The following is a 71,714-nucleotide window of genomic DNA, read 5'->3' as shown; positions in this document are numbered from 1 at the left end:
ATGGTGGTGATGAACTCCCGTCATCAAACTTCCAAGGAAGAGGCTCTCCATCAAGAAATGACATCTTGGTCTCGGGAATCCTGAAACTGGCAGCACGGCTTATGTATTTAAACCTGTTTTCATACTCACAGTTCTGATTCTGAACGTCATAGAGTTGTGCTTGGAGCTTGTTGGTGGTGTCCTGAAGTGAGAGGATGTCGCTCCAAAGCTTCCCAGTTTCCTTCTTATGTTCAGCAATGAGTTCAGACACAATCCTGTGGAAGATATCCACCTCACGCTCAGCCATCTTCTTGTATTTGAAAACCTCCTGTTCTAGCTTCTCCATCCTGTCTTCCAAGCTTCCTTCTCCTTTAGGGCCCTGGACATCCTTGACCTGCAGTTCTCCTTCAACGAGCAGCAACTCCTTGGGGTGCATCCTCAGCTCCTCCCTGTACAAGTTGCCAACATCCTTGCTGGAGCTATCCTTCGGAGTTCCCGATGAAGACATGATGGCTTTAGATCCGAAACAAATCCTGGCAGAAACAGTTTGAAACAAAACACGTCGAGAAAACGATATACGGACCTCCAGGGGTCCGGGGGATTATATAGCAAAAATTTTCACGACACAAGGAAAGTACCAGATCGAACCAGCGTCGGAAAGGGGCGACGGGGCGGCCAAACCATAGGTCGGCGCGGGCCCAGGCCAGGCCGCGCCGGCCTATGGTGCCACGCCCTCGTGCGTCCTTTCCACCCCGTTTCGAACTCGTAATTTTTCATATTTTCCAAAAACAGCGAAAATATTGTTTGGAAAGTAAATTGCGTACTTTTCATTACCGATCGTTACCTATTCAAAGTCGAGTTACGCGGACTGTCAATTTGCCCTTTGATGAAAGCCTCCGGTGTTTCCACTTGAATAATATCAACATCAACATTATAGGAATCACCCGAGATATAATGCTTGAGTCTTTGTCCATTCACCACTTGCGTAGCATTGCCTTGGAGAGAGCTAATTTTGATTGCTCCTGAACGATACACCTCCTCGACAACATACGGTCCTTCCCATTTCGAGAGTAATTTCCCTGCAAAGAATCTGAGACGAGACCGATACAATAGGACTTTATCCCCAATATTAAATTCTCTTTTGATGATCCTTCTATCATGCCATTTTTTAACTTTCTCTTTAAAGAGTTTAGCATTTTCATAAGCTTCACTTCTCCATTCATCTAGAGAACTCAATTGCAACAACCTCTTATCACCGGCAAGTTTAGGATCTTTATTTAATTCTCTAACAGCCCAATAAGCTTTGTGCTCTAGTTCTAAAGGTAAATGACAAGCTTTCCCATAAACCATTTTATAAGGTGACATTCCCATGGGATTTTTATAAGCAGTTCTATAAGCCCAAAGTGCATCCTTCAATTTACTAGCCCAATTCTTTCTAGTTTTATTAACAGTCTTTCCCAAAATAGATTTAATCTCTCTATTTGATAATTCTACTTGACCACTAGTTTGAGGATGATAAGCGGAAGCAATTCTATGATTAATACCATACTTAGCAAGAGTTTTTCTAAAACCTCCATGAATAAAATGAGAACCTCCATCAGTCATAATATATCTAGGTACTCCAAATCTAGGAAAAATAATATCTAAAAGCATTCTTAAAGAGGTCTCACCATCAGCACTTTTTGTAGGTATAGCTTCCACCCATTTAGTAACATAATCAACAGCAACAAGTATATGAGTGTTACCTTCTGAAGACGGAAAAGGTCCCATGAAGTCAAATCCCCAACAATCAAACGGTTCAATAACAAGAGTATAATTCATTGGCATTTCATTACGTCTGGAGATATTACCAACCCTTTGGCATTCATCGCAAGATAAAATAAACTTTCTCGCATCCTTGAAGAGAGTTGGCCAATAAAAACCTGATTGTAGAACCTTTTGTGCGGTTCTTTCTCCGGCGTGATGTCCTCCATAAGCACTACCATGACATTTACTCAATATCTCTTGTTGTTCATATTCGAGAACACATCTTCGCATAATACCATCCACTCCTTCTTTGTATAAGTGTGGGTCATCCCAGAAATAATGCCTCAAGTCATAAAAGAATTTCCTCCTTTGCTGAGCTGAAAAGGTTGGAGGCAAGTACTTGGAAACAATAAAGTTAGCATAATCAGCATACCAAGGACTGTCTCGCGAGCTCACCTTTATTACAGCCAATTGTTCATTTGGAAAACTATCATTAACAGGAACAGGATCATAAGCAATATTTTCCAATCTAGACAAATTATCAGCAACAGGATTATCAGCACCTTTCCTATCTACAATATGTAAATCAAATTCTTGCAAAAGAAGTACCCATCTAATAAGCCTCGGCTTAGCATCTTTCTTTGTCATAAGGTATCTAATTGCTGCATGATCAGTATGAATAGTAACTTTTGAATCAACAATATAAGATCTAAATTTATCACAAGCAAAAACTACAGCTAATAATTCTTTTTCAGTTGTAGCATAATTTCTTTGAGCAGCATCAAGAGTTTTACTAGCATAATGAATAACATTCAGTTTTTTATCTACTCGCTGTCCAAGAACAGCGCCTCTGACAAAGAAATCACTAGCATCACACATAATTTCAAAGGGTAAGTTCCAATCAGGAGGTTCAACTATAGGAGCAGTTGTTAAGGCTTTCTTAAGAGTTTCAAAAGCCTCCTTACAATCATCATCAAAAACAAATGGTACATCTTTTTGAAGAAGATTAGTAAGAGGTTTTGAAATCTTGGAGAAATCTTTAATAAATCTCCTATAAAACCCAGCATGACCAAGAACACTACGAATACCTTTAACATCCCTCGGATAGGGCATCTTCTCAATTGCTTCAACTTTAGCTCTATCAACTTCAATACCTCTCTCAGAAATTTTATGTCCCAATACAATCCCTTCATTAACCATAAAGTGGCATTTCTCCCAATTAAGAACAAGGTTAGTTTCTTCACATCTCTGCAAAACTTTATCAAGGTTTCGCAAGCAACTATCAAAAGAATTCCCATAGACGGAAAAATCATCCATGAATACCTCTACAATACTTTCACAAAAACCATGAAAAATAGCAGACATGCATCTTTGAAAAGTAGCAGGAGCATTACATAAACCAAAAGGCATGCGTCTATAAGCATAAGTTCCATAGGGACAAGTAAAAGTGGTTTTCTCTTGATCTTTAGCTTTATGACAATTTGTGAAAACCAGAATAACCATCAAGAAAGCAAAAATGAGTATTTTTAGACAATCTTTCTAGCATTTGATCAATAAATGGTAAAGGGTAATGATCTTTCTTAGTAACTTTATTAACTTTTCGAAAATCAATGCACATTCTATACCCTACAACTACTCTTTGAGGGATGAGCTCATCATTATCATTAGGCACAACAGTCATTCCTCCTTTCTTGGGAACGCAATGCACAGGACTAACCCATCTACTATCAGCAATAGGATATATAATACCTGCTTCAAGAAGTCTTAATACCTCATTCCTTACCACTTCCTTCATCTTCGGAATTAGACGACGCTGATGTTCAACAACAGGCTTTGCATCATCTTCCATATTAATAGCATGTTGGCAAATAGAAGGAGAAATCCCTTTCAAATCATCAAGAGTGTAGCCAATAGCTCCTCGGTGCTTCTTCAATATTTCCAATAACCTTTCTTCCTCAATCTCTGAAATCTTAGAACTAATAATAACAGGATATATTTTCTTATCATCAATATGAGCATATTTAAGATTATCAGGCAAAGGCTTTAAATCAAAAACAGGATCTTCCTTTGGTGGAGGTGTTGTACCCAAATCTTCCACCGGTAAATCATGCTTCAGAATAGGTTGGCGAAGAAAAATTTCCTCAAGCTCATCTCTTTCTTTCCTAAAAAATTCACTCTCGCTATCCTCCAAATGTTGCTGCAAAGGATTGTTAGGAACAAGAACAATAGATGCACACTGCTCCATTTTAAAATCATTACTAGGCAAATCAGCTTTATAAGGAGTTTTGGTAAATTTAGAGAAGTTAAATTCATAAGATTCACCAGCAAATTTAGTCAAAATTTTCTCTTTCTTGCAATCTATAATAGCTCCACAAGTATTTAGAAAAGGTCTACCAAAAATAATAGGACAATAATCGCTAGCAGCAGAACCAAGTACCAAAAAGTCAGCAGGATATTTAATCTTACCGCATAAAACTTCCACATCTCGAACAATACCAATTGGAGAAATAGTTTCTCTATTAGCCAGCTGAATAACCACATCAATATCTTCAAGTTCACAAGAATCAACTTCGTGCATAATCTCCGTGTAAAGCTCATAAGGAATAGCACTAACACTTGCACCAATATCACATAATCCATAATAGCAATGATCACCAATTCTAACAGATAGCATAGGAACACTAGATTGTTTGGGTTTATTAGGATGTGAAACAATATTAGAAGCATCTTCACAGAAAATAATATGACCATCCTCCACATTTTCAGTCACAAGATCTTTAACTATTGCAACAAAGAGTTCAACTTTTATTTGTTCTTCAGGTTCTACAGGTTTCTTTTCACTTTTATGAACCGCACTATTTATAACAGAGTACTCCTTCATTTTAGCAGGGAAAGGAGTTTTTTCAATATAAGCTTCAGGAATAACATGATCAGCAGTTTCAACTACAACGCATTTATTAATAGATGAATCAATTTTATCTTTATACGGTTCATGATACTTATCAAAATTCTTCTTTGGCAATTCATAATGAGAGGCAAAAGCTTTATAAAGATTTACAGCAACTTGAGAATCAAGACCATATGTAGCACTCATATTACGAAATTTATCAGTATCCATAAAAGCTTCAATGCATTTATAATCATAAATTATACCTGATTCTCTATCCTTGTCGTTCTCCCATCCTTCAGTATTTTCTTGGATCCGATCAAGAAGGTCCCTTTTAAACTCTTCTTTGTTGCGTGTAAATGATCCAGAACAAGAAGTATCCAGCAAGGTCTTGTCTTGAAAAGAAAGTCTTGCATAGAAATTATCAATAATAACATTACCAGGAAGCTCATGAATGGGGCATTTGAGCATTAAAGACTTCAATCTCCCCCAAGCTTGGGCAATACTCTCTCCATCATGAGGCCAAAAATTATATATGCGATTCCGATCCTTATGAATTTCACTTGGAGGATAGAACTTAGAATAAAACCGGGGCACAATATCATTCCATTCAAGAGAATCCCCATTATCCAGTAATTTATACCAATGCGCTGCCTTACCGGACAGCGATAAAGAGAATAGTTTCTTCCTCACTTCATCCATAGCAATACCTGCACATTTGAATAACCCACATAATTCATGCAAAAAACAGTAAATGATCACCAGGATGGACAGTTCCATCCCCTTCATAGCGGTTATCCATAACACGTTCAATAATTTTCATAGGGATTTTATATGGTATCACTTCCTCACCTGGCGCCTCATCCACTACCGTTGCAGTAGTAGTAGATTTCCCAAATAAAAATTGAAGAGAAGATCTCTCCATAATGACTTATAGCAGCAGGCAGAAATAAAATCAGCACAAACAGTAAAGGTTTTCCTTACCAATTCCACTTACCAATAGCGCTTCACTCCCCGGCAACGGCGCCAGAAAATAGTCTTGATGACCCACAAGTATAGGGGGTGTATCGCAGTATCTTCGATAAGTAAGAATGTCGATCCCAACGAGGAGCAGAAGGTGTTGACAAGCAGTTTCAATGAAGGATTCACTGTAAATGCTCACAGACAAGTATTCAGGGGGTTTTGATGTAACAGTTGAATAAAGTACGAGTAAGTAAAGTGCGAGAGAAATAATTGCAGCGAGTGGCCCAATCCTTTTTAGCACAAAGGACAAGCCGGTTTGTTACTTATAATGACCAAACGTTCTCGAGGACACACGGGATTTTAGTCTAGTGCTTTCGCTACATACGGCTAAATAATCTTCATTGTTATGATAAGTGTTGTGTGGGTGAACCTATGCTAATGTACCGCCCTTCCTAGGACTAATACATACTTGTGATTATACCCCTTGCAAGCATCCGCAACTACAAGAAAGTAATTAAGATAAATCTAACCACAGCCTTAAACTCTGAGATCCTGCGATCCCTCCTGCATCGATATACCAACGGGGGTTTAGGTTTCTGTCACTCCGGCAACCCCGCAATTAGCAAACGAGTACAAGATGCATTCCCCTAGGCCCATAAATGGTGAAGTGTCATGTAGTCGACGTTCACATGACACCACTAGAAGAATAACACCACAACTTAAATATCATACCATTGAATATTACTCAACCATAGTTCACTACTAACATTTGGACTTCACCCATGTCCTCAAGAACTAAACGAACTACTCACGAGACATCATATGGAACATGATCAGAGGTGATATGATGATGAATAACAATCTGAACATAAACTTGGTTCAATGGTTTCACTCAATAGCATCAACAACAAGTAGAGGTCGATACCGGGAGAGTTTCCCCTATCAAACAATCAAGATCAAACCCAAATTGCTATGGCAGTGACGGTGTCCAGCGGTGGAGACGGCGGTGATGATGGTGGAGATGATGATGATGGTGATGGAGATGATGTCCAGCTCGATGACGGTGACGATGGCGTCGATTTCCCCCTCCCGGAGGGAATTTCCCCGGCGGATTCCTGCCCGCCGGAGAGCTCTTTTCTCTCTGGTGTTCTCCGCCCCGCAGAGGCGGCTGTAACTCTTCGCGAGGTACCCTCTGTGGCTTAGGTTTTCAAGACGAAGGATTTCACGAAGAAAAGGAGGCGAAAGGGGTCGTGGGCCCCCCAAACCACATGGCGGCGCGGCCAGGGCATGGGTCGCGCCGCCCTAGGGTGTGGGCCCACCCTGGGTCCTCCTGGCTCCTCCTTCTGGCTTTCTTCGTCATCTTGAAAAATAGGATTTTTGGTATAATTTCCTTCCACAGTTGATCTTCCGAAATATTGCATTCTGACGGTGCTTTTTCCTGCAGAATCCTGGCTCCGGTGCTTGATCCTCCAATAATGATGAAACATGCAAAATAGATGAAATAACATAAGTATTGTGTCCCAATATGAAATATATCAATGAATAACAGCAAATTATGATATAAAATAGTGATGCAAATTGGACGTATCATAGGGCAACAGCTGGATGTGGTGAGCTAGCAAGGGCAGGGCCTGTATCTGGTTGGGAAGCTCAAATAAGGACTGTATCTGGTTGGGAAGCTCAAACAAGGATTCTCGACACACGAAGTACGAACGAGTGCAGAAATTGGACTGCCAACCCATGGGAGGCAGGTACAAGCGGCACTGGCAAGCGCTTCAAGAGGGATGATGATAATTGGTGAACTAGGCTGGCGTTATATGTTTCAAAGATTGTACATAAGTTTAGAATGATGAACTAGTAGTATTGTTTAGGTGATGTAATTACTTTTGCAACAGTGTGTATGAGGTTTCAGAACCACGCTTACCTTATTGCGCACAATGTGTGCTAATTAATGTTATTTCTTCTATCTCTTGCTCAGCTGTGCTAGAAATTAAAGAGGAAAAAAAAGAATTTGTCGCTAGACTGATGTTGGTCAAATTTATAACATAGGTATACGTGCCTGCCTTGTAATAACCTTAACGGATGTATAGTACATCAAAAATTTATGATTTCATGCTTTGCTTTGCCATTTTACAAATTTTTCAGAACCACCTTCGGCTTGATTTCAAATTAAGCTCAAACTATGGGTGCCTCTTATGTGTTCTACTTGGATGCAACGCATGCACATGTTTGGCCATTGTTTTGGGCTTCCACACATCTTTGGTGGCATGTCCACGTATTTACCTTGTTTTTTTAATTTTATTCATGTACCCTACCTCCCAACTAAATTTGAAATAAAATTGATTTAGCCCAAAAATATTTCAGTATATGGTTGCACACAATGCTAATTCATGGACCGTTGGAAATTGCCATCGTATCTACCATGCATGTCTCATATGCAGACCTGTGAAAATTGGATTGGTGGTAGTGTGCACACTTCATGTGGTAGCCATTCATATAAAACACCCATTTAATTTAATTTTGCTCCTTTGGGCAATAATAAAAAAACACATTTATGAGTGGCAAACCCAAAAAAAACTAGTTTGCAAACTTTATGGCAATGACAATTTGTGTATATGTGTGAAAAATAGGGTCACGATGATTCAAAAGTTCACTTGGTCTTGTAGTAACCAGGCGCATATATAGCACGTGGGAAATTGAAGGAGCGAGGCAAATACTCCAACATATGAATGGTGAGAGAACCCGTTAAACCACTTCTTAGTCACTCCAAATGAAGCTTTTGGGAGGTTTTTGAAATTTCCATGTTTGAAACCCCAAACCACTTCTTGTCGTGCTTGACTTCATAAGACAGAGTTTAGGGTTAGGGGTAGATACATATGGTTTTTCTATATTACATAAGATGACTATCTGCTTTGGTTTATCATTTTTCATTTTTTTTGAATTTTAATGCCCATTTGAATCATGGTCAAATCCTAGGTTTGACCAAGATTTAAACAAGTTTAACATATGAGAAATGAAAATGTAAGCCAAGATCCTTCTTAGTCACTCCAAAATGAAGCTTTTGAAAGGGTTTTTGAAATTTCCATGTTTGAAACCCAAAACCACTTCTCTTCGTGCTTGACTTCATAAGACAGAGTTTATGGTTAGGGGGTAGATACATGATTTTTCTGGTTTGAATATGTCTAGACCTTGTTTATCAACTTGAATGCATACTATATGACATAAGAAGTCTATGTGTGCCTTGGTTTTTCATTTATTTTTTATGCCCATTTGGATCTTGGTCAAATCCTAGGTTTTACCAAGATTTAAACAAGTTTAACACATGAAAATGAAAAGGTAAGCCTGGATCCTTCTTAGTCACTCCAAAATGTGAAGCTTCTGGGAGGTTTTTGAAATTTCCATGTTTGAAACCCCAAACCACTTCTCGTCGTGCTTGACTTCACAAGACAAAGTTTAGGGTTAGGGGGTAGATACATGATTTTTCTGGTTTGAATATGTCTAGACCTTGTTTATCAACTTGAATGCTTACTATATGACATAAGAATAATACATGCTTTTGTTTTTTACTTTTTCGATTTTTTTTGAATTTTTATGCCCATTTGAATCTTAGTCACTCCAAAATGAAGCTTTTGGGAGGTTTTTGAATTTTCCATGTTTGAAACCCCAAACAACTTCTCGTCGTGCTTGACTTCATAAGACAGAGTTTAGGGTTAGGGGTAGATACATATGATTTTTCTATATGACATAAGATGACTATGTGCTTTGGTTTATCATTTTTTGATTTTTTTGAATTTTTATGCCCATTTGAATCCTGGTCAAATCCTAGGTTTGACCAAGATTTAAACAAGTTTAACATATGAAAATGAAAAGGTAAGCCTGGATCCTTCTTAGTCACTCAAAAATGAAGCTTTTGAAAGGGTTTTTGAAATTTCCATGTTTGAAACCCAAAACCACTTCTCTTCGTGCTTGACTTCATAAGACAGAGTTTAGGGTTAGGGGGTAGATACATGATTTTTCTGGTTTGAATATGTCTAGACCTTGTTTATCAACTTGAATGCATACTATATGACATAAGAAATCTATGTGCCTTGGGTTTAATTTTTTTGTTTTTTTAGGCCCATTTGAATCTTGGTCAAATCCAAGGTTTGACCAAGATTTAACAAGTTTAACACATGAAAATGAAAAGGTAAGCCTGGATCCTTCTTAGTCACTCCAAAATGTGAAGATTCTGGGAGGTTTGTAAATTTCCATGTTTGAAACCCCAAACCACTTCTCGTCGTGCTTGACTTCATAAGACAAAGTTTAGGGTTAGGGGGTAGATACATGATTTTTCTGGTTTGAATATGTCTAGACCTTGTTTATCAACTTGAATACTTACTATATGATTAAATAGGTTAAACTAGGGTTTTGCCCAGTATGACACATAAGTTCAAAAAAATCCAACTACTGGGTTCAATTTTCGGCTACTAATATAAAATTAAATAAGTTGAAAGAGTATTCCTCTAAAAAATCATTTTGGTATGCATTGTTTGATACTTTTCATGGCTAGAGTGCATCACAAATTTATAATTTCATTCTTTGTTTTGCCAATTCCTCTAAAAAACACATTTATGAGTGGCAAGCCCAAAAAATCTCGTTTGCAAACTTTATGGCAATGAATATTTGTGTCTATGCGTGAAAAGTAGGCTCACGATGATTCAAAAGTTCACCTTGGTTCTTGTAGTAACCAAGCGCATATATATATGCACGTGGGAAATTGAAGGAGCAAATAGGCAAACACTCCAACATATGAATGGTGAGAGAACCCGTTAAACCACTTATTAGCCACTCCAAAATGAAGCTTTTGGGAGGTTTTTGAAATTTCCATGTTTGAAACCCAAAACCACTTCTTGTCGTGCTTGACTTCATAAGACAGAGTTTAGGGTTAGGGGTAGATACATATGATTTTTCTATATGACATAAGAACACTATATATGTGCTTTGCTTTTTCATTTTTTGATTTTTTTGAATTATTATGCCCATTTGAATCTTGGTCAAATCCTAGCTTTGACCAAGATTTAAAAACTTTAACATAAGAAAATGAAAAAGGTAAGCCTAGATCCTTCTTAGTCACTCCAAAATGAAGCTTTTGGGAGGGTTTTTGAAATTTCCATGTTTGAAACCCAAAACCACTTGTCTTCGTGCTTGACTTCATAATTAAGACAGAGTTTAGGATTAGGGGGTAGATGCATGATTTTTCTGGTCTGAATATGTCTAGACCTTGTTTATCAAATTGAATGCTTACTATATATGACATAAGAAGGCTACGTGCTTTGGTTTTTCATTTTTTATTTTTTTTCAATTTTTCTGCCCATTTGAATCTTGGTCAAATCCTAGGTTGTCTGACCTAGATTTAAACATGTTTAGCACATGAAAATGAAAAGGTAAGCCTGGATCCTTCTTAGTCACTCCAAAATGAAGACTTCATGTTTTGGTGGTAACTTCATAAGACGGAGTTTAGGGTTAGGGGTAGATACATGATTTTTCTTGTTTGAATATGTCTAGACCTTATTTATCAACTTGAATGCTTACTATATGACATAAGAAGACTACATGTTTTGGTTTTTCATTTTTTTTATTTTTGTTTGAATTTTTATGCCCATTTGAATCTTGGTCAAATCCTATGTTTGAGCAAGATTTAAACAAGTTTAACACATGAAAATGAAAAAGTAAGCTTGGATCCTTCTTAGTCACTCCAACATGAAGCTTCTGGGAGGTTTTTGAAATCTCCATGTTTGAAACCCAAAACCACTTCTCTTCGTGCTTGACTTCATAAGACAGAGTTTAGGGTTAAGGGGTAGATGCATGATTTTTCTAGTTTGAATATGTCTAGACCTTGTTTATCAACTTGAATGCTTACTATATGACATAAGAATACTATGTGCTTTGGATTTTCCTGTTTTGATTTTTTTGAACTTTTATGCCCATTTGAATATTGGTCAAATCCTAGGTTTGCCATGGATTTAATCAAGTTTAACACATGAAAATGAAAAGGTAAGCATGGATCCTTCTAAGTCACTCCAAAATGAAGATTTTGGGAGGGTTTTTGAAATTTCCATGTTAGAGACCCAAAACCACTTCTCTTCGTGCTTGACTTCATAAGACAGAGTTTAGGGTTAGGGGGTAGATACATGATTTTTCTGGTTTGAATATGTCTAGACCTTGTTTATCAACTTGAATGCTTACTATATGACATAAGAAGACAACATGCTTTGGTTTTTCATTTTTCTTTGATTTTTTTTGAATTTTTATGCCCATTTGAATCTTGGTCAAATCCTAGGTTTGAGCAAGATTTAAACAAGTTTAACACATGAAAATAATAAATTAAGCCAGGATCCTTCTTAGTCACTCCAAAATGAAGCTTCTAGGAGGTTTTTGAAATTTCCATGTTTGAAACCCAAAAACACTTATCTTCGTGCTTGACTTCATAAGACAAAGTTTGGGGTTAGGGGGTAGATAAATGATTTTTCTGGTTTTAATATGTCTAGACCTTGTTTATCAACTTGAATGCTTACTACATGACATAAGAATACTACATGCTTTTGTTTTCTTTTTCTTTTTGATTTTTTTGATTTTTTATGCCCATTTGAATCTTGGTCAAATCCTAGGTTTGAGCAAGATTTAAACAAGTTTAACACATGAAAATGAAAAAGTAAGCCTGGATCCTTCTTAGTCACTCCAAACTGAAGTTCTGGGAGGTTTTTGAAATTTCCATGTTTGAAACCCAAAACCACTTCTCTTCGTGCTTGACTTCATAAGACAAAGTTTAGGCCGGGTTAGGGGTTAGATACATGATTTTTCTGTTTTGAATATGTCTAGACCTTGTTTATCAACTTGAATGATTACTATATGACATAAGAAGACTATGTGCTTTGGTCTTTCCTTTTTTGATTTTTTTTGAATTTTAATGCCCATTTGAATCTTGGTCAAATCCAGATTTGACCAAGATTTGAACAAGTTTAACGCATAAAAATGAAAAGGTAAGCATGGATCCTTCTAAGTCACTCCAAAATGAAGCTTTTTGGGAGGGTTTTTGAAATTTCCATGTTTGACACCCAAAACCACTTTTCTTCGTGCTTGACTTCATAAGACAGAGTTTAGGGTTAGGGGTAGATACATGATTTTTCTTGTTTGAATATGTCTAGACCTTGTTTATCAACTTGAATGCTTACTATATGACATAAGAATACTACATGCTTTGGTTTTTCATTTTTTTGCCCATTTGAATCTTGGTCAAATCATAGGTTTGACCAAGATTTAAACATGTTTAAAATATGAAAATGAAAAGGTATGTGCTTCACATGCCTTCCTTTATCCTTTTGTTTTTATAGAAACTCTTCCTTTATCTTGGATCTGCTTTTTTATTTCGAAATAGACTAGGTTCTAACTTGTATGAAAACATGAACAAACTAACTTGTATGAAAAATGTGGTCTGGAACGTAATATCCAATCAACTTGTATAAAAAAATTGGATTGACCAAGATGTCTAGTTTCATGATTTTGGTACTCAAATTTTTTGCATGTCTTGGTCAAATTTCATGTACTCATACTCACCGATATTCGGCATGGATGTCAAGATATTAACATATAGTAATTGAATCTTAACTTGACACTTGAATTAGATCATATAGTCGCAACAATAATTCATGTTATTTTGATGTGTATCACTGATGCAAAATCATTGTTTCACTGCAACAAGTATACAATTTATTGGAAGAAAATTATGTGTACTATTTCAGCATATACTCCCTCCGTTCCTTTCTATAATGCCTATTGTTTTTCGCATTTGTTTCAGAATATAAGTGTAAAACTATGTTTTTTTTGCAAAGAACCCTTTCCACCGATCAGGTCAAGTCCAGAAAATCTGGAAACCGATCTGGCCATGTATTTCTGAGATCTGTTTTCAGTTTTATATTTTGTGTGTGATATCTCTAGGGGGTTTTGTGTCAAAAAAATGGCTCGCGCTAATTTCCGTGCCAAAAAAACAATAGGCACTATAGAAAGGAACGGAGGGAGTACTATCTTACAAGATTGATTTGTGTTAACATGCAGGAGTCCTGACAACCTGGCACTGCGATAATTCCTTCAACATAAAGGAATTTGTTTCACAACTGTTGACATCAGGGGTGACTCTGACAGGTTTGCTAAAGATGGCATTAAAATTCCTGAACATAAGTGGATTGACATTTAGGATATGATCGATTTCAATGGTCCTAGCAATAGGACTGGCATGGCTGATTTGGCAGCCGCCATCATTGATCCATCTTACAAAAACATGAAGAACAAGTTCCCTACTAGAAGCCACAATCAATGGGAGTGCATGCCATTGCCTGAAGTAAACTTGAGGTATGCTGCGATTGATGGGTATGTCAGTTTTGAGTTGTACAGGCGATTCAAAAAAATCAATGATGGGCAGCGTCAAGCACAACCAATTCCAAGGGAAGTGGTTTGCCCAGATTGCAAGGAAGCAGCTAGGTTGGCTGCTCTTCCCCCTAGCTGGCGTGATAAGAAGAAGCAGTTTGTCGGGACAACCTACTGGGAATGGGTATCTTATTGCTTTAGGTACAATATACCATTTGGTCCGAAGAATATGCCACCATGGATAAAGGCCCCGTGCGAGCCTACTTCGGGGTCTCCGTGGGATGGCGGTTCACATGGTGAGCAAGCTAGGGCAACGGCTGGATGTGGTGAGCTAGCAAGGGCAGGGCCGGTATCTGGTTGGGAAGCTCAAACAAGGATTCCCGACACACGAAGTACGAACGAGTGCAGAACTTGGACTGCCAACCCATGGGAGGCAGGTACAAGCGGCACCGGCAAGCGCTTCAAGAGGGATGATGATAATTGGTGAACTAGGCTGGCGTTATATGTTTCTAAGATTGTACATAAGTTTAGAATGATGAACTAGTAGTATTGTGTAGGTGATGTAATTACTTTCGCAACAGTGTGTATGAGGTTTCAGAACCACGCTTACCTTGTTACGCACAATGTGTGCTAATTAATGTTATTTCTTCTATCTCTTGCTCAGCTGTGCTAGAAATTAAAGAGGAAAAAAAAGAATTTGTCGCTAGACTTATGTTGGTCAAGTTCAAAATATAGGTATACGTGCCTGCCTTGTAATAACCTTAACGGATGTATAGTACATCACAAATTTATTATTTCATGCTTTGCTTTGCCATTTTACAAATTTTTCCGAACCACCTTCGGCTTGATTTCAAATTAAGCTCAAACTTGAATGCTTACTATATGACATAAGAAGACTATGTGCTTTGGTCTTTCCTTTTTTGATTTTTTTGATTTTTTATGCCCATTTGAATCTTGGTCAAATCTAGATTTGACCAAGATTTAAACAAGTTTAACACATGAAAATGAAAAGGTAAGCATGGATCCTTCTAAGTCACTCCAAAATGAATCTTTTGGGAGGGTTTTTGAAATTTCCATGTTTGATACCCAAAACCACTTCTCTTCATGCTTGACTTCATAAGACAGAGTTTAGGGTTAGGGGGTAGATACATGATTTTTCTGGTTTGAATATGTCTAGACCTTGTTTATCAACTTGAATGCTTACTATATGACATAAGAAGACTACATGCTTTGGTTTTTCATTTTTTTGCCCATTTGAATTTTGGTCAAATCATAGATTTGACCAAGAATTAAACATGTTTAAAACATGAAAATGAAAAGGTAAGCCTGGATCCTTCTTAGTCACTCCAAAGTGTACCAATTGATAGATGAGTTAACTTGGCCGCATGGAAAAAATAATGTCATGTAAATGAGTTAACCTGGCTTTTCTACCCTTGAATCCATAGGAAACTTTGTACTAATGCATTATAATAATCAACCGAGTTTTTACACCAATAGGTCTGTCACTTACGTGTGGTGCCCATGCGCGAGGTCCCACACTTCAGTGAGCACAAGTCAAGTGTGGTAGGTACACAAACTCCCAACCATCTTCTTTGTCAAGAGAAGAGTTTTTACACCAACAGGTCTGTCACTTACGTGTGGTGCCCATGCGCGAGGTCCCACACTTCAGTGAGCACAAGTCAAGTGCGGTAGGTACGCAAACTTCCAGCCATCTTCTTTGTCAAGAGAAGACGCATCAGGATGCGTATTGGAAGTCTCTGGGTCCTTCAGGATCCTTCAGTTGTCCCTCTCACAAAAAAATCTCTCTCATTCTCGGCCTCGCTCGACTCGCTCGCTCGCACCTCATGCGCACTGACAAACCCTGCACAACAGTCAAGATCATCACCCGAAAAAGGGGAGACACCATAATGCTCTCCCTTCTTCTCTCCTTCCGAGTGATCCCTCTTCCTCCGAGTTTCACTCGATGGGCAAACACACAAGTGCTGCATAGTAATAGTAATAATAAAAAAGTAGAAAAATCTACCTATGAATCTATGATTAAATAGGTTAAACTAGGATTTTGCCCAGTACTACAGATCAAGTTAAAAAAATCCAACTACTGGGTTCGATTTTGGGCTACTAATATAAAATTAAATAATTTGAACTAGTATTCCTCTAAAAAAATCATTTTGGTATGCATTGTTTGATACTTTTCATAGCTAGAGTGCATCACAAATTTATGATTTCATGCATTGCTTTGCCATTCCTCTCAAAAAAAAATTGTGTATATGTGTGAAAAAATTCCATGTTTGAAACGCAAAACCACTTCTCTTCGTGCTTGACTTCCTAAGACAAAGTTTAGGGTTAGGGGTAGATACATGATTTTTCTGGTTTGAATATGTCTAGACCTTGTTTATCAACTGGAATGCTTAGTATATGACATAAGAAGACTATGTGCTTTGGTTTTTTTTCCTTTTTTGATTTTTTTTCAATTTTTTTGCCCATTTGAATCTTCGTCAAATCCTAGGTTTGACCAAGATTTAAACAAGTTTAACATATGAAAATGAAAAGATAAGCCTGGATCCTTCTTAGTCACTCCAAAATGAAGCTTTTGGGAGGGTTTTTGAAATTTCCATGTTTGAAACCCAAAACCACTTCTCTTCGTGCTTGACTTCATAAGACAAAGTTTAGGGTTAGGGGGTAGATACATGAATTTCTAGTTTGAATATGTCTAGACCTTGTTTATCAACTTGAATGCTTACTATATGACATAAGAATAATACATGCTTTTGTTTATAACTTTTTTGATTTTTTTGATTTTTTATGTCCATTTGAATCTTGGTCAAATCCTAGGTTTGAGTAAGATTTAAACAAGTTTAACACATGAAAATGAAAAAAGTAAGCCTGGATCCTTCTTAGTCACTCCAAAATGAAGCTTCTGGGAGGTTTTTGACTTTTCCATGTTTGAAACCCAAAACCACTTCTCTTCGTGCTTGACTTCATAAGACAAATGTTAGGGTTAGGGGGTAGATACATGATTTTACTAGTTTGAATATGTCTAGACCTTGTTTATCAACTTGAATGCTTACTATATGACATAAGACGACTACATGTTTTGGTTTTTCATTTTTTTTTGATTTTTTTTGAATTTTTATGCCCATTTGAATCTTGGTCAAATCCTAGGTTTGAGCAAGATTTAAACAAGTTTAACACATAATATTGAAGTAAGCCTAGATCCTTCTTAGTCACTCCAAAATGAAGCTTCTGGGAGGTTTTTGAAATTTCCATGTTTGAAACCCAAAACCACTTATCTTCGTGCTTGGCTTCATAAGACAAAGTTTAGGGTTAGGAGGTAGATAAATGATTTTTCTGGTTTGAATATGTCTAGACCCTGTTTATCAACTTGAATTCTTACTATATGACATAAGAATACTACATGCTTTGGTTTTTAATTTTTTATTATTTTTTTTGAATTTTTACGCCCATTTGAATCTTGGTCAAATCCTAGGCTTGAGCAAGATTTAAACAAGTTTAACACATGAAAATGAAAAATTAATCCTGGATCCTTCTTAGTCACTCCAAAATGAAGCTTCTGGGAGGTTTTTGAAATTTCCATGTTTGAAACCCAAAACCACTTCTCTTCGTGCTTGACTTCATAAGACAAAGTTTAGTGTTAGGGGGTAGATAAATGATTTTTCTGGTTTTAATATGTCTAGACCTTGTTTATCAACTTGAATGCTTACTATATGACATAAGAAGACTATGTGCTTTGGTTTTTTCCTTTTTTGATTTTTTTGATTTTTTATGCCCATTTGAATCTTGGTCAAATCCTAGGTTTGACCAAGATTTAAACAAGTTTAACACATGAAAATGAAAAGGTAAGCATGGATCCTTCTAAGTCACTCCAAAATGATGCTTTTGGGTGGGTTTTTGAAATTTCCATGTTTGAGACCCAAAACCACTTATCTTCGTGCTTAACTTCATAACACAGAGTTTAGGGCTAGGGGGTAGATACATGATTTTTCTGGTTTGAATATGTCTAGACCTTATTTATCAACTTGAATGCTTACTATATGACATAAGAAGACTACATGCTTTGGTTTTTCATTTTTTTGCCCATTTGAATTTTGGTCAAATCATAGATTTGACCAAGAATTAAACATGTTTAAAACATGAAAATGAAAAGGTAAGTCTGGATCCTTCTTAGTCACTCCAAAGTGTACCAATTGATAGATGAGTTAACTTGGCTGCATGGAAAAAATAATGTCATGTAAATGAGTTAACTTGGCTTTCCTACCCTTGAATCCATAGGAAACTTTGTACTAATGCAGTATAATAATCAACCGAGTTTTTACACCAACAGGTCTGTCACTTACGTGTGGTGCCCATGCGCGAGGTCCCACACTTCAGTGAGCACAAGTCAAGTGTGGTAGGTACACAAACTCCCAACCATCTTCTTTGTCAAGAGAAGAGTTTTTACACCAACAGGTCTGTCACTTACGTGTGGTGCCCATGCGCGAGGTCCCACACTTCAGTGAGCACAAGTCAAGTGCGGTAGGTACGCAAACTTCCAGCCATCTTCTTTGTCAAGAGAAGACGCATCAGGATGCGTATTGGAAGTCTCTGGATCCTTCAGGATCCTTCGGTTCTCCCTCTCACAAAAAATCTCTCTCTTTCTCGGCCTCGCTCGACTCGCTCGCTCGCACCTCATGCGCACTGACAAACCCTGCACAACAGTCAACATCATCACCCGAAAAAGGGGAGACACCATAATGCTCTCCCTTCTTCTCTCCTTCCGAATGATCCCTCTTCTTCCGAGTTTCACTCGACGGGCAAACACACAAGTGCTGCAGAGTAATAGTAATAATAAAAAAGTAGAAAATTCTACCTATGAATCTACGATTAAATAGGTTAAACTAGGGTTTTGCCCAGTACTACAGATCAAGTTTAAAAATTCCAACTACTGGGTTCGATTTTGGGCTACTAATATAAAATTAAATAAGTTGAACTAGTATTCCTAAAAATCATTTTGGTATGCATTGTTTGATACTTTTCATAGCTAGAGTGCATCACAAATTTATGATTTCATGCATTGCTTTGCCATTCCTCTCAAAAAAAAAATTATGACTGGCAAGCCCAAAAAATCTGGTTTGCAAACTTTATGGCAATGGAAATTTGTGTATATGTGTGAAAAAATTCCATGTTCGAAACCCAAAACCACTTCTCTTCGTGCTTGACTTCCTAAGACAAAGTTTAGGGTTAGGGGGTAGATACATGATTTTTCTGGTTTGAATATGTCTAGACCTTGTTTATCAATTGGAATGCTTAGTATATGACATAAGAAGACTATGTGCTTTGGTTTTTTTCCTTTTTTTATTTTTTTTTCAATTTTTTTGTCCATTTGAATCTTCGTCAAATCCTAGGTTTGACCAAGATTTAAACAAGTTTAACATATGAAAATCAAAAGATAAGCCTGGATCCTTCTTAGTCACTCCAAAATGAAGCTTTTGGGAGGGTTTTTGAAATTTCCATGTTTGAAACCCAAAACCACTTCTCTTCGTGCTTGACTTCTGTTATCACCAGAATTTGACCGAATTAGAGGTGGGCCGCGATCAAGATGGGCTTGAAGAATATACATGGAAGAAATACGTGAATCGGCCTTATATGCAAAATTTGGGCTAGTTTGCCCGTGTATCTGTAATATAGTAGGATACGTGTCGGTTAGTTAGAGTTTGGCTCGTGCACGGTTGGGATTGTTCCCACGTTAGAAAGTCTACGGACTATAAATATGTATCTAGGGTTTATGAAATAAACAACAATCACGTTCACCACAAACCAATCTAGGCGCATCGCCAACTCCCTTGTCTCGAGGGTTTTCTTCCGGGTAAGCATCATGCTGCCTAGATCGCATCTTGCGATCTAGGCAGTACAAGTTTATTCGTTGTTCATGCGTTGCTCGTACTGAAGCCTTTTTTATGGCGAGCAACGTAGTTATCTTAGACGTGTTAGGGTTAGCATTGCTCTTCGTATCATATGCTGTCGTAGTGCAACCCTGAGACGTCTAGCCGCCCTTACACCTATCTTAGGTGTAGGGGCGGCACCCCGCTTGATCATTATTTAGTAGATCCGATCCGTTATGGTTGCTCCTTGTTTCTTCAAGGATTAGTTTAATATCTGCATGGTTAGGCCTTACAAAGGGTTGAAGGATCCAGCGGCGCGTAGGGTGTAGTTTGCTAGCCCTAGACAGGATGTTCCGGGGATCAACTTCGTGTTGGTTTTTAGGCCTTGTCTAGGATCGGCTTACGATCACCGTGCGTGGCCGCGAGGCTCAATCACGAGTAGGATGTTCCGATTATGCGGTGAAAACCCTAAATCGTAGTAGGTCGTTTTAGCTTTATTTCGATCAAGCAGGACCACCATATATTCGTACACCTTGTGCGAATCATGGGTGGATCGGCTCTTTGAGCCGATTCACAGGACAACCTGAGAGCCGATCGAGGCTCGTATTTAATGTTTATGTGTATGCCATGCAGGAAACTAAGCGAGGCATCTCCATCACCTTCCTGACCAGGTATAGGTCAGGTGGCACGCCCTTGCACCAGCATCGGACGTGCGTGCCGAAGTCTTTGCGGGCCGTCGCTCGGAGGGACCAGGGCCAGCCGCAGTCCTGGGAGCCTCCCGGCTCTCCTGTGTTGCCCGTCGCTGCTCGCTGGTGGGTTTCTGACCGCAACACATTCTGGCACGCCCGGTGGGACAATCTTCGACATCAACCACATCGCCATCTACATCTGAGATGGCGGACGGCACCCCAGTCACGTACGAGGATCTGACCGAGGAACTCAAGAAGAAGTATGACGAGGTCAAAGCAATCCTCGAAGCCAACCTCATCGGCTCTTTTCACAGAACCCGCGCACATGGCATCAGGTGGAAAGGGTTTTCACCTGAAGGTGCACTCGATGGAGTGGACCTGTCCGCCCCGTCAGAAGAACGCACCAGGTCCCTGCGTCAGGAGATTAACTACATGGTAGCTCACTCGCTGCACCGCCATTCTGAGAGCCTGGTAAACACTTTGGAGCGTGTCGCTCTTCGGGTGATCCAGGAAATCATGAGGCATCAGTACTCTCCGTCAGGACCAGCTCTCGGGACTTACCAAGGAGAGATGCCACTCCAGTCCGGTCCACCGCTGCCATTCGCGTTGGCAGCACCAGAAGTGCCGAATTCACCGGCATACGTCGTCTACAAGATCGGTGGTGACCCTAGCGACTACCAGTTCTTGCATGAGGCGCCTAAGGAGATCCCTCACGGATACACGTGCACATACGTGCCAGACTGCAGTAACTGGGCGCTCACAAACCAGACTGTAGCACCAGGGACTTCTGGAAAAGCAGGAGGAACTTCAGCGACAGATCTTGAGAAGCAGACGTGGCTAGCTAAATATGCCACTCCGACAAACCTCCAGAGCTCAGCTCCTGCAGTTGGCTCAGAGATGGAAAAGCAAGCATGGCTGGCCAAGTATGCCACTCCGGCGAATCTTCAGAGTTCGACTCCTGCAGCCAGCACCGCGGATCAGATCAGTACCATCCTGAGAGACCAGTTCAGCATGGTGCCGAAAAGGAGGACAATCGGCTATTCCAAGCCATACCCCAACGAGTACGAGTTAATCCCGCTACCACCCAAATATCGGCTCCCTGATTTCTCCAAGTTTAATGGATCAGATGGTTCCAGCTCCATCGAGCATGTGAGCCGATATTTGGCACAGCTGGGCACGATCTCAGCGGCAGATGAACTGCATGTGAGGTTCTTCGCACAGTCCCTCACGGGATCGGCTTTCGGGTGGTACACATCGCTGCCACCAGACTCAATCCGGACGTGGAAGCAGTTGGAAGAGCAGTTCCACATGCAGTATCACTCAGAGGCTTCCGAGGCCAGCATTGCCGATCTAGCACAAGTACGTCAGAAGCGTGGGGAAACTGTGGCAGAATACGTCCAACGTTTCAGACTTGTTAGGAACCGATGTTATTCGGCTCGTGTGACTGAAAAAGAAGCAGTCGAGTTGGCAGTGGTGGGCCTTGCATCACCAATCAAGGATATGGCCTCCCAAGCAGACTACCCTTCACTGGCGCACATGGTTCAGAAACTGTCGTTATATGAACAGCGCCACCCAGACTTGTACCAGGACAAATTCAAGCGTGCGGTAGTCCTGGTTGAGGCAGATGAAGACGAAGGCTCTGCGGGAGATCAAGAGGTAGCAGTGGCTGAATGGACTCGGGGGGCAACCCCCGTGTCCTGCAAATGGGTTAAGCCACCAGGTCCGCCCAGAGGGTTTGATTTCGACGTAACTAAAACTGAGCAAATTTTTGACCTCTTACTTAAGGAGAAGCAGTTGAAGTTACCCGAAGGCCTCAAAATCCCCACGGTACAGGAGCTGAACGGAAAGCCATACTGCAAATGGCATAACTCGTTCTCCCATACCACCAACGACTGCAGGATGTGGCGTCAGCAGATCCAAATGGCGATAGAACAAGGACGTCTAATTTTCAACCAGTACGCCATGAAAGTCGACACTCACCCCTTCCCCGCCGTTAACATGGTGGAGTGCACTTACCCTGAAGAGTGCCAGCCAGGATTCTCGTTCAACATCAACATGGTAGGACCTGGACACCACTCTGGTAAGGACGGAGACGAGGGCAGCTGCTCTCGTAGCAAGGACACAGAGGAGGCCACTCCACGCGATCGGCTCCATCACGATGGCAAGCGCTACATCACAGAGGGAGAAGTGAAGAATGTAAGATATCAGCGACCTCTCTCCGATCACCTCCTCAACAAGTACGTGAGTCAATATAGCCAACGCCAACGATCCAGCGACGATGATGATAGAGATCGTCTGGCTAGGGACGCCAGGAGACATCATCGGCATGATCGCAATGAGGAGGAATACGAGCGCCGTGCCAAGGAAAAGTCAAGGGAGCAAGACGACGAGGATAGGCACTGGGACTGTCCCTTCTTCAGGCACTGCTGGGATTCAGGAATGAGCCGATTGCCTACAATCGGCAACTGCCCAGAATGTAAACAGAAAAGGGAGGATGCAGCTAATGTGTCCGTGTTCAAACGTCTTGGGCCTCTCCCGCCTCGGAACAAGCACGCTGAGTCCCCTCGGGTGGAAGATCTCGAGGATTTGGAAGACGATGATGAAGAAGAAGAAGACAGGTACCACCGGCCAAGGTGGTGCCCTGATGGACTCAGCCGTTCCCAAAAACGTAGGGTTCAGTGACTGCGTGGCTTGGAGGAAGCCGAAAGGTTATACCTGCACACGCTAAGGAAGGCGCGGCCCGACCTGGCCGCGAAAATTCAACGAACCCTGGATGAAGAGGGTCGACCACAAAAAATGGAGTGGCGCCCCAAGCAAAGGAAAGCTGATGATGAAACATCGGCTGGCACAAACATGGTGTTCATCCTTCCGACGGAGTTTAGTGCTCCAGGATTAGATGAGGCACCCGTGGCACAACTTGACTGCGGCCCACGGCCAGTTATCTTTGAGAAGCCACGAGAAAGAAGCTACAGACATCTGAAGGCCCTGTACTTGCAAGGTTACATCGATGGGAGGCCTGTCAACAAGATGCTGGTGGACACCGGAGCGGCAGTCAACATTATGCCATACTCCATGCTACGTCGGTTGGGACGCTCTAGCTCGGATCTGATCAAGACCAACGTGACATTGAGCGATTTCAACGGCCAAGCGTCTGACGCACAAGGTGTTCTGAACGTGGATCTGACCGTAGGAAGGAAAACCATCCCTACGACGTTCTTTATTGTCGATAGCAAGAGCACATATGCTGTCCTGATGGGAAGAGATTGGATCCACGCCAACTGTTGCATTCCCTCCACGATGCACCAATGCGTAATACAGTGGGATGGAGATGAGCTAGAGGTCGTCCAGGCCGATGACTCAGCCGAGATTTCAACGGTTGGCATGAACGCGTGGGAAACAGCAGGCCAAGAGCCACTCTCAGGCATCAATTTGGACGACTGCGAGCGCATCGACGTGACGAAGGATGGGGTTAGGCTGGTCTTATCCACCGGCCTGACCGTGTAGCAAGAACAAACCTATGGACAAACGTGGCGAGGCCGATCCTTGGGATCGGCCCCAAAGATCTATGGAGGAACATTACAAAACCTTCATTGAGCGATTCAATCGACATGGATGCCGATTCCAGCAATCGGCCAAAATTATCCTCACCACGCATTCTGCCTGTGTTCAACGTCGATCTAATGGGCAGCGGTTTTACGTTGGCTGATGAGCTGGAAAAAATCAACATTGGTCCTACCGGAGCCGACGTGCAAATACAGTGCCTTGGCTAACTACAGAGCCGATATCTGCAGTCACCTGACAGATTCGGCTCGGGGGGCACCTAATCAGATGAACATGTGCGATATATGTGCAGTGAAATATTGGGGGCCGATAGAAGATCGGCCAGTAAAAAAAATATTCTCATGGTATACAGCCGATGCACGGACATCGACTTTAGAGCTAAGAAACAAAGCCGATGTACAGCCATCGACTCTAGTACAATTACCCAGGATCTACCCGCTGCATGTGCAAGACACGGATTTCGACCAAGTCGGTCTTCAGTTCAGCTTCGAAGCCTTCTGTTTCCTTGAGGGATTTCATGTATTTTCCTCAGCTGCAATGAGCCAATTTTTTGTGCCCGAATCTTCTCTTCAAGGACTTCCAACCCTTTGCGCCAGTTCAGCAGTACTGTCAGAAGTCAGTTTTGGCGTGCAAGGCGGCCTTTTGCTCATTAAGCCGTTGGTGTTTCGTCTACAATATCGGCTTTCAACGGAGGAAGAGGCGATCGATGGGGGCAAGTTCGGCTGGTTCGGCATGGTGGCTGTCTCAGAATTACCTGAGTTCAAAGCCCTTTGTCTGATCTGTGCATCCTCACCAATATTCTCGCCTTGACTGAGGCTCGGGGGGCAGCTGGTCTGGTAGATGCTCTGTTTTAGAAGCCGATTGGGGTGTCATCGGCTGATCCTTCGTCGCAACCTTCTTCAAAAATGGTGAATTCTCGCAGAAGAGGATCACTGGACCTGGTGGGAGGTTAAGGGCTCTCTTGAAGACTCCACATTATCCACCAGATCTCAAAGTCATCAGTTGAAGGATTGAAGGATGGATTGTAAAGGACCGATGCGTTGCTATCGGCTCATTAAGCATTGGCTAAGAGGACAAATCGGCAAAATCAGTATGAGGGGAAATCGGCTAAATTAGCTCAAGGGAAATCGGCAAAATCAAATTGGGGGAAGTTCTTCATTGATAAGCAGGATTTCTTACATAAAGAGCTGATTGCTCTCAAAAGGAAGTACTAGGGGATACATTGCCCCATCTACCACTACTGATCCTATGCTAAGGGTCCTATCTATGGGCCGTCGCTGCCCTCGTCGTCGCCGTCGTCGCCGCTGTCGGCGCTACTCCCGGCGGGCTCGTCGTCGCTGCTCCAGCGGCCGCCGGCCGGGCCTTCGTTGTCCTCGTCCTCCTCGTCAGCGTCGTCGTCATCGCTGTCGAAGTCGCTGAGGTTCCCCGGCCAGGGGCAGAAGCGCTTGGCTGGCGGTTCGTCGGAGGAGGTGTCATCCTCCTCCTCCTTCTCCTCCTCCTCCTCCTCGGGGGAGGTGAAGTCGTCGCAGGAGAAGCGATCGTCATCGCTCTCCTCCTCCGTTTCCCCGTCGGCGAGGAAGCGGAGGTCACTTTCCCCGTCGGTCGAGGACTTGTCGTCCTCAGACCAGACGGAGAAGTCGTGACTAGACTCCTCCCCGGCTTCGATGGCGCGGCGGATGTTGGCCGCGTGGGCCTCCTCCAGGTTCCACTCCGGCGTCGGCTCGCGGGAAGAGGAGGACTGGGTGGAAAGATCCGATGAAGCAGAGGAGGAAGAAGACATGGTGGCACAGGAGGGCTTTTGGAGTGCTAATGCGAAGGGGATGCGGAAGCGAACTGTTTGGAGCGGTTAAATAAAAGGGGATATAGTGGAAATTCAATGCCGCAGCAGTTTCCGAGGAAGTGGTGCCTAACAAAAAAAAACTGCCAGGTCGCGCGGAGAAGTTGAGAAGGCAAGGCATCATGATGAAGGATACTGCGACGGTTCTACCACGACATGACCCGACGAAGAAAAGCAGAGTGATTTTGGAATTGTCAATTCCAAAACCAGGGGGGCATGAGAATGTGTTGCGGTCAGAAACCCACCAGCGAGCAGCGACGGGCAACACAGGAGAGCCGGGAGGCTCCCAGGACTGCGGCTGGCCCTGGTCCCTCCGAGCGACGGCCCGCAAAGACTTCGGCACGCACGTCCGATGCTGATGCAAGGGCGTGCCACCTGACCTATACCTGGTCAGGAAGGTGATGGAGATGCCTCGCTTAGTTTCCTGCATGGCATACACGTAAACATTAAATACGAGCCTCGATCGGCTCTCAGGTTGTCCTGTGAATCGGCTCAAAGAGCCGATCCACCCATGATTCGCACAAGGTGTACGAATATATGGTGGTCCTGCTTGATCGAAATAAAGCTAAAACGACCTACTACGATTTAGGGTTTTCACCGCATAATCGGAACATCCTACTCGTGATTGAGCCTCGCGGCCACGCACGGTGATCGTAAGCCGATCCTAGACAAGGCCTAAAAACCAACACGAAGTTGATCCCCGGAACATCCTGTCTAGGGCTAGCAAACTACACCCTACGCGCCGCTGGATCCTTCAACCCTTTGTAAGGCCTAACCATGCAGATATTAAACTAATCCTTGAAGAAACAAGGAGCAACCATAACGGATCGGATCTACTAAATAATGATCAAGCGGGGTGCCGCCCCTACACCTAAGATAGGTGTAAGGGCGGCTAGACGTCTCAGGGTTGCACTACGACAGCATATGATATGAAGAACAATGCTAACCCTAACACGTCTAAGATAACTACGTTGCTCGCCATCAAAAAGGCTTCAGTACGAGCAACGCATGAACAACGAATAAACTTGTACTGCCTAGATCGCAAGATGCGATCTAGGCAGCATGATGCTTACCCGGAAGAAAACCCTCGAGACAAGGGAGTTGGCGATGCGCCTAGATTGGTTTGTGGTGAACGTAATTGTTGTTTATTTCATAAACCCTAGATACATATTTATAGTCCGTAGACTTTCTAACGTGGGAACAATCCCAACCGTGCATGAGCCAAACTCTAACTAACCGATACGTATCCTACTATATTACAGATACACGGGCAAACTAGCCCAAATTTTGCATATAAGGCAGATTCACGTATTTCTTCCATGTATATTCTTCAAGCCCATCTTGATCGCGGCCCACCTCTAATTCGGTCAAATTCTGGTGATAACAACTTCATAAGAAAAAGTTTAGGGTTAGGGGATAGATACATGAATTTCTGGTTTGAATATGTCTAGACCTTGTTTATCAACTTGAATGCTTACTATATGACATAAGAATAATACATGCTTTTGTTTATTACTTTTTTGATTTTTTTGAATTTTTATGCCCATTTGAATCTTGGTCAAATCCTAGGTTTGAGCAAGATTTAAACAAGTTTAACACATGAAAATGAAAAGTAAGCCTGGATCCTTCTTAGTCACTCCAAAATGAAGCTTCTGGGAGGTTTTTGAATTTTCCATGTTTGAAACCCAAAACCACTTCTTTTCGTGCTTGACTTCATAAGACAAATGTTAGGGTTAGGGGGTAGATACATGATTATACTAGTTTTCATATGTCTAGACCTTGTTTATCAACTTGAATGCTTACTATATGACATAAGAAGACTACATGTTTTGGTTTTTCATTTTTTTTTTATTTTTTTTGAATTTTTATGCCCATTTGAATCTTGGTCAAATCCTAGGTTTGAGAAAGATTTAAACAAGTTTAACACATAATATTGAAGAAGTAAGCCTAGATCCTTCTTAGTCACTCCAAAATAAAGCTTCTGGGAGGTTTTTGAAATTTCCATGTTTGAAACCCAAAACCACTTATCTTCGTGCTTGACTTCATAAGACAAAGTTTAGGGTTAGGAGGTAGATAAATGATTTTTCTGGTTTGAATATGTCTAGACCTTGTTTATCAACTTGAATGCTTACTATATGACATAAGAATACTACATGCTTTGGTTTTTTTTTATTATTTTTTTTGAATTTTTGCGCCCATTTGAATCTTGGTCAAATCCTAGGCTTGAGCAAGATTTAAACAAGTTTAACACATGAAAATGAAAAATTAAGCCTGGATCCTTCTTAGTCACTCCAAAATGAAGCTTCTGGGAGGTTTTTGAAATTTCCATGTTTGAAACCCAAAACCACTTCTCTTCGTGCTTGACTTCATAAGACAAAGTTTAGTGTTAGGGGGTAGATAAATGATTTTTCTGGTTTTAATATGTCTAGACCTTGTTTATCAACTTGAATGCTTACTATATGACATAAGAAGACTATGTGCTTTGGTTTTTCCTTTTTTGATTTTTTTTGATTTTTTATGCCCATTTGAATCTTGGTCAAATCCTAGGTTTGACCAAGATTTAAACAAGTTTAACACATGAAAATGAAAAGGTAAGCATGGATCCTTCTAAGTCACTCCAAAATGATGCTTTTGGGTAGGTTTTTGAAATTTCCATGTTTGAGACCCAAAACCACTTCTCTTCGTGCTTAACTTCATAACACAGAGTTTAGGGTTAGGGGTAGATACATGATTTTTCTGGTTTGAATATGTCTAGACCTTGTTTATCAACTTGAATGCTTACTATATGACATAAGAAGTCTATGTGTGCCTTGGTTTTTCATTTTTATTTTATTTTTTATGCCCATTTGGATCTTGGTCAAATCCTAGGTTTTACCAAGGTTTAAACAAGTTTAACACATGAAAATGAAAAGGTAAACATGGATCCTTCTAAGTCACTCCAAAATGATGATTTTGGGAGGGTTTTTGAAATTTCCATGTTTGAGACCCAAAACCACTTCTCTTCGTGCTTAACTTCATAACACAGAGTTTAGGGTTAGGGGGTAGATACATGATTATTTCTGGTTTGAATATGTCTAAACCTTGTTTATCAACTTGAATGCTTACTATAGGACATAAGAAGACTACATGCTTTGGTTTTTCATTTTTTTTTGCCCATTTGAAGCTTGGTCAAATCATAGGTTTGACCATGATTTAAACATGTTTAAAACATGAAAATGAAAAGGTAAGCCTGGATCCTTCTTAGTCACTCCAAAGTGTACCAATTGATAGATGAGTTAACTTGCTTTCATGGAAAAAATAATGTCATGTAAATGAGTTAACTTGGCTTTCCTACCCTTGAATCCATAGGAAACTTTGTACTAATGAAGTATAATAATCAACCGAGTTTTTACACCAACAGGTCTGTCAAATACGTGTGGTGCCCATGCGCGAGGTCCCACACTTCAGTGAGCACAAGTCAAGTGTGGTAGGTACGCAAACTCCCAGCCATCTTCTTTGTCAAGAGAAGACGCATCAGGATGTGTATTGGAAGTCTCTGGGTCCTTCAGGATCCTTCGGTTGTCCCTCTCACAAAAAAATCTCTCTCATTCTTGGCCTCGCTCGACTCGCTTGCTCGCTCGCGCCTCCTGCGCACTGACAAACCCTACACAACAGTCAACATCATCACCCGAAAAAGAGGAGACACCATAATGCTCTCCCTTCTTCTCTCCTTCCGAGTGATCCCTCTTCCTCAGAGTTTCACTCGACGGGCAAACACACATGTGCTGCGTAGTAATAATAAAAAGGTAAAAAATCGACCTACGAATCAAGTTCAAAAAAATCCAACTACTGTGTTCGATTTTGGGCTACTAATATAAAATTAAATAAGTTGAACTAGTATTCCTCTAAAAAATCATTTTGGTCTGCATTGTTTGATACTTTTCATAGCTAGAGTGCATCACAAATTTATGATTCCATGCTTTGCTTTGCCAATTCCTCTAAAAATACACATTTATGAGTGGCAAGCCCAAAAAATCTTGTTTGCAAACTTTATGGCTATAAAAATTTGTGTATATGTGTGAAAAATAGGATCACGATGATTCAAAAGTTCACCTTGGTTCTTATAGTAACCAGGCGCATATATATATGCACGTGGGAAATTGAAGGAGCAAGCAGGCAAACACTCCAACATATGAATGGTGAGAGAACCCGTTAAACCACTTCTTAATCACTCCAAAATGAAGCTTTTGGGAGGTTTTTGAAATTTCTATGTTTGAAACCCAAAACCACTTCTCGTCGTGCTTGACTTCATAAGACAGAGTTTAGGGTTAGGGGTAGATACATATGATTTTTCTATATGACATAAGAACACTATATCTGTGCTTTGGTTTTTCATTTTTTGATTTTTTTGAATTTTTATGCCCATTTGAATCTTGGTCAAATCCTAGCTTTGACCAAGATTTAAAAGTTTAACATATGAAATTGAAAAGGTAAGCCTAGATCCTTCTTAGTCACTCCAAAATGAAGCTTTTGGGAGGGTTTTTGAAATTTCCATGTTTGAAACCCAAAACCACTTCTCTTCGTGCTTGACTTCATAATTAAGACAGAGTTTAGAGTTAGGGGTAGATGCATGATTTTTCTGGTTTGAATATGTCTAGACCTTGTTTATCAACTTGAATGCTTACTATATGACATAAGAAGACTACGTGCTTTGGTTTTTCATTTTTGATTTTTTTTTTGAATTTTTCTGCCCATTTGAATCTTCGTCAAATCCTAGGTTGTTTGATCAAGATTTAAACATGTTTAACACATGAAAATGAAAAGGTAAGCCTGAATCCTTGTTAGTCACACCAAAATGAAGCTTTCGAGAGGGTTTTTGAAATTTCCATGTTTGAAACCCAAAACCACTTCTCTTCGTGCTTGACTTCGTAAGACAAAGTTTAGGGGTAGTGGTAGATACATGATTTTTCTGGTTTGAATATGTCTAGACCTTGTTTATCAACTTGAATGCTTACTATATGACATAAGAAGACGTACTACATGCTTTGGTTTTTCATTTTTTTATTTTCTTTTGAATTTTTATGCCCATTTGAATCTTGGTCAAATCCTAGGTTTGAGCAAGATTTAAACAAGTTTAACACATGAAAAAGAAAAAGTAAGCCTGGATCCTTCTTAGTCACTCCAAAATGAAACTTCTGGGAGGTTTTTGAAATTTCCATGTTTGAAACCCAAAACCACTTTGAAATTTCCATGTTTGAAACCCAAAACCACTTCTCTTCGTGCTTGACTTCATAAGACAAAGTTTAGGGTTAGGGGTAGATACATGATTTTTCTGGTTTGAATATGTCTAGACCTTCTTTATCAACTTGAATGCTTAGTATATATGACATAAGAATACTACATGCTTTGGTTTTTATTTTTTATTTTTATTTTTTATGCCCATTAGAATCTTGGTCAAATCCTAGGTTTGAGCAAGATTTAAACAAGTTTAACACATGAAAATGAAAAAGTAAGCCTGGATCCTTGTTACATAGTCTATCTTGCAAATTTTATTGAATTGGCTTCTTGACCACACCCTACCATGACGTTCATCCAAGTACTCCTTCACCCCAGGTTTTTGTTTATACAACACTTCCAAATGAAACAGATGCTTCCTAGAGCTGCATGTGCATGAAGCTGGCCATAGGTTGTCAGTAAAAACTTTACCCTTGAATTTCTTTGTAAAATTTTGTACCAAGTGTCGCATACATTCCCTATGCTCCACTCCAGGGAATACTGCTTCTACCGCACTCTCCAAACCTTTGCAAGCGTCTGTGTGGATAACAAGTCCTGGTGGATGACCTATAAGGTCGCGCAAATTCTGCAGAAACCAAGTCCAACTTTCCTCTGTCTCAATCTCCAAAACTCCATAAGCAACAGGAAACATCCAACTATGTCCATCAACTGCAGTAGCAGCAACTAGCTGTCCTTTAAACCTGCCATGAAGAGCTGTTGCATCCACGGCCAAATAAGGCCTGCAACCGTCCAAAAAGCCTTTCCAGCAAGCTTTGAAACAAACAAAAGCCGTTCTAAAACATTCCTTGTGCATTACCTTCCCGCTTTTCAATTTGAAGGGAACTGTATGCTTGTCTATCGCTACAACACTGCCTGGACTAGCCATCTCCACTTCAGCTTTAAAAGTGTAAAGCAACTGAAAGCTTTCATTCCATGGACCATTGATCTTGTCAAGAGCCATTTCCTTTGCATAGAACATCCTCATGTAAGGTACTTTTATTTTAAACTTCTCAACCATCTTTTTCTGGAGTGGTGTTGGACCAAGTGAAGGAGTTTCTCTCAGCCAATCTAGGATTATATCTGCCAACCACCTAGTCTTCGCTAGCTTTGTTTTCAGCTCTAGCTCTCCCCCTCGAGGTGGACAAGCATGGACGTGCTCATTCTTATTTATCTGAAACATAATGATAAGGGATGTCAGTAACAGTTAACAAATTTTACACCGTGATCTAAAATACACAACTGGTTGGCGTAGTACCTGAACCAAGCTGCTTCTGCGCATTGTGGATGCATGCAGCCTCCACCTACACCTCTTGTATGGGCATTTAACTGTGAACCTACCTGGCTCACTTTTAATAACCTCATAATTATTCTTAGAGAGAATGCAATATGTAGTAATTGCATTACGGCAGTCCATCATCGTTTGAAACACGGTGCCTTCTGCAAGCTGAGGATCCTCCCTGTTCCACTCAATTGTTGGCAAGTCATCACCTTCGTAATCGGCTAAAACGAGGCTGTCATTGTTCTCATTCTTCTCTTCATCATCAGTGTCATCAAATCTGGCACCAAAAGCAATATCTTCCATGTATTGATCCTCCATTGCCTGCTTACTGCATCGATCTACCAATTCAGGAAACATCAACTCATCCTCATCATCTTGAGGAGACTGATCCTCAATGTCTGCATCGTCCTCGACATCGATCGTACGAACGATCTGGCTACCACTAGCACTGGGGACAGATGGTGCTGTTGTGGACCTACAAGGAGCGCCGCGGCGCACACTATTAGCAGAGGCAGCAGCAGTAGAGAGACATGATGCCCGACCACCTGATGATGCCCCAGCACCAGATGATGCCCGACCCATGTCCACATGGATACGAATTTTACCGAACCGACAAGAAGCATCCAAAGCAAAAAAAGAATTCCCAGATCGTCGTCGGAAATTAGTGGAACAAATCTTCCCTCCGTGCTGTGGAAATATTTGAAATGAACTGCATCGCCAGAGCTCCAGGTGTACTTATCGTACATGTTAGCTTTCAAATCCCTCAACGAGATGGTGGTTGCAACCATCGCAGGGAAGTTAAACCCATTCTTATAGCGTTTAGAATCACGCGTAAAGCTAGAATCCAGCCTAACCACCAGCCAAAAAGCCAGCGCTGGATCAATCCTATTCGAAAAGCAACGCAGTTAGTTGAGCAACAACGATTGGCGCTCAAAAACTGCCTACTGTTAATTCACATAGGCAGACGATGCTTACCCAGATGGAATCCATGCGTTAGATCCCTCCAATTCCCAATCTTCTCCGCGGTTGAGGGGAAGAATCGGCACATCAGACGGCTGTACAAACTCTACCGCGATAGGGGTAGATCTAGATCTAGTGGAGGCGGAGCCCTCTCCGCCTCCCGGGGGTGGTGGTGGGGGCGGGGGCGGCTCGGCGGCGAACGACGCCATAAGGTAGGAGGGCAGGACAACGTGGCGGCGGAGGGGCGGTGTGTGAGCTCCTCCAGTCTCGGGCGGAGGGGAAAGCTTTGGGTGAGCTCCTCCAATCAACAGTCAACACAGTTCGAAAGAAACGGTCAATTCAAAACCAACGCGGCTCCCTAGCCGTCACCGGTAACGGTCAAGGCCTCTGACCAGACGGCAACCCTCCCGTCCGAGCGTCTGCGAGGGGTTTCAAACTAGAGGGAGGGGAAAACTGAGGAAAAGTTAAGCGGCTGGGGAATACTGAGTACAACAACCAGGGGCACGAAAATAGAAATCCCTTTAAAAAATGATGTCGGGCCCTTTTTTTTGAACAATTCGCCGGGTGAACACACAAGATCAAAGCTGCTATATAAAAAACTGGAGTACAAGCAAGCCCTATGATTACAAAGAATTACACATGGGTCCAAGACAAATAGCAAAGAAGACCCTAGATAAAACTCGACACGCGATCAAGTCCTCCATCGTCTTCTTCCTCCAGTTCCAGCTCCGGCGACGGTCTGCGGCTGCATCTCCGGGGAACAAGCCACTTGGAGACGAAGCGGAGGAGAACACCGACAGCTAGAGCAAGCAGCATCGGAGCGGCAGCCCTACTGCCGTTGAGTCCGACGTGAAGACGGAAGCCGCCTTTGAAACGTCGGAGATGAGCTCCACAGAGAAACCATCACCGCAAGCATACCAATCCCGAGCTCACGCCACCACCATGGGGTATGAGGAATCGAGAGAGGGACCGGCAGCGACGAGTACAACATCATCAGGAAGAAAGAAAGAGCAAGAACTGATCTGCATCTTCGTCCCCCTCGCCACCACGGCCGGTCAGGTCGGAAACCACACCTCAGCTTACCTCCATGCCCCTCCCCCGCCACCATGGCCGGCCAAGGGAGCAGAGAGGCCACCTTCTTCTTCGACTGATGATTCCTAGGCACCTTATCAAAGGCCCGTGCCACCGATGAGCTCCAGACCCAGATCCACCACGGATCTGGAGGGAGACCGCCAGCGACAGGCCACCCGGTGCCGTGCCAGAGCACAGGAGAGGCAAACAGCCCCTGTCACCTCCAGATCAAGTCTCTGACAACCTCCTCGACCCCTCCCCCTCACCACCAAGGCCGGCCAGAAGCGGATGAAGAGGCGTGAGGAAGAGCTTGAAGAAGATGACGCCGGCCTTATTGAAGAGATCGGTTGAGGAGGGCCCCCTGGACTCCGTCCACCGGAGCAGAGAGGGGAGCCACCAACGCTTGGCCCGCTCTGGAAGTAGCCAAGAACCAGAGCTTCTACTCCTAACCTAACCAGCAAAACGCCGGGAGACTAAACCTAACCTAGAAAACTAAGGCTGGCGCCTCTCCTCCGCCACCTCCGGCCGGCATCGCCACCGGGATCGGGCCAGATCTCGCGAAAGCGTGTGTAGCTACTGTAGCGGGCGGAGAGGAGGGATGGGGGAAAGTGTGCAGCTCATGTCGGGCCCTTTTGAAAATGATTTCGGACCATATAGGTCAAAAATAGGCAAGACATCAGTTGGTGTGACATAGGCCATAAAAAACTAGCCAACTCAACTGGCATGTCATGCACTTATAAGCCAACCTAAACAGCACAACTACAAGGAGGCGTAACTGGTTGAAAGTTTTCTTAGAGACCAGAAAAGACTGAAGGTTAGCGTAAGGGCCATTTATTTAGAACAAAAAACTCATATTTTATGCATCCGAGGACCCTATCCGTGCGTGTATCCAGCTGACCATGTTGAGCGTGAGAGAAATCTGACTGTGGCGGACGCTGTTCAGGAAAATATCTAGACTATTTTCGAGAAAGAAATTTTCACCTTCAGTGTATATAAAATGGACCCAAAATGTTGCTGATAACCACTGGATTAATGGTTCTTTTCCCGCGGGGACAGCGGAGTAAATTGTGTCCATGAGACTGGCTAGTACGAGCAAAGCGACATGTGGAGACGTGGAGTGAAGACAAGGCTAGCCACGCACGGCGTCTCCTGTGTAATCCTGTCTCTTTGACCTCTAGCTGCAACCGCGGCTGCTTCCTGGACTCTTTTTTTTTTTTGAGAACGCAGACGCTCACATACACGTGTATATACTCACGGAGAGATGAAGACAATGCAGCAGGGTTGGTTATCTAATTGGCATTTCCCGATTCGCAAAATCCGATAACGTACCTATATGAGTGGGATGGATACCCCTATGAACGCACACACGCACACCCTACAACGTCGTCTTCCACTGAATAAATATTCCGCCTTAATGAGACACACAGATGTTAAATCTGATATTTAAACTCTGGTAGGCTGGGGTACAACCTAACAACCACACTCCTAATCACCCAACCTCAACCTCAGGTTGGTTCTCACTTCCTGGACTCTTTGTTGCCTCGAGACGAAGAAAGGTAGCTAGCTGCCTCCTCTGGTTTCGCTACTCTTCGTCTGCGCCCCAGACCGAGTGGGCGCTACCTACTCGTCTCCGATGCCTCTCTCCAGCCCGCTTCAAGGTACTAACATATAGCTTGTCTTCAGATTGCCTTCTCTCTCAGTATCCTACCTGATTGCCTTCCCTTCCCCTCGGGTTGGTTGGTGTCGGAAGGTTTCCGTTGCTTGGCTTGCTTCGTGTTCCAACCGCCGCAAGTCCTACAAGACAAGATTGTTTCGGTAATTTCCATCTTGCTAGAACTGCAGCGGGAATGAATACTGGTATTTGATGGATAGAGGTTCTTGTTCCTTGATCCTGCCTGGCCCGCCACTCTGCCCCCCTTTGAGCAATTAGTTGTCTCAGCTGAGCAAATCCCTAATTTAATCGATGAATCTCCCAGCCGGAATTTGATTTCCGCCCCCGCTTGATTTCGTGCAATTTCCCATTGCCCATAGGCCATAGCGTTGACCATTCCCATTTCTATTCCAAATTTATCCCCAGTTTAGCATTTCGTCCCAGCCATAACCTTGCCCCAATACCAACAGAAGAGAGACTAGGGGTATGTTTGGTTCATGACATAGCATGCCTTACCAAAAAAATTGGGTATGTTTCGTTCATGACGTAGCATGCCTTACCAAAATTTTGGCAACTATTGGCAGCCAAAATATTGGTTGGAGATTCCTTAGTCCCATGTTGGCCAAAAAGTTGGCAAGATTTGTGAAGGAAATGTGAGAAGAGTTGGCAAGATTCCATAGGCAACCAAAATTTTGGCAGCCAACCAAACAGAGACCAAAATATCGGGCTGCCAAAATATTGATAGGGAAAATTTGGGCACCAACCAAACATACCCTAGGTAAATGTCTCTTGAATAATCCAACTTTTTTTTTTGCAGCCCTTTCATTTTTCGGTGTGGCCACAACACTGAGTTCTGAAGTTCCACCGATGTGATGTCCATCGCGTGCTGCTTACCGGTCGTCGAATGCGTGTACTGCCTGGCATGTACACGGTGGGTGTGGCAGCGCTGCCTCCACACCACTGGCTACGACAGCGAGACCTGGGGCCTCGCGTCGTCGGGGGAGTTCGAGCCTGTGCCCCGGCTATGCCGATTCATACTCGCAGTCTACGAGGATGACCTTGAAGATCCGCAATGGGCGCCTCCGGGGGGCTATGGCATCGAGCCCCGGTGGGTGGTGCGCCGGAGGACATACGAGCACACGCAGGGTCATGCTCCGACATACCTGTTGTACGTCGACCACCGGCATTCCGACGTCGTGCTCGCCGTTCGGGGGATGGACATGGCGAAAGAGAGCGACTACGGTGTGTTGCTGGACAACAGGATCGGGCAGAGGAGGTTCGACGGCGGCTACGTGCACAATGGGCTGCTCAATGCTGCCGAGTGGGTGTTTGATGCTGAGTGTGATGTGCTGAGGGACCTGCTGCACAGGAATCCTGGCTACACGCTCACCTTCGCAGGGCATTCTCTTGGTTCCGGTGTCGTGGCCATGCTGGCACTGGTGGCAGTGCAAAATAGGGAGCGGCTGGGTGGCGTGGAGAGGAACAGGATACGGTGCTTCGCGATGGCGCCTCCCAGGTGTATGTCGCTCAATTTGGCGGTCCGTTATGCGGATGTTATTAACGCAGTTATTCTTCAGGTGAGACTCCAGTACCAGTTAGTACCACACCAATGTAGTAATTTGTTATACCTTCATTCTAAGTGTTTAGGCAATACACTATTACATATTTGCTTGGTGTTCAGGTATATCCCTGACACTTCAAAGTTAAAAGTTATGTTTCGCTCTCATTATACCCATTCTTCTTTTTGTAGCCAGACAATATGCTCTGCTATTGAAAGCATATGCTGAGTTTTACTTTGGCCGTTAGCGATACAATAATTAATTCCGTTATTGCCATTTTCTGCTGTCAACAATCCAACTGAATATGCTCTTTGATATTTGTATTTGATCCACAGGATGATTTTCTGCCCCGCACAGACATTCCTTTGGAAGATATCATCAAGTCACTCTTCTGGTAGTGAAACTTTCTTCTTTTGTAATATGTCAACATGTAATACATGCCTGCAGAGGTTTATTGTCCTCTAGTCTACATCTTTTCAGGGTGCCTGATGCAGTCCTCTTTGTACAGCTTGCCATGCCTGCTATGCGGTAATTGCCTCATAGACACATGTATACCTGAAAGTGTCATGTTGAGAGATCCAAGGCGTCTGTATGCACCGGGCCGTCTTTACCACATCGTTGAAAGGAAACCTTTCAGGTATATGATTTTTCCTGCCCTTTCGAAACCTTCTGCCCATCCAGTCATCCTAATGCTACTCATGAAAACAAGAATAACCATGTGAAGTTCCCTTCCAGAAACATGAAGGATAACCAGTGAACAGGTCTAAGCACTATATGCATTTATTTTGTCTTCAGAAAATATGACCCAAAAACTGCCATTTTATCTTTTAGCTTTATAACGGAATGTTGCGATTAGGAGATATTGTCCTTCATTTTTGAACAATTTTGTTTTTATTAGTACTACCAACTGATTAGCTCGTGCAACTATGAAATATTTTGATTGATATTTTTAGTATCTTGAAACAATTGCTGCAGGTGTGGAAGATATCCGCCTGCCGTAAGAACAGCGGTTCCAGTTGATGGTAGATTTGAGCACATTGTTCTTTCTTGCAACGCAATTTCTGACCATGCTATTATCTGGATAGAAAGGGAAGCCCAAAGAGCTATAGATGTAAGCTTGAGCCTATCCTCCTCTTACTGAGCAACCCACCATGAAAATATCATTCACATATTTTACTTTCCAAACATGGTAGTAATTAACGGCAAGTCCTCATTGCCACCTAGCACTATTGCACAATTAATCAAGCGTAAAATTTTGAAACAGAATGTTGCACCAATTTTCCATGGCACCTTCTTTCAGCATCAGACCTTTTTGACCACAAACCAAATATTCTTTTTTATAAACACCACCTTTGCATATAGAGTTATTGTGATGTGCCATTTTGGTGCTCACAAATTTCAACAAAATAACAGCTTCCGCATTTCAGTTGATGTTGGAGAGCGAGAGAACCATGATAGCGCCTGAGAATCAAAGGATGGATGCTGAAACCACCTTAACAAGGGATCACGGTGAGGAGCACCAGGCGGCCTTGAGGCGCGCTGCTACGCTAGGAATCGCGGATGTTAATCTGCCGTCACCATACGGTACGTTTAATGAAAACATGACCCTTGAGCCGGATGAGGGGTCTCCAGTCCTGTCTGAGAGCGGCAGACGCAGAACGGTCTGGAATGAGTGGATCGCGAGGATATTTGAGAAGGATGAATCCGGGCAAATGGTTCCACGAAGATGATCTAGTCTTGTGTCGAAATTAGAAATCTGTACAGCTGATTCTTGGTACGTAGTTGATCCTTTCACGGGCTCAAGCCTGTTTTGGAAACATACAACCTGTCACAAGCATGTTCATCCGGGCAAACAGTGTTGAAGGAAGTAGGGATCGTTGTTGTAGGTGAGTAGGTCAAGGTATTTATAGGTGAAGAGTATATATTGATCAATTTATTTTGCCTTCTAGCTCAAATTTTGTCATTTTAAGCATCATATATTTTTGATTTTGGGACAATTTTGTGGATGGACTTTTTTGACGGATTTTTTTTTGGATGGTTGGTCCTTGCTCCCCAGGACCTCCACGCTCCCATATATATAGCCCAGGTTTGGCTTATAAATGACTCACACATGGGCCTCCAAGGGACTACTCTAGACTTTACTAGGACCCATGTTTGCTCTCTTTTTTTGCATGGTAATACTGTGGAATTGTGTGGAAAGATGCGTGCCCCTTTCGGGCCATCGGTTGCGTGTTATATAGGTAGGGAAAAGCCCCCTACGTGGCAGTACAAGAGAGGTATGTGTACGGTCGGAGTACTACTCCGTACACCAGCTTACATAGTATGCATGTTTCCCAACAGAGAGAGGAGCAGGCCCCCATACATCAGAAAAGACTTGTTCCAAAGGAACAGTGGATCTACTGGTAGAGATGGGGTATGGTAACTGATGACTCTTGGCGAGCTGACAAGAGTCACAGACATAAGGAGGACTGTCGGGGGTGTAATCTATCTTATTTCTCCTACAGACTTGTTGAACAATAAAAGACGATGGATGGCCTAGACGACGATGCCATGTAGAGGATGATGGCTTTATTGTGATGAAGGCATGCTTGGAGGACTCGGTGGTGAGAGGCATCAAAGGATAGAGACCACCATAGCAAGGTCCTTTAAACAGTATGCGTTGTGTTGCTTGGTCCTTGATGCTTGGTCCTTGATGAGAAAAAAGAAAGGATGAAACTCAATGAACACATGATTATCAAGAGTAAAACGATGAACTGATAGGAGATTTTTGGATGCACTAGGGACATGCAATATGGAATTGAGAGTGAAAGAATTTTTAGGGGTGCGCAACATTGAATGACCAATATGACTAATATGCATGCCTGTGCCTTCAGCAGTGCGCACACGATCCTCACCACGATACTGATCATGAGTAGTCAGCTTGTGCAGTTCGCCAGTAATATGATCAGTAGCACCAGTGTCATAATACCAATTTGAGTCCACTCCATGTGCAGCAAAATTGGCATCCTTCTTGCCACGGTTATCATCATAGCGCCACCAACAATCACGAACGGGATGCCCATGAATGGAGCAGATCTGACAGGTGGTGTCAACGTAAGGAGTGGGTTGGCGATCACGACGGCGATCGTCGCGGCAATCATCACGCCGGTAGCCATCATCACGGCGGCGGGGACGATCATCATCATCGCGGCGACCCTGTTAGCCACCACCATCACGGCGGCCCCAGTCTTCACGCCAACCGCGATTGTCACGGTGGTCCCAGTCTTCGCGGCGACCGCGGTAGTCACCACGGCCACGGTCATCACCGCGACCACGGTCATCATATTGTTGTTGTCGTGGGCGATCATCATACTGCTGTTGGCGCGGGCGATCAGGAGCACGCGGAGGAGCATTGTTGCCACGCCGAGCAACATTAGCCGAGGAAGAAAAACCCACATCTTCAGTTTTATGCATGCTATCATAGGTTTGAACTTGACTTAGTAACTCAGAAAATGTAGTGCCAGGATTTGCATTAACAGCAGTACGTAAATTATTGTAATGACTACCAAGACCACAAAGTATATACCAGACAAGATCACCTTCATCAAGAGGTTTCCCAATTGCAGCAAGTTCAGATGCAATACACTTCATCTTGGCAAAGTATTTTTCAGCAGAGAGATCATTCTTACGAGTGTCATTGAGAGCCAAGCGGAGTTGTTGGACACGAGACTTGGAGGAGGAGGACACATACTCGTTGATAGCCGCCCATGCCTTGGCAGAAGACTCCATGCCAACAACATGTACAAGCACATCGGGAGACAAGGCATTGAGGATCCATCGGAGGACGTGTTGGTCACGGGAGATCCATGCCGCATGCTCAGGATTGGGGATGGTAACCTTCTTGTGGTTGACATCTTCAGTCTCAAAGCTCCTCGGGTGGCTTATCATTACCCTCAACAAGATCCAGAACATGGGCACCACGGAGAGCAGGGATCACAAGCGCCTTCCAAATAAGAGCATTGTCCCGTGTTAAGAGCTGTGACGGGGCTGCACCAAGAGCAGCAGCAAGGTTGGTCACCGAGGATGTTGATGAAGACATGGCCGTCAAAGACGTGTAGACGCAGCGACGGCTGAAAGTAGTGGCGGCGTGGATGTTGGGTGTAGGATTTGAACGCGGCGGCGGCTAGGAGAGCGGCGGCGGCGTGGTTTTGTATGTAGGATTTGAAAGCGGCGGCGTGGTTTTGTATGTAGGGTTTGGTTGCGGCAGCAGCTAGGAGAGCGGCAGCGGCGGTGGTTTTCGGCTTGATTGTATTGGATTTGTGGCGGCGGCAAGTAGCGGCGGCAGCAGACGATTTTGTTGTGTGTTTTGACGAGGCGGCGACGGCGAGCGGCGGCGGCAGGATGCGGCGGCGGCGTCGGGCTGTTTTTAGGGTTTGATAGCTAGAGTCGGGAAGAGACCCGCTCTGATACCATGTGGAATTGTGTGGAACGATGCGTGCCCTTTCGGGCCATCGGTTGCGTGTTATATAGGTAGGGAAAAGCCCCCTACGTGGCAGTACAAGAGAGGTACGTGTACGGTCGGAGTACTACATGGTATAGATGAGATACAAAGTAGTTACGCCGATCTTACAGATTTGGAAAGATAGGATAAACCTATGTGACAAACCAACGCCTATCCATCTTCTTCGGCACCACTGTAGCACCAAGGAAAAAATGGACAGATCACCTCTTCACGTGAGCTCGACGCAGCTCCATCGCTGACCATCAGCTTTTCGGACCTCCAATGTAGTTTGCCATAGGACAAACCATTGCCGTTGAAAGAATCAGACCAGGGCAGCATGTCCCTGAACACACCATCAAACTTCAGCACTGGCACCCACGCACGACGATGTCGGAGTAGGGAACCAGAACCATCAGCCTTCAACCACGAACCCACCACAAGGTGCACCATCTTCCAGCTGTCACCAGTGCAGACCACCGTCTGCACGTACTCCTGGACAAATCCTCTCTGCTCCACCTTGGCGCCGGAGACAACGCCGCAGCAACAGGGACAGAACAGGAGGAAAAACCCATCTGATGGAGCCATCGCCGCCGCCTCGCCTACACCATCCATGAACCGTAAAGCCACCGCACACAGTGCCACCAACTCCGAGACGCCGCCATGGAGAACAGCGCCGGTGTGGGAGAAGAGTTGAGGCAGATTTATTTGCCCGGGCGCCGCTCCCACCACCCCAACGGCGCGACATGCCAGAGAACTCCTAGCCCTAAATACCATGCAAAAAACAGCGTCCCCCTCCCTCCTACCGCTGGAGCGGCAAGCGGAAGGAGAGGGGCCAGCACAGACGCCGGAGATTGGAGCAGGAAAGACTTTCCGCCGCCACCGCCTGGGAGACGCGGAAGACCTAACTCTCCCTCAGGATGCTTAGGCGTCGCCCGATTAGACCTTGTTTGCTCTGTGGATGATGAGGTTGTTGAGTCCCGTGCGTTGGGCGCCTGAGGCTCTGTTTGACCAAAAAAAAAAAATCAACTTTCTCACCAGCTTGGGGGCTGATGATCCTGAATCGGGCAAGACGATTTGTTGCCTTTGAAGGAGCGTACAATCGCGAAACAGAGGCCACCCAAGAAGGTGGATCTAGTATCTTCAAGAGCAAACGCAATAAGAGTGGTTCTACCATAAAAGCCTTTGTGGCATCGAGCGGCACGATCGGTGAGAGCCACTTGTAAAAAAAAAAAAAAAAAAAAAAAAAACTTGTGGCTGTTTTATTGAAATGTGCCACTATGGCTCTATCTTGTCATTTTCATCTATATAGAACTTTTTTGCACGGGCAATGTTCCCGGAGGGCCGACAAGATGCTCCACAATTCTAGGAGGTGGTACGAATTGCAATAAGTACCTCAAGAAACATGAAAATTGTCTAGTCATACGGATGTTACTTTTGGAAACACGACCAAGTCCATCCGGGTTTTTTTTTGGAAACACGATCAAGTCCATCTGCCTCACCGCCGAAGTCCATAGATGAATTTCGTCGCTGGTCATTGCCAGGGACAAAATGACTTCGGATGAAAAAGGTGAAAAACGTTGTCGCTCCACCGTCAAAGATGGGCTTACACTGTTGGAAGTTGAACATACGCCTCCATAGTGCTGCAAGATGGCGTCCATTTGGCACGAAAGATCGGTGGTCCTCACCGTAGTGCATCTCTTTGTCACAGAAGATAGTCCCTGCCTCAGCTACTAAGCTTTAACTCCTAGAACACCGATACTACTATGCGTTGACTTTCACCAAAAAAATTGAACCAAAAATTTGAAACTATTTTGTACACCAGAAATCCGTGTTCTATTAGAAAAACAAGCTAAAATAGGTTAATACGGCTTGAATCGTCCACAAATGCAAAGGTGTGTAGGTACCACACATAGCAAATCCACTCGCTTATAAGGAAAGCTAACAAATATAACATAAATAATTAATTTTAACTAAATAATTAAACACTGGTTCGCAAAATATAGCAAGGCAATGAACATATATTACCGGAAAAAAGGAAAAAAAAGGAAACAGGAAAATAAACAAAAAAAAGGAAAATAAGCAAAAGAATTGCGGCTGACCTTATTGGGCCGTCCCACTAGCTGAAACGGGCACGCGGCTGAATAAGTTGTACAAGGAAACCCGATGCAAAGAAACAGAAAACGCGCTATCACCCGCGCAAATCCGAGTACCCGACGAAATCTTAAACCCGCTCGAAGTCGGAGACGAGCGTAACTTGAATCAGTGTATAAAGGCAGGAGAGACCCGCGAGGTTGCCCTGCAGTTCCATTAGACTGTTCTTGTGTTCCGATCCCAGACGCTTTCCGCCGCGGATGATGCCGAGCATGGCATCGATCTTGCCGGCGCGCGGGGGCGCAATGCCGTCGGGGAATCAAGCTTTCGACTACTTCTTGGTGGTGGACTTCGAGGCGACCTGCGAGAAAGACAAGCGGATCTACCCGCAAGAGATCATCGAGTTCCCCTCGGTTCTCGTCAATGGCACCACCGGCCGCATCGAGTCCGCCTTCCGAAGATACGTCCGTCCCAAGTACCGCCCTGTGCTGACGGAGTTTTGCGGGGACCTCACCGGCATCCATCAGGAGGACGTCGACGGAGGCGTGGATCTCGGGGATGCGCTCTTGCTGCACGACTCCTGGCTCAAGGCGGCAACGGGAGCCAGGAAATGCATCCGCTTGGCCGTCGTGACCTGGGGCGACTGGGATTGCCGCACCATGCTCGAATCCGAGTGCCTCTTCAAGGGGATCGCCAAGCCCACCTACTTCGATCGCTGGATCAACCTCAGGATCCCATTCGCGGCGGCGCTCGGCACCGGAGGTCGGACCACTTTGCAGGAGGCGGTCCGGGCGGCGGGGCTCGAGTGGGAGGGCCGCCTGCACTGCGGGCTCGACGACGCGCGCAACACCGCGCGCCTTCTCGTCGAGCTCATGCGGCGCGGTGCCAAGATCGAGATCACCGGCTCGCTGGCACCGCCGCCGATCCAAGAGCACGAGCAGCAACAACAACAACAGAAACCTCACGTAAGCCCGCGCTGGATTACCAGCTCGCCGATCCATCAGCAGAAGCCTCACATAAGTCCGTGCGGTGGCGCCTTGGGGGCGTGCTTCTGCTACTGTGGGGTGGCAAGCAGAGGAGGCGTTGTAGCTGTGCCAGGGCCAATGCAGGGGAAGTGCTTCTTGGGGTGTGGCAACTGGACGCCGGCCATGGGAGCCTTCTGCCCCTACTTTGTCTGGAGCAACTGAACGAGCAACTTCCACTGATTGAGATTTCAGACAAAGTTCAGATGATTGCTTGTGTTAACTGTAACAGTTGTCAAGAATCGATCGCAGCTTAATTCTAGAGTGAATTGGTAGCTGAGATGAATGTGACCTAGATACTCTTAGCTTAGATGATTCTTACTGTGAGACCTAGCTATCATAGCCTCGGCTGATTCTGTGTGAATTGGTCACTCCAACCTATCTATTTTTTTATGTAATCGGTCTCTGAACTATTAAAATTTAATATAGAAGATTTGATTTAAGTTTCATACTGTACTTCTTTCTTCAATATCGAGCAGCAATTTTCTTCTAATTAAATCCATCAACTTGTGATTAAAATTGAATAATTGCTGACGGTAGCTGACGAAGACCACGAACCCACCGCTGGGATCGCTGCTTGGCATAATCCCATTCCCATTCGACGACGCGAACGCCAAGTCGTCTTCCTTCCCTCAGACGGCGCGCTGAGCAGGAGCAGGACGCCATCACCATGCTCGCGACCGCGATGCTGCCGGCCGCCACCCGCTCGATCGAGGGGCTGCTCGTGGGCGGCGCGCACGTCGCGGCGGACGAGCTGCAGCGGCTCCGGCGGAAGCTCGACGACACGGCGAGCCTCGCGGCTGACGCCGAGGCGAGGCAGGGCAGCGACGCCAGCGCCAGGGCCTGGCTGCGGGCGCTCCGGGAAGTCCTGTACGAGCTCGGCGACGCCGACGCAGACTTCCGCCGCGCAGCCGCTCAGCCGCAGGAAGGCCGAAAATCGGTAGGCTCTCGCTCCTGGATCGGATCCCCGTCAACAGTTGACTAATTTGATGTACCTGCGCACATGAGCACACGTTGCTTTTCATTTTTGCTAGTTCATTCATCCTCATAGGACATGAGTGCAAAATCATGTTAATGGCACATTGCGTTGCGGCGCAATCTTCATATGGATGCATATGTAGCATCTTCTACAAGTTTTTCATGAATACAATCTTGATGTTTGCAGTTTCGCCACTGGTTCACGTTACCACCGAATGTCAATGGCATCCGTTACAAGACTTTGAGGACCAGCATCATCAGCCTGAATAAGAAACTGGATGGTATTTTGAATAAGGGTTCCGAACTCGGGCTTCTATCAGACAGTCATGAAAGCCTGAATGGAATTTCTGAAATTTCTGGACAAGTCGTTCCTGATGATGATGCAGTTGGCGACATTGATAGTGAAAAGAATAAACTGATTGACAGGCTCACGGACAGGCAAAGTGCTAACGGTGTTGTCGCAATCCTCGGGGCTAGTGGAATGGGCAAAACTACTTTGGCATGGAAAATACATGATGATCACCGCACAAGAAATGCTTTTAGTATGATTGTGTGGGTTAATGTCTTCAGTGACTCTGATGATATTGGGTTACTGTCTGCAATTGTAACAGCCGCCGGTGGGAATCCCAGAGGAGAAAAGGACAGGATGAAGCTTGAGGCCATCTTGGCTGCTATGCTTATAGGTAAGAGATTCTTACTGGTGCTTGATGGCCTGTGTGGTCATCATATTTTTGAGCATTCCCTTGATGCTCACTGGCATGTTTTCGGTCACGGAAACCGGATTTTGATCACCACTCAGGATGAAAGTGTTGTGGCAAAAGTGAAGCCGGCCTACATCCACCAGGTCAAGGAATTGACATTTCAGGATTGTTGGTCCTTACTTTGTCGTAGTGCACATCATGATGAGAGCCTTCATGGGAACAATTTAAGAAATATAGGAATAATGATTATCCAAAAGTGTAACAAGATTCCAATGGCTATTAAGATTGTAGGCGCTGTCCTAAGAACAAAGGAGCAAACCAAAGTGGCCTGGCAGAGAGTGTATGAAAGCAAAGGATGGTCTTTCAGGGACCTTCTAGATCCTTTAACTGGGGCCATTTATTTGGGCTACCATGATTTACCGGCACGTTTGAAGCAATGTCTAATTTATTTATCACTGTTCCCTGAAGGCTCTGTCATTAGGCAGCAGTTTGTTGGTCAACTGTGGGTCTCAGAGGGATTCATTGAGGAACAAGATAGCTGCAATGTTGACAACACTGCAGATGAGTATTACAGGGAGTTGGTATCAAGAAAACTTATGCAGCCTGAAATTGCAAACCATGACATAACAAGATGCACTATGCATAAACACATCAGATCATTTTTACAGTTCTTTTCGAAAGATGAAATATTCTCTGGCGACCTAAAGCCTAGTATCAATGGGACTTCCATTGAAGGGCTGCGGCATGTGTGGCTTAGAAGCAATGGGCCAGCTACAAACTTGGAAGAAATAGTAGCTCTATCCAGCTTGAAGACAGTTATTCTGTACAAGAACCCAGTGGGCAATAATGGCTTAGATAAGCTGTTCCAGGGAGTCAAATATTTGCAAGTGTTGGACCTAGGTGATACTGAAATTAAGTACATTCCGTCGACACTGGAATTTCTAGTTCACCTTAGGCTCCTTAATCTTTCACTGACCCGAATTACAGAACTTCCAGAGTCCATTGAGTGTCTCAGAAATTTACAGTTCTTGGGTCTCCGGTACTGCAATTGGCTACACACTCTTCCAAAAGGAATTGGCAAGCTGCAGAATTTGCGAAGTCTTGACCTTCGAGGAACTAGCTTACATCAAGTCCTACCTACTTTGGAAAATCTGAAGCTGCTCTCAACGCTACATGGTTTCATTGTAAATTGCACGCCCAATCGCGAGGAGGACCCAAGTGGATGGCCTTTGGAAGACCTAAACTCTCTAAATGCATTGAGAAGTCTGCAGATACTGAAGATGGAAAGAGTCTCAGATGGTTTGAGGATGCAGAAAGCGATGCTGGAGAACAAGTCTCATCTTAAGGAGCTTGAACTATGCTGTACCACTGATGATAGACAAGCTGAAGTACGGGAGGAGGATGCTAGAACACTAAAAGAAACATTTGATCGCTTTTCTCCTCCAAAATGTTTGAATTCCCTTAAAATGGTGAGCTACTATGCGAAACTTTGCCCTGATTGGTTACCTCATCTCTCAAACCTACAGAGGCTTGTTATTACTGATTGCAAATTCTGTGAGCATCTGCCGGATCTGGGCCAGCTAGCTCAACTAAAGTTCCTTACCATAGCCGGTTTTTCCAAGTTACTTACCATTGAGCAAGAACCAACAAGTGCCAAGCAGTCATTTCCTAAACTAGAGCAGTTGTACCTTAAAGATATGCAGATTCTTGAATCATGGACAGGATTTGAATCTGGTGATATGCCATCCCTTGTGAAATTTCGTCTGGAGAGTTGTCCCAAGTTGAGGTGCCTCCCCTCTGGTATCAAGTACTCCAAAGTCCTGACAAGCATGCACATATACCATGCTGATAGTTTGGAAGCCATTGAAGACTTGACTGTGCTCAAAGAATTGGTTCTCCAGGCATGCGATGAACTTATGGAAATCTCAAATCTCTTATTACTTGAAGCTCTAATTGTCATGGGTTGCTCTAGATTGGAGGATATGAATGGAGTTCACTATCTAAAGCATGTCCGCATCGAAGATAGAGAATTAAGAAGATGTCCAGAATGGTTGAGAAGTCATGCCTCAGTGCTGCAAACTTTCACTATTGTTGGCACAAAAGAGCTACTTGAAAGACTACTCCCCAATGGAGAAGACTGGGGAATCATCAGTGACATCAATAAAGTTTATGCAAACTTACCTGATGAATCTCCATTCTTCACTTATACAAAGGATACTGCTGAGTTCCATGTTGATCAAAGAATCATGGAACATGGCAGGCCACCTGTTGCAATAGCAGATGAAATTGCGCAGGCAGATCTGACCACTGCACTTGGTAATTCTGTTGAAATGACCTCTCGAATTGGGGTGTCTAGAGTACCTGTCATCCGAATATCCACGTTCAAGAGGGTTATAAGACAATACCTTGTTCTCTACCTTGTGATGGTTCTGATTGTTATGCAGGTGCTTTCCTATTGGCTGCAGAATAAGACGACCAGAGAGATTTGGCTCATCCAGACCCTCTTCATCTTCTTTGCAACAATCCTCTTGTTGTTTCTTGTATTTCTTGACTGACGGTATTGTTCTGTCAGAATTAGGACCAGATGAAGCAGAACAGATGAAATCAAGGCATGACTGATCTTGAAAATAGTTGAGACTCTTCACGCCATTGTATATGCTCTTTACATGGCATGACAGAATTTGGTGAAATGTTCTGCTGTTGCTACTTAATGGTGTATTGAAGAGGACACAGATATGATCGGGTTAATTGAGGCATTCTTATGTAATTGGACTTGTTGCAACATTTACTAGATTGACACTTAGATGCATCATATGCCTGTAAATTAGTGAATATGTATTCATTTCCGTGATGCACATTAGCTGGTCATGGCATGCGTAAGACAAAAGATCAAGAGAACTTGCAGCCTGAAAACTGATGATGGCGTGCACAACTTTTGTTAAAGCGCAACACCTTTCTTTGTACTTCTTTAAATGCACCATGAAACAATGTTTCTGTCATGGTGTTTATTTGACCGTTGAGATGCACATTTTGGTTTGTAACCTTGAATGTTTGAGAACACAACTTTTGTAAAGTGTACATAAGTTTATATTTTCCAGACTTTATAATTGGAAAAAAAATAGTGGTCATCTTTCTATGTGAGAACCTATTGCATACGTTTTGATTAAGCTGGTGGATTTTGTCATATGTACATTCAGTAATTCTTTAAAGTGCAAAGATCAATACCATTAGATCCATCATGAATTATATGTTCATACTGTATTTATTTGGTACTGCAGATGTTGATCTACTTTTGCCTATAATCTTGGTTGAACTTTATGAAGTTTGACTTAGAACAAAACTAACATCCACTATATTTAAACATGGAGGGAGTATATAGTGGTGGTCTAGTTTGCATTTATGTATCCATGTCCAGAACATCGAACATCTATCAGTGTGGATTTTTCACTTGTATGTTTAGGGGCACACCTTGAAATTGCTACTACTTGTGTACCTAAAAATTGTAAGAAAATATGAAGAATTGTTCGTTGCACAAAGGGGGCACGCTGTTGTAGATGTCAAGTTTCAGGTTCATAGTTTCTATGTAGCACTAATTTAATCATATTTTCTACATTTTTGTGGGTGCACAACACATACAATATATTACACACATCTATGATATTTTGGGATTTCTCGATATCCACTAATACGAATTTTCAAAAACGTGTGCATCTACCACGCTAGCACATATTTGTGTTTCTCTCTTTACGCCATCCTAGTACATTTCGAGATCAAAACCATGCAGATGCTTCTAACAATTTGCCCGGTGTGATCTAACCAGTCCCAGTAAATGCAAATTCATATTCAAATAATACTTAATAATTTGTAATTACTACTAACATATTAGATGATAAAATTGCTAGTGCAGCTTCAAATTTATAGAGCAGGTTGGGGCAAACAATGTCTTGAGTGTTTTAATAAAGCGGACGGATTGATGTAAGGAGCACCACTTAGTGAATGGTTCCAAACTTACAAGCTTATATGCCTGGTATAAATCAAAGAATGGAAGTATAAAATTTGAAGTAGTAATTACAAAATATCAAGCCATAGGGAAGACATAACAGTGATCTGTCGTTTTAGACGTTTTACCAATATAGCTGCATTTGCTTAAAAGAAATATAAGAATATTTTTGCTCTCAGAATTCGGAAGGGATTTTCTACACTTGAATGACCCCCATAACCCATAAGCACATAATCATTGAGGATAGATAGTCGATCCGAATGGTTGCAAATATTATTCATGCTTCACAAATATACAAGAGAATATAAGGCTGGTCAAAAAGAAAATCAGGAGGTCCCGAAGGAAATGAAGGTGCTAGATGAGTTGTGAGCCAACAAAATGAGGTACATCAGAATGGTGACAACAAATAGGAGAACTGTGAAAAGTTGAGTCCTCACCCATGACGGACTTGTGGATTGACCAATTTGCATGTTTCTGCTTTCAGGTTCACCCATCAAAATCACATCATCGGATTGTGGAACAGCGGGCATGGTGAAGCTAGGTGATATGTATAACAAAGATTGTGCAAGGGACCTTGCACTTCTATGAAAGTAGCTGGTACTTTTGTTGAAGGAGAAGTACAAGGCACCATCCGGCAGATTGGCATAGACATGATCAGCATTTTGGATGACAGACCAGTATGGGCCACTAGCAGAGGAGCATCTGTCAAGAAGCTCTTCAGTGCCAACAATCTCCAATCTCCTGAGCATGAAAGGTTCTTGTGGACGCAGCCAATGTGGAAGTTCAGTTGAATTTCTTTCATCTGAATGCACATTCCGCAGCAAAGGGACACCTTGTACAACTTCCAGACGCAAGCAATGGAGAACTTGCAAATCTTCAAGCCTCTCGAGGTTTGAGATCCTTGTCAGCAATCGGTTCCTCTGAACTCTAAGCTGTTTAAGTGCAGGTAAGTTCACGATTTCTTCTAGGTTATCAGCATGATCTATCTGCAAGCTTGTCAGTGATGTACAATGCTCGAGCCAGTAGGGCAGTGAATCCAGCTTGGAACATCCATCAAGCCTGAGATTAATGAGTGAAGGCATATCCCCCTCTTCAAGGCCCCACCATGACTCCAAGTTGCTCATCCTACTGATGAGCAGCTGCTCTAGTTTTGGAAATGCCACTCCATTATCTGGTGTTCCACGAAACTCGGGGCCAATGGTAGATGACAAATTGGAACCAGTTATCGCAAGAAACTTCAAATTTTCCATCTGGCCCAGAGATGGAAAAAATTGGCAATAAAGACAGCCATCAAGGGTTAACCGCTGCAGCAGTGGTAGAGCAAACGGAGATAGCCAAGATGGAAATCCATGGCCATTATAGTTTACTAGCTTGACAGAAACAATAGAAGGTCCCGGCTTCAGCCCTTCAAAAACATTTTTGATATTCTCAGCTCTACTAATCTCCATTATCCGGTCGTCAGTGCTGCAGCTTAACTCAAGCACTTTGAGATGACACTTTCCCTCCAGTGCTGACTGCCTTGCATCTTCCACAATTAGTGTTCTCTCTAGCTTCAGTATCTGGAGGCTTGTCAGCTTAGTTAAGGAGCTCAGTTCTTTAAACTCCCAGCCACTTCTATTTTCTGCACCAGCTGACCTTGGAAGAAAACCTTGTAGGCAGTTGAGTTCTCTCATCTTGGAGAATCGGAATGGCACACGCTTTAGTCCAGCTCCTGAGATGTCAAGGCTTCTCAAGTTTATTAAGCGGCCAGCAGATTGAGGGAGGGAATTGAGATGAACACAGTTCTTGAGAATTAAGAACTGCAGCATCCTCAGATTCTCAATACTACCAGGAATTTCTCTAACTTGAGTATTAGCAAAGCTAAGATATCTCAAGTGTGTCATCCGTCCTAAGCTTCCAGTAACACACTCAATGTGGGTATTTCCAAGGTCCAAAACCCTTAGGTGTGTGAATTTCTGGAAAATATCGTTGTCGTTCAGTGGACTCTCAAACAGTAGAATTGTTCTCAAGCTCTTAAGCTTTTTAATTCCGTATCGGATGGCTTCTGCACTTGCATTTGTGATGGATAAGCGACATGGTTTAAAAACATCACCAATATCTTGAGGATTGCCGCTGAAATTTTCATCTTGAGACTGAAGAAGTGCAAATGATCTGAAAAGATGAGGCATCTTCGATCGAACTGCACCACCAGAGTCATTTTCTGGCAAAAGAAGGCCCCTCGCTAACAATTCATCATAACATTTCTCAGCCTCCTCTTCAACTGTTGTAGACTGTGGCTGTGTTGACTTCTGCGGGGTCACAATGAACCCCTCCGCAATCCACTGGCGGGTGATACACTGCTGCTCAATCACAAATCCCTCTGGGTATAATGCACAATATAAAAAACACCTCTTCAGGCGATATGACAACTCCATGTAGCTCATATTAATAGTACTCCATATCCTCCTCGAAATGCCACAGAAATCGCTCAAGTAGACTCTCTCCCAATCATCTTCCCTTGGGTCCACGTCCCGTAGATAGCATCCAATTCTCCTTATTGCCATTGGAAGGCCATTGCACTTTTGGACGATTCGTCTTCCAACATCCTGCATGTTCCCCGTGCTCTCATTAGGGAAAGCCATTGTATGAAGCAACCACCAACCATCATCCTCACTCAAGCTCTTCACACGGTAATGTTGGACGGCCCCCATCCTCCTTGCAACACGCTCATCTCGAGTTGTTATAAGGACTCTGCTGCCAGGGGCGCCATGTTGTGCTTGTATTTCTAACAGCCCATCCCAAACATTCTCTCCCCACACATCATCAATGATCAGCAGGAATTTCTTACCTTCTAAACATGTGCGTAAAAATGCTTGTTGTTCTGGAGTATCTGCTCTTGTATACCTCCCATTTGACCACATTGTCAGTTGCGTCAAGTCTTTTGAGACATGTACCCATAATCTGATCTCAAACATGGCTGTTGCCCTATGGTATACCTTTCGAGCAAGAGTAGTCTTGCCGACTCCAATAGTTCCTATTACAGCAAACAAAGGACAGCTAGTAGTAGTATATTCTCTTTGTAGGAGCTGGATGAGACTGTTGCAGTCATTCTCCACCTCTTTGCCTACAATATAAGGCTCAAGATCTGGACCAACATCAAGATATGATCTGAGTGGATCCTCTACCACTGGATTAATATGGAGCATTTTACTCTCTGATATAACGTTCTCCAGTTTCTGATTTAGTCCACGTATATCATTTGCGATGTTGCAGTCAATCGCAACATCTCTGCAATACTGGAAAACCGGCGAAGGATTGCACTCCTGTACGTAAGATAAGTTTTAGTCCATGTCCAGAACTGCTAAATATATTGTACTCCCTCCGATCCATACTAATTGTCGGAGCTTTAGCACAAATTTGTTTGAGCTAAAGCTTCGATAATTATTATGGATCGGACGGAGTACACAATATGCTAATTTCAAACGATGTAGTGTAGTCTACCTTTAGACTTGGATTATCAAAGTAAGCACAATAAGTTATTTCAGAGTGGATAAAGTTTGACCAAAGTAGAATTAGCTAGGTACTATTCATACAACATTTTGGTCATGTTTACTTCTGCCCAAGGTTGTCAGGATCAAAGTTCATTGTGCGGATCTTACCTTATTGGCCCTTTAAGAGTAGGTGGCCACACAGTCGGATGTTCTACCAGAAGATAGGCTAAGCTATATTTAGCAGAGATTCCATAATTAGGATATCTAGTTATGCTAGTCTAGGATTAATCCCATATTATCTTTGTTCTTTCCAAAACGTTATCTCAATTAAAAGCAAAAAAAAAAAACAGACTCTTCATTTTGGAAAGGATTAATGAGAGTTAAGCTAGAGGGTCTTTTGAAAATAGGAAATGCTCAGGACACCAGGTTCTTGGAAGACACTTGGTTAGGCGATTCCCCTCTCTCACGACAATATCCATCCCTTTATAATATTGTACACGAAAAGAAGTTTCAGTGGCAAGCGTTTTATCGGAGACACCTCTAAATATAGCTTTTAGAAGGGATTTATCCGGGAATAAATGGTCAAGATGGCTTAATTTAGTTCAACAATTGATGGATATAGAGTTATCTTCAAATAATGATGTATTTAGATGGATTCTAACTGCACCCGGTTCCTTTTTTGGTTAAATCAATGTATCTAGAATTAATGAATGGACACACAAGGTTCCTTCGTAAGTATATTTGGAAAATGAGGGTACGATTGAAAATCAAGATTTTATGTGGTTCCTACACCAAAAAATTCACCGTTTGGCATCTCATTATTTTCAAAACTAAAGCATTGCAAAACCATAGTATCTAAATGCATGGGCTAGCAATACTTTAGTTTCAGAAAAGTCTGCAGTTGTTTTTCCAATACTTCAAAAATAGCACGTTTTGAGGGAAGTATTAGTACTCCAAGTGGGGTGTTCATGCTTTACTTTGGTCTATATGAAATGCACGCAGTCTTTATTTTTAACAAATCAAGACCTCCATCTTTTTTGCAGGTTATCCCATTGGCTACGCATTGGATCCGTATGTGTTCCTTTAGCACAGGCTGGCCATGGATATTGGTTGCAACCATTTGGAAATGGTTGCACGGGATTTATACAAACAGTGCGGCTGGCGGTTTTGACAACCGGATATCATGCTGATGCATAGACGTCTCATGTTATTTTTTTTTTAGATGGTTGATACATGTATCGACCTTATACGATCCTTGAGCTGTAAAAACAAACTTTAATAAAGAAACAAAAGTCCATATGCATCTATCAATGCAGAGGGGATATTCCGCAACTAGTTGCGCCCGCACCCCATTTTTGTTCTGACATTTCCAAATTTCCAAAAAATGCAAACTAAAATTCTAGACATACATTCTATTGTATCTTGTGCATCTGTGAAATTTCATCCAAAAATATGTCAAAATGTGGCCTACACAAAAAGAACAAATGATGTGTAAATAGTATGTGACACTATTTACGTACGTCTTCTCTTTTTTACACAGGTCACATTTTGACATATTTTTGGATGAAACTTCACAGATGCACAAGACACAACACAATGTATGTCTAGAATTTTAGTTTGCATTTTTTGGAAACTTGGAAGTGTCACAACAAAAAATGGGGTGCGGGCGCAACTAGTTGCAAATGAGAGTTTCCCCTAGGGCTTCCCCTTTTCGAAAAAAACATCTCTGTTCTGGGCTCCCTATGTAAAGTCAACTTAGTCAAGCACCAGCTGTTTCCTTCTATTGTTAAGCAGTCAATGCATGTTTCGGTTGTCACAGCCCACTTGAATGCTCTTTCTGAAAAGAAAAAAACCACTTGCCCGTAGCCTAGTGTGCATTTAATGCTTGACGCCGTCCACTCCAACCTAATTAGCATGCGATGACCCAATGAAGTGGTGCCCTACTTTGCTTGTTCTGAAGTTCAAGTACTCATGTACTACATGTTTAAATTTAGGAGAAATACGAAACTACATTGGCCCCATTTGAAAAAAGGAGTGTGTCTAGAACAATACCATGCGGTTGAGATGTCTAGAAGAATGCCCAATACCGCTAATATGTGGTTCTACCATATTGGGGGTCATGGCTTCTAGGGCAAAGCCCGGAATCTACGGATATTCAGGCAAACTAATTTGGAAAATCATTGACCTTTGGAGAAACTAAGTATAAATATACCTCTATGAAGATTGAAGACAAAATAATAAACCATAATTTATCCCTGAAAGTACAAAAGGTAGATCAGTGAAGGTTTGAATTTCCTCTGACCTGTGGTTGTGATGTTTGGTGTCTATCTGCTTCAATCCTGCAGCGGTCAATTATGTTTTCTGCCTCATAAATAATTTCTCTGAGTCTCTTCAGCCAACTCCTAGTGGCTGCCTGTTGTACGACAGTCTGCTCTGCATCCATGATGATAGTCGTGATAAACTCAAGTCTACCCTTAAGTTTGTTGATCTCATTTCTTACACAGAGTACTTTAGAAACTTCATTAATGGCTAAGTTGCCGAGTGACTTGACAACATCTTTGGCGAAACCAGCTAGAATTGTCTCGATCATAACGCACTTGATCGAGATTATTCAAGTGCTAACTTTTTCTGCAAAGAGAAAACCGTAAATATGTTAAACAATAGCCAGAGGGTATCTTCTTTTGATCTTAGTCAGCTTACCATTTCAGTACCCTTGTAAAAATCCTGCGTTTACAATTAAATGGGGAAAATAAGGCACTCCTTTATTGTACTATTGGTTCCTAAAAATAACTAGAACTGCATATGTAGCAACCGAGTTTCCTTATGAAAGGATAAGATACTGGGTCAGAGGGGACCCATGTTTAGGTATGAGACAGATTGACCCTGTTCATTAAGCTAATGCTTATCACCATAAGTAGTACGTATTTCGAATTCATCTTGCAGGTGCCCTGGATCCATCCTCCTACTTATATTCTATGTTATATCCAACGAAGGAAAAAAACAGGAAAAATGCAATGATTCACTCGCAATCCTTGACTTGTCGAGCAGATTTGACCAATCCTGGAACTAGCTGATAACAGAGCGAGCATTTGGGGGGCTCACCTTTTGGGATCCTGAAGCAAGCGACGCCTGCAAACCGCAGCGATGCGCCAGGAATCTCGGGCGACGCGGTCGAAGCTGTGAAAAGGAGAAGCCGTCGTTGAATGCAGCACTAATATAGGAAGAAGAAAGACGCCGGCGCGGCAAGATCAGAAAGAAGAAATACCCTGGAATCGGAGGAAATCCGCAGACTCTCTTGCCCAATGCGACGAGCGGGAGAGGTGCAAGGTGTTGGCTTCGCTGCAATTTCCACATGGTCTACGCGCTGCCGCATCTTCCGAGTGTTTTTGTAAGCTCAAGTCAAGTCTTCCCCGGGGGCAGTGGCCGGCGAGGCTTCGCTGTCAGATTCGGAAGGAGAAGAAGAAAAAAAACTATACTGTGTCAGAATATTATTGCTTCGGTTCAGTTGCTCTGAACCTTTGCAGTCAACCCCCTTACTAAACATAAAGTCTGGAGGGTGGGTTTCAGAGGGCCCTCGAATTCTTTCTTAGGATAGAGGAGATTTAATGTGGCGAACGCTAGGCGTCGGGCGCCGGATCTGGGGGCAAAAAATCGGTCGTCCTCCGCGCCGTCCGATGGCGATCCGACGGCCAGAATCAGTCGCATTTGGAAATTTACATTATACCCCCGGTTTCTGGAGAATCAACCCGCAGTACTATATTTCTCAGATATTAGTTCAAATGCAGTTTTACATTTGCAACCCTCCCGTAGTACCCCCTAATGTGAAGAGTATTACAACAAAAATCCTCTCTCCGCGTACAAAAAATATATACTATTACAACAAAAAGTCGCAAACATTTTTTAAAAGTAATGTCACAATAAAGTGGTTAAACCAACAAATTATTTTGTTGAAGATCAATTTACAACAAAAAGTAGCCATTATTATTAACAAAAATCGGAGACTATTACAACAAAAATCCATATGTTTGTAAAAAAAAGAAAAAAACATTAATTTGTTACATATTGAATTACAACAAAAATCACCAACTTTTTTTTACAAAAAGTCACAAACGATTACAATAAAAAATCAATATGTTTGCAAAAATGATGCAAAGTGGTCAAGCAACATTTAATTTGCTACAGATTGAATTACAACAAAAATCACCTACTATTTTATCTAAAGTCACAAATGGTTACAACAAAAAAATCACTTTATTAGCATCAACAAAAAAATAAAAAAATGTTGTCTCTTTACAACAATTGTTAACAACAAATCCTACAAAAATTACGGATTGTTTACAACAAATAATTCACTATCTCACTCATGTGTTTTGCAGCGAAATTCTTGTTGGGCCGAAAAAAGCAGACCCATTAAGCCGGACGCGCGAGCGAGGCCGGATGGGCGCGCGATCGGTCGCCGGATCCAAAGCGTTTTCCTTAATGAAATCTGATGGGGTGATGATCTTTTCTTCACTTCAGCAGCTTTTTTTAGGACAGGTGTCACACCTTTGAGGCTTTGATCGATAACTCAAGATATTTCTTTTTCAAACGGGATAGGGTCCCGTGACCCTATAAGTTGCATATATTGACCGGGGAGTGCTGAGCGTCCCCCGGGGGATCAAATCCCCCGATCCCCTAGGTGCACAACCGCACGATGGAATTGATGAACGGTCAAACCCGCTTCCTAGCAACCTTCTAAAAAAATAAAAGCAACCCATGAAAAGGAAACGTGGCAGCGTCGTTCTCCCTGTACTGCCAGCACTCCACGTGCAGCACCATCACGTAGTGCCCGGACAACCACATCGTGGCCTCGCTGGAGAAGCCCCCGTTGTTCCTTTGCCGGAGAACCGGTCATGGCGTCGCGCTGCAGCAGCCTACCTCGCAGGGCGTCCTCCTCACCGCTCTGCCTCCGCCCGCCATCCGTGCACACCGGCGTCGCTCCACCGCCGATGTAGCAGCAGCAGCTTGATGGGGCTTGCAGCAAGTCGATGGAACACCGGCGACCACCGGGAGCAACTCCGCCGCGCCATGGTAGCATCGCCGGCGGCCGCTGGGAGCAACTCCACCTCGCCATGGTAGCAACACCGACGGCCGCTGGGAGCAACTCCGCCGCGCCATGGTAGCAACGCCGACGGCCGCTGGAAGCAACTCCGCCGCGCCCTGGTAGCAACGCCGGCGGTCGCTGGGAGCAACTCCGCCGCGCCATGGTAGCAACATGGCTGCCAGCTCCAAGTAGCAGCACCGGCCACTCCATGCAGCAACGCCTCCATGCTGTGGTAGCAATGCCGCCGGCGCCATGGTAGCAACGACGGTCGCCCCATGTAGCGAGGTTGGCCGCCCATTGTAGCAGGCCCGGGGATGGAGCACGCGGATGCGAAGTTGGAGGGGCAGCAGTGACCTGGTCAGCGGGAGACCGGAGAGCGGGAGGGGCAGCAGTGACCTGCAGGCGAGGAAGACCTGGGAGACCGCGCCAGTGACCAACCCGTCCGGATCGATGCACCGCTTGAGCTCGACGCGTAGATCGACGCGGAGCACGACCATCTCCTTGCGGCGCTTGACGACGAAGCCCGCAGAGTCCAAGGGCAAGCGGGAGGGTACAAGCAGCGAGCGGCCAGGGAGGAGCGGGAGCGGGCGGGTATCACGGCAAGCGGTCGGGAGAGATAGCGACGGGGAACCGGCGGCGAGCGGTCGGGGAAGAGCGGGAGCGGGCCGGGCCAGCCTGGAAAGCTATGCACGCGCGATGGGGAAAATCTGTAGGAAGAAGAGATAAGATGAACGTGGGTGGGGGCCACCAGACGCACGTGGCGTTCAGGGGAGGCGGACGATGGAGACCGAACGATCCCCCGGGGGATTGTGAGCGTTTTCCATATGAGTAACAGTACACCTACGGGCAATAATTTACGGGATTGGACTTACGTGCTCACGTGGAACCACTCGGTAGGTTCATGGGCCTGAAATCACGGAAGGATAAAACAAAAGAACCAACCGGCTGTTACCACATCATTCTCATAAGCACTTTCCGTAAGCACATCCCGTAAGTCTAGCTTTTTCGTTTCCATATTGACCAAGCGGTGGTTACATTTTACATCAAAGCCTCTGCAAATTAGTGTTTTTTTTTGACAAGAACTAAACTTTTACAGAAGAAACCCTAGAAAGTTTGGCAAAAGTCATCAGGTCCTCCTAGTTCTGCACTGCTTTTGATGGATCTCGCTGTCGACTTGCTCCGCCACAGAGAGGACGTTGGCGCCAAGGACGAACCACTTGGTTCGGCGTCGTGGTAGAGTGGAAGATCTTCCTCTTGGACCTCTTCTTGGCCTCTGGGAAGAAGAGGCTCGGACTCTACCGAGCACAAAGCAGCTCTCTCAGCCGCAGATAACTTCATCTGGCGCAAATCTTGGATTCACCAGGATCTACAGCTTGAGAAGGAAAAGGACAAGCCCGCTCTTCGTCGATACCTGGAGCATGAGGAAGAGAAGCATGCCATGGACGACCTACCACCCCCACGTCGTCACCTTGACAGCTTGGAAGAGGAAGGAAGGCCAAGCCATGTCACCTCCACTGCTCCGTACAAGCCACCCCGCCACCGGAGGGCAAAAGCCACTTGTGGACGCAAAGACCACCAAAGAGCACCTCCGCCTCTCCTCGCCACCATGGCCGGCCGGAGGCTTCGATGTCACAGGGTGGATGCCGCCGCACCGTTCTTCCTCCTCGCCACCTTGGACGGCCAGCAAGAACGAAGGAGCGCCACGCCCGAGCGCCAAAAAGTGGCCCGTAACCACTAACTTTTCAGGGAGACGCTAGTTTCCCCCTCCACTGCCGGCTTCGGCCATCGGAGCAACAGCAAGGGAAGGAGAAGCCCTAGTGTCGTTGCCTATTCGACGGTACTCCAGAGGAGGGATCCTCATGGAGGGAAGAAGAAGTAGGGGCCATTGGGCGGAGAGTCCTCGAGACGGTGGTACGCGATTTACCCAGCTTCGGATCACCTGCACGATGGCAAGGCCTACTGCTGCTTTTCTGGAATTATCTGGGCGCTTTCGCGTTGTTACAATAAGTTGTGATTGTGCCTCTAGGGCTCCCGGGATCCGGCTTATAAAGACGCACGGATCTAGGGTTTACATGGAGAGACCTAGCCGGAATACAAGTTGCCTAACTATGGTACAATGTCTTGCCGTGTACGTCAAGGATCCGCCTTCCATCTATGTCGTGCAGGATCCGGATACCTTATGGGCTTCTACGGATCCGGCCTCTTTCGTAGGTCGGTTGGGATCCGGCTTCCTGTTCCTGGGCTGGACTTCATCCTTCAGGACCTACAGCAACTGGGCCGCCCGATGGGCCACACGCCTCGTCACCAACTGTGGGCCACCCGGGCTTGCCGGATCTAGGCCATGCCGTTGATATACCCATAAAGTATACCCACAACAGTAGCCCCCGAAGTTCTCCGAGATTCATCATTCCTCCGGCTTCAATCAACTCGGATCCGAAGAGAATCTTGAAGAGCTTCTAAACTTTACTTGTTTCCGATGCCATCTTTCTCGGAAATAATTTGTTCTTCAGTAACGGCAATGTAGCAGATTTTCCACTTTTCCCGCGCTAAATTTTCGGAGATGTGAATCTCTAGCCGGAAATTTCGGGAGTGCACAGTTAAGTTACCTCCACGTCGTTTTACCACTTTTAACCTAAGACACGTGTCAAGCATCCAACAGTGTGACCGTTCAGTTTCCACCATCGGATCCGAAACACGAATCTCCGCGCGAGGTCTATAAATATCCCTCACGCGCGGTAACTTCCCATTCTTTCACCGCAATCTTCTTTTCATCTTCTTCCTCGCGCCGCCCGCCAGATCTGAACTCCGGCGACCCCACGCACGGAGAGCTTCACCCGCCGCCGTTCCAAGGCCTCCCTCGACCCAAGATTCGCGTGTTTGATCGGGAATTTGTCTCCGCCGCCGATTCGTGGTCTTTAAAGGCTCAACGCCGCAAGTCCGGCCACCTCAACCTCGTCGGCGTCCCGAAGAACCACCGCGCCATTAACGGTAAGTGCACCGACCTTGTAGAAGAAGAAGTAGTGTAGTGTAGATTCCGACTACTCAAATTAGTTTGCATGGGTGCAGCCGGAAGCATGTTGCCTAGTTCGTCCAAATGCACTGGTAGTTTTCCGAATAGTCCGGATCCCAGCACATTAGGACCAAGCTGCCCGGAACCCCTTGCGTTCCTGCCGCCATATGTTTCCGACATCAAATTATCTCAACCATTCTCCGCCTCTTCCAGCACTGCACTAGGCCGGATCCCCACCTTCAAAGAAATCCAAGAAAAACTTGAAGGACAAGCTAGGATGGCCGCTAAGGTGCAGGAGGCGGAAGCGAAGAAGGCTTCCCAGGCCCGGATCCGAGAGGGCGAGAAGGGACAGTGGTGGCCCTGTGAAACTAAGGATGCGGAACTAAGGGATCTCCAAGGTGAGGGCATGATTTCTCCGCAATGGAGCTTCATGCGCGACTCCGACGTCCCCAAGCCAGGCGCGGACGAAACAGTCCTGACCAAAGCCTGGGTCGAGCGCGGACTGTCAATCCCCTGTTCGGAATTCTTCCTCTCCATCCTCAACACTTATGGGCTTCAGCCCCATAATATCTGTCCAAACTCCTATCTCCTCATCTCGAACTTTGTAACTCTTTGCGAAGGGCACCTCGGAATTCGCCCGGACGTCCGACTATGGCAGTTTTTCTTCCGGGTGAAGAAAGAGACGAAGGCCAAGGCCATGGTGAACTGCGGCAGCATGACCTTCATGCTCCGACATGGTCGCATGTATCCTCCTCATGACTCCCATGAATTCGTCCGGTACTGGAACGCCGGATGGTTCTACGCGAAGAACGTCGCAGTTCCGGGTGTCCATGAAGGGCTGCCCAAATTTATCAACAAGCCTCCGGAAGAACGCGACAGTTGGATCTTCGTCCCCACGCTCGCCCAGACTCCGATACTGGAGAAGGCTGCGCGGAGAATCTCTTGGTTAGTCCATGACGGGCTAACCGGAACTCAGCTCACTCTAAGTTGGTTCACTCGGCGGATCCAGCCACTGCGGTACAACGCACGCTTGATCTGCGCATACACCGGGGCGGACGACCCCCTCCGAGTAACCCGCCACGATCTCCCTGCCGATTCTCTCAAGAGGAGAATCAAGACACTTGTGAAGATTGGTCGGGGCCAACCGGTCTCGGAATTGATAAAAGATATTGAGACAAACGACCAATGTCCTCTAGTAAGCACTTGTACCTTTGTTATTCTTCAACTTTTCATATTTTCGATGTGTTCTAACTTAATCTTTAATTCTCCTCTCAGCTCGATACTTTGGCGGAGGAAAATTTCCGCAATATACTCTGAGTCCCCGTCAGCGGCGAAGCGGCGGCGGAGGTGGGCCCCACAAGACGGCGCGGTGGGCCCCTGGGCCGCGCCGGCCTATGGTGGCGGCGCCTCGGCCAGCCTCCGATGCCCCCCCTTTCGACTACTTAAGGGTCTCGACCTAAAAATGCACGGGGGTTAGACGAAATTGCGAGAAGACATCCAGAACACCGCCGCCATCACGAAACTCCGTCTCGGGACCAGAAACTCCGTTCTGGCACTCCACCGGGACGGGGAATTGGAGGAGATCATCGCCATCATCACCACCGACGCCTCTCCATCGACCATCCATGCTTCCCCCATCCATGTTTTAGTAATTCCCCCGCTGTAGGCTGAAGGGGATGGTAGGGATTGGATGAGATTGATCATGTAATAGTCATAAGATTGTTAGGGCATAGTGTCTAGTATCCGTTGTTGGTACTTTTATGATATTGTTGCAACTTGTTATGCTTAATGCTTGTCACTAGGGCCCGAGTGCCATGATCTCAGATCTGAACATGTTATCAATTCATGATGATATTCATTGCTTTATGATCTTACCTGCAAGTTGTATACACATATTGCTGTCCGGAACCCGAGGCCCCAAAGTGACAGAAATTGGGACAACCGGAGGGGAAGGCGGTGATATGAGGATCACATGTGTTCACGGAGTGTTAATGCTTTGCTCCGGTGCTCTATTAAAAGGAGTACCTTAATTGCCAGTAGATTCCCTAGAGGCCCGGCTGCCACCGGCTGGTAGGACAAAAGATGTTGTGCAAGTTTCTCATTGCGAGCACGTACGACTATATATGGAACACATGCCTATAATTGTTTAGTACTTGGATACTGTTTTATTACTATCTGCAAATGCGCTGCCTTGATTGTTACATGAGTTCTCTTATCCATGCAGCGCCCGTTCATCCATCCCTGTGCCTACAGTATTTTAATCTTGTTGTTTACTATAATCACTACTGCTGTCTTTGCTACACTGCTGCTGATATTTCACTACTGCTACTGCTATAAAACCGTTTCTACTGATAAACTCTTGCGAGCAAGTCTGTTTCCAGGTGCAGCTGAATTGACAACTCCGCTGTTAAGGCTTACAAATATTCTTTGGCTTCCCTTGTGTCAAATCAATAAATTGGGTTTTACTTCCCTCGAAGACTGTTGCGATCCCCTATACTTGTGGGTCATCAAGACTATTTTCTGGTGCCGTTGCCGGGGAGCATAGCTTTATTTACAAGTTCACATGGATTGATATTGTTCGCTGCAAATCCTCCATCATGGGTAAACCTCGCAATACTAAAGTCGCCATATTACCATCCACTACAAGAAAAGGTACAACTCTGAGTACCTCTGCTGCTCTTGATTCACCATCTGTGATAGGTCAACTTGTTTCACCACCACAAGCTTCACGTGTTGGTACTTCTGTTGAAACTGAAAATTCCTCTGATAATTTTGATGATGCTTCTACTGTGCTTGATGATAATGGTTCATTAGGTCCTTTTCTAGATGCTACAATTGCTAGGTCTAGACAAATTGAAAATACTGAAATTCCTAATGAAAATATTGTTACACCTGTTAATTCACTTGAGTCTGTTGAATACTCTAGTGATGATCTTGATGAAGATTATGTGGAACTTGATGATGATTTTATAATGCAATGCTACTACTGATGCAAGTAATATTAAAAAGCTTCTTGCACAACGTGCTGTTAGATATAAACTGTCTCCTGATCCTAAATTTACCACATCTCTTATAAACATTAAGGATAAGGATTATGATTTTTCTCTTGATTCATCTCATATATCTATTGTTGAGAAAACACCTTTTTGTGGTACTGAAAAAGAAAGTTCTTTAGAACACATGATTGAGCTGTCTACTCTGAGTAGCTTGTTTTCTGATGATACCAAGAAGCGTACTTATTTTGTTGCTAAAAATTTTCCTTTCTCATTAAAGGATGATGCTAAAACTTGGTATAATAGTTTGCCTCCTGATTCTATTGATAGTCCAAGTGGTTTGCTTGATGTTTTCTTTCGGAAATACTTTCCTGCTAGCGCTCAACATATTGCTTTGCAGAAAATTTATAGTTTTGACCAGGAAGATGGAGAGAAATTGCCTGAAGCTTGGGCAAGATTTTGCTCTCTTATCAGAGCTCGGCCTGGACATGATTTGGAAAAGCATGACTTACTTAATATATTTTATAGTGGACTAACCATTGAGTCTAGGGCATACCTGGATAGTTGTGCTGGTTGTGTTTTTAGGAAAAGAACTCCAGACGAAGCTGAAGAATTATTGGCTAGAATAGGCCGAAATCATGATGATTGGACTACACCTGAACCAACCCCAGCACCAATATTGAAGAAGTGGGGTATGATTAAATTAAATGATGAAGATATGAGGGAAGCCAAGAAATCTCTTAAGGAGAAAGGTATTAAATCTGAAGATGTGAAGGATTTACCTCCCATAGAAGATTTATGTAAGATAACTCCCCCTTCATCCATGATTGAGGTACATTCTCTTCAACGCTTTAGTAGAGAAGATATTCCGTACTCAAAACCTCCTGATCAATGATTAGATGAGTTTGATAATTATATTGTTAAGCAAAATAATTTTAGTATGAGAGTAGAGAATCATTTAATGAGAAATTCTCAAGCTATTAGTGAATTGCATGATATTGTGGAGAGAACCTCCAATGATGTTAAGATGCTTGTTAAACATTTTCATATGGTTCAAACTCAAATTGATCAACTCACTAAAGTGCAAAATGACTTGTTAAAAAATAGTTCTAAAGAAAAACATGCTTATGAAGTAACAACAAAAGGTGGTGTTTCTACTCAGGATCCTCTATATCCTGAGCGGCATCCCAAAAGAGTTGAACAAGATTCTCAACGAACTAAAGAAATTAGTGCTCCTTCTAAGAAAAAGAAGAAGAAACATAAAACTTTTGTAGAATCTCCTGAGCCTATTAATGATCCTAATAGTATTTCTATTTCTGATGCTGAAACTGAAAGTGGTAATGAACATGATAAAGATAATGATAAGAATGATGTTTCTGATAAAGATGAGATTGAAGATGAACCTGAAAAGCATAATAAAAATAAAAAGTACACTAAAGAAGATTTTATTGCTAAGAAACATGGTAATGAAAGAGAACCTTGGGTTCAAAAGCAAATGCCTTTTCCTGCTAAGAAACTAAAATCAAAAGAGGAAGAACACTATAACAAATTTTGTGATTCGATGAAACCTTTGTTCTTGCAAATTCCTTTGACTGATGCTATTAAATTGCCTCCTTATTCAAAGTATATGAAAGATATTGTCTCTAACAAGAGGAAAATTCCTAAGAGGAGATTTCCACTATGCTTGCTAATTACTCTTTCAATGGCAAAGTTCCAAAGAAGCTAGGCGACCCAGGTATACCGACTATTCCTTGTTCCATCAAGAATAATTATGTTAGAACTGCTCTATGTGATTTGGGAGCAGGAGTTAGTGTTATGCCTTTTTCTCTTTACAAGAGACTTGATTTAGATAAATTGATACCAACTGATATATCTTTGCAAATGGCTGATAAATCCACTGCTGTTCCTGTTGGTGTATGTGAGGATGTTCATGTTCAAGTTACTCAAAATTGCTTAATATTAACTGATTTTGTTGTGTTGGAAATGCCTGAAGATGATAATATGTCTATTATTCTTGGAAGACCTTTTCTTAACACTGCAGGGGCTGTTATTGAATGCAATAAAGGAAAAGTTACTTTCAATGTTGATGACAAGGAACATACTATTTATTTTCCCAAGAGGATTGATAAAGTATATGGAGTTAATACAATTTCTAATTTGAGATCTATCAAAGTTGGAGATATTGATTGTCCAATATATGAGCCTAAAGAAGAATATCAAACTCTTGTGATTGGATCCATAGCAATACAATACAAGGTAACATGATTGATTTTTAGGTTTATTTCTTCCTATGACATGTAAAAATTATTTGGTGGCAAGACTTGATCAACCTTGTTAACAAGTATATTTTATATGCATAGAAGAGCTAAACAACCTTTCTTTCTTTCTCCACTTGTTTTACTTACTGTAGCACTACTTATTTTGCAAGATGCTTAGTTGTTTAGAGGTTTGAAAAATCTTTTTCTGTCCTGTAATAATAATTTTAACACCCAGAAATGTGCGTTTTTCGAAGTTCTAAAAAATTTACAAAAATTATACCGTTGGTCATATTTTTTGAAGAGCAACCTGGGAGTGCCTGGGGCTGACCAGTGGGGCACCCCAGGGCTGCCCCCCATGAGCCGGCGTGGCCAAGGAGGGGGGCGCGCCACCCTGCGGTGTGGGCCCCTCCTTGCCCCACTAAGTCATCTCTTCCTCCCATTCTACTCTCTCTCCCGAAAAAACTCGTACCAATTTTCTCTCACTCGCGTTTTTGCTCAAGAGCTCAGGATTCTTCGATCTCTTTGCTCAGCCCAGATTTCTGTCTGAAATTTGGCACATTTGCTCTCCGGTATGTGACTCCTCCGATTATCCAAATAGATTTTTGTTTGGTTGAGTATATCTTGAATATTTTGCTGTTGTAGGTAACATGTTAAGTGAGCTTGCATGCTTGTTCTAAGTTGTAAAAATTAGTTTTGATGCATGTTTAGTACTCTACCAAGTTCCTATAGTAGTTTCCCTCATTTATATGTCTCCAAATCAACTTTTATAATGTTTGTTGAAAAATTTCAGAAAAAGAAGATGAATAACCATACCTTTGGAGAAGTGTTCGAAAGAGAGACGACAAGCACGGGGAGGCCCTCAAGGGCAGCCACCCGAATTAGACGATCCTATAATGAGGATATCACACCATCAGTTTCATTTAGGATTTATGATAGGCCTATTACTATGAAGTTGAAGGATTTTTGTGTTGCATTGGATATTGCTCCTGTAGGTACATCGAAGAAGATCAAGAAAAGCCCCAAAGCTTTGACGGAGCTCTATCGAGAAGTTACCAATGATGATGACCGCGCTATTCAGCGCGGCAAGATAAGAAACATTCAACTCACTGCCATTAGATATTTCGCTTACTATCTTGCTACTAGCATTCTTGGTAGGGAGAACACTAGCAACATTTCTAGTTATCATCTTGCTTTTCTAGTTGCTGCACTTACTGGGAATACACCTTATCATCTTGGTGCTCTTGTTGCTCGTCGTTTATCCAATAAGGGGCCTATTTTTGGAGGAATTGTTGCCTCACGTATTATAGCATATCTAGATCTTCCTCTTGATCCTACTAATGAGAAATTAACTCCTATAAGGCTTGATATTGCTGCTATGAAGAGTCACCAATTTGTCACAACTGACTCTAGTTTAAAAAATATTGTCTATAAAATGTTGTTTATTGACGGGGATGAGAGGGAAATCCCTTTGCCGCAGGCCGATTTGTTCAGTGTTCACAGGAGACCGTGGTCGCGCTCTAAGGAGGAGGTGGATGAGCAGCTGAGGATACATGGTTTCCACCAGCAGCATGACTCTGAGGACGCCGAGCCCTCCTACGGGTACACCATCACGTATCCTGGTGCGTCTTCCAGCACATACCCAGAACAGGATCCTTCTTCGTCATACTACGGAGGTGCCACTTCATGGGCACCATGGGATTGATCTCCACTTAGGCCAAAAGCCTAAGCTTGGGGGGAGGTATGCCGGCATCACTCATTCATTGCATATTACAATTGCCGGATACTTGCACATACTTGTTTAGCTTCTTAAGGTGGTTCCTAATAAGAGGGAGATGATATTTGGGGAAGTGCTGTTTGAAAACAGATTCTGGACTGATACTAAAAAAATTCCTGTGCATAGCCAGAATGTTATTTTGAGCTGCAAATTTTGTGCATGTTCCCCAGGTTATTATCTAACTTTCATTAGTTGAGCACTTTTCGAGTTGAGCAGCGGAAGATTTTCGTAAAAATAGATTACGGTACTGCTATCAAGTTTTGGCAGATTTCTGCCACCTTGCTTTTCTGTGATTCTTTTAGTTTTCATTCTCTTGTTTTTTGCTTTGTTTCTTTCCTAAAACACAAAAAGACCAAAAATATTTCTGTTGTTTCTCTTTACCATTTGTTTATTTTGGTTTCGTGTTCCTATTCTACTTTATTTACTATCGTTGGTTTGCTATGAGAAAACCCAAAAAGATTTTGTTTTGTTTGCTTGTTTCCTTTTTTCTTGTTCCCAAATTCGAAAACACCAAAAATATTTGTTGTTCTTCTTCGGTTTTGTAAAGTTCATTATGGAGTTCAGCGGTGTCCGGTGGTTGGAGCTTGGTTTTCATTTCATATTATTCAAGCTACACAAGTGAAAGGCAATAATGACGATCTACGACAATTTGACTGTGGTGAGAGGCTGGTATGAACTCTATTTGTTTTCATTTTTGTACATATACTCATCCATGTGAGCATGCTTAGCTGGTTCATGTGAGGTATATGTCATTTAATGAAAGTCTAGTAGTTCATGATCTCTCATGTTTAGCTCCAATTTATTAATATGAGTAGCATGTCATAAATATTTGCTTGCATTGTTTTATTCATAGATAGGTATGACATTGTGGTATCCTCCTCTGAATAACTCGTTTGAATTGACTTGGAACATGCTCACGCATGCATATGACTAAACAAAAAGTCAATTAAGCCTTGATTATTTACTTTGCTTCAGAGTTCTTGTATCACTTTTATGCCTCTGTTAATTTTATTTTGTCGCAAGCATGATTATGACAGTTATTGCTCTCTTGATTGTCGCTTCCCAGTCTATTGCTAGCCTTCACTTGTACTGAGCGGAAACGCTGCTCGTGCTTCCAAACCCCTGAAAACCAAGTTATTCCAAAGTGTCCACCATAAATACCTATGCATGGCATTTCAAACCATTCCAAGTAAATTCTCATGTGCTACCTTTAAACCTTCAAAATACTTCTCAATTTGTGTCGATGTTTCATAGCTCATGAGGAAGTATGTGGTGTTTTATCTTTCAATCTTGTCATTTACTCCTGACAGACCTTCACCAATGGACTAGTGACACATCCGCTTATCCAATAATTTTGCAAAAAGAGCTGGCAACGGGGTTCCCAGCCCCAATTAATTAACTTTCATAAATAATTCTCTTGACATGTTTTGCACTGATTTATCAGTAAGCAACTTAAATTGCAAATAGACACTCCTCCATGGTATGTGAATGTTGGAAGGCACCCGAGGATTCGGTTAGCCATGGCTTGTGTAAGCAAAGGTTGGGGGGAGTGTCATCCATAATGAAACTAAAATACATGTGTAAACAAAAGAGAAGAGGGATGATCTACCTTGCTGGTAGAGATAACGTCCTTCATGGGAGCTGCTCTTGAAAGTCTGGTTGACGAGGTAGTTAGAGTGCCCACTATCATTCGTTGACGACAACAAACACCTCTCAAAACAATTTTACTTCTGTCTTTAGAAAAATGAAAAGCTCTAGCACATGTTAATCCCTGCTTCCCTCTGCGAAAGGTCAATCTTTTACTTTTATGTTGAGTCACCATCCTTTCTTTGAGCACTTTCTTGAGAGCACAACTGTCATTCTTAGTATAATATGCTTGTCCCAAAATGTGATCAACTGTGGTATAACTTTGATGCTTTTATCTTTGATAATCTCTACTTTCAGTCTTTCCATGAACTTCGAAGGTGCCCGGGCATTTATGTTTTGCTGTACAAATACGGGCAAGCGAGATACCACTTTATCATATGCTTTTATGAACATTGCAATCCTGCTAATAGACATGATTCATGATGCTTATTATTAATTTGTTGGTACCTTTTCCATGATTGACATAGCTGTTAGATGACTTTATTTGCATGTA

The 71,714-nt window shown here is 43.4% G+C and overlaps 4 protein-coding genes across 5 annotated transcripts; 3 read left to right on the top strand and 1 right to left on the bottom strand.

Annotated features, from left to right (window-relative positions):
* The first annotated feature begins 36,005 nt into the window (after window positions 1-36,005).
* On the top strand, window positions 36,006-39,669 carry LOC127333680 (uncharacterized). 2 transcript variants are annotated; one of them, XM_051360080.2, is made up of 7 exons: window positions 36,008-36,162; window positions 36,255-36,319; window positions 36,973-37,732; window positions 38,050-38,108; window positions 38,223-38,351; window positions 38,690-38,825; window positions 39,142-39,669. In XM_051360080.2, exons 3-7 carry the CDS (start codon window positions 37,028-37,030, stop codon window positions 39,442-39,444), a joined length of 1,332 nt encoding a protein of 443 aa, XP_051216040.1. In that variant the 5' UTR covers window positions 36,008-36,162; window positions 36,255-36,319; window positions 36,973-37,027; the 3' UTR covers window positions 39,445-39,669. The 2 variants fall into 2 exon arrangements, with proteins under 2 accessions (XP_051216039.1, XP_051216040.1); XM_051360079.2 differs by lacking the exon at window positions 36,255-36,319 and having other exon boundaries at window positions 36,006-36,162.
* A 4,616-nt stretch (window positions 39,670-44,285) lies between these two features.
* On the top strand, window positions 44,286-45,854 carry LOC127333683 (uncharacterized). The gene has a single exon (XM_051360083.2). It carries the CDS (start codon window positions 44,546-44,548, stop codon window positions 45,470-45,472), a length of 927 nt encoding a protein of 308 aa, XP_051216043.1. The 5' UTR covers window positions 44,286-44,545; the 3' UTR covers window positions 45,473-45,854.
* Window positions 45,855-45,901: 47 nt separating this feature from the next.
* On the top strand, window positions 45,902-49,770 carry LOC127333681 (disease resistance protein RGA2). The gene is made up of 2 exons (XM_051360081.2): window positions 45,902-46,247; window positions 46,473-49,770. The coding sequence occupies exons 1-2, from the start codon at window positions 45,978-45,980 to the stop codon at window positions 49,539-49,541; spliced, it is 3,339 nt and encodes a 1,112-aa protein (XP_051216041.1). The 5' UTR covers window positions 45,902-45,977; the 3' UTR covers window positions 49,542-49,770.
* Window positions 49,771-51,193: 1,423 nt separating this feature from the next.
* LOC127333682 (putative disease resistance protein RGA3) lies at window positions 51,194-57,941 on the bottom strand. The gene is made up of 4 exons (XM_051360082.2): window positions 57,722-57,941; window positions 57,559-57,633; window positions 56,759-57,084; window positions 51,194-54,288 (listed from the first exon to the last, which is right to left on the bottom strand). Exons 3-4 carry the CDS (start codon window positions 57,044-57,046, stop codon window positions 51,313-51,315), a joined length of 3,264 nt encoding a protein of 1,087 aa, XP_051216042.1. The 5' UTR covers window positions 57,047-57,084; window positions 57,559-57,633; window positions 57,722-57,941; the 3' UTR covers window positions 51,194-51,312.
* Window positions 57,942-71,714: the final 13,773 nt, after the last annotated feature.

Source organism: Lolium perenne, chromosome 2 (genome assembly GCF_019359855.2).
Source record: "Lolium perenne isolate Kyuss_39 chromosome 2, Kyuss_2.0, whole genome shotgun sequence".
Taxonomy (NCBI): Eukaryota; Viridiplantae; Streptophyta; class Magnoliopsida; order Poales; family Poaceae; genus Lolium; species Lolium perenne.
Note: the sequence above shows the minus strand (reverse complement) of the source record. Positions and strands in the feature narration are given on the sequence as shown.

Excerpts from the sequence above, each read along its gene's own strand:
- LOC127333680 (XM_051360079.2), top strand. The coding sequence starts at position 37,028 with ATGTCCATCGCGTGCTGCTTACCGGTCGTCGAATGCGTGTACTGCCTG. Across the intron at positions 37,733-38,049 it reads TTAACGCAGTTATTCTTCAG|GATGATTTTCTGCCCCGCAC; the intron begins GTGAGACTCCAG and ends TTTGATCCACAG. Across the intron at positions 38,109-38,222 it reads ATCATCAAGTCACTCTTCTG|CTTGCCATGCCTGCTATGCG; the intron begins GTAGTGAAACTT and ends CTCTTTGTACAG.
- LOC127333683 (XM_051360083.2), top strand. The coding sequence starts at position 44,546 with ATGATGCCGAGCATGGCATCGATCTTGCCGGCGCGCGGGGGCGCAATG.
- LOC127333682 (XM_051360082.2), bottom strand. The coding sequence starts at position 57,046 with ATGATCGAGACAATTCTAGCTGGTTTCGCCAAAGATGTTGTCAAGTCA. Across the intron at positions 54,289-56,758 it reads ACCAAACATCACAACCACAG|GAGTGCAATCCTTCGCCGGT; the intron begins GTCAGAGGAAAT and ends TCTTACGTACAG.
- LOC127333681 (XM_051360081.2), top strand. The coding sequence starts at position 45,978 with ATGCTCGCGACCGCGATGCTGCCGGCCGCCACCCGCTCGATCGAGGGG. Across the intron at positions 46,248-46,472 it reads CGCAGGAAGGCCGAAAATCG|TTTCGCCACTGGTTCACGTT; the intron begins GTAGGCTCTCGC and ends TGATGTTTGCAG.